General features: G+C 37.7%; 5 protein-coding genes across 7 annotated transcripts in view; 2 read left to right on the forward strand and 3 right to left on the reverse strand.

Annotated features, from left to right (window-relative positions):
• Positions 1-14,616, reverse strand: part of mtmr11 (myotubularin related protein 11) — a 32,160-nt gene extending 17,544 nt beyond the window's left edge. The window contains exons 1-4 of the mRNA XM_081388714.1: positions 14,287-14,616; positions 7,499-7,568; positions 381-517; positions 118-187 (exon numbers count right to left, since the gene is read on the reverse strand). Coding sequence (XP_081244840.1) covers positions 118-187; positions 381-517; positions 7,499-7,568; positions 14,287-14,343 — 334 coding nt within the window. The 5' untranslated portion in view covers positions 14,344-14,616. The remainder of the gene's footprint in view (positions 1-117; positions 188-380; positions 518-7,498; positions 7,569-14,286) is intronic.
• A 4,262-nt stretch (positions 14,617-18,878) lies between these two features.
• On the reverse strand, positions 18,879-48,104 carry otud7b (OTU deubiquitinase 7B). 3 transcript variants are annotated; one of them, XM_081387860.1, is made up of 13 exons: positions 47,884-48,104; positions 33,285-33,471; positions 30,534-30,714; positions 29,592-29,762; positions 29,102-29,329; positions 28,202-28,303; positions 27,767-27,894; positions 27,115-27,221; positions 26,887-27,014; positions 26,266-26,415; positions 25,836-25,950; positions 24,923-25,007; positions 18,879-24,214 (listed from the first exon to the last, which is right to left on the reverse strand). In XM_081387860.1, exons 3-13 carry the CDS (start codon positions 30,616-30,618, stop codon positions 22,766-22,768), a joined length of 2,748 nt encoding a protein of 915 aa, XP_081243986.1. In that variant the 5' UTR covers positions 30,619-30,714; positions 33,285-33,471; positions 47,884-48,104; the 3' UTR covers positions 18,879-22,765. The 3 variants fall into 3 exon arrangements, with proteins under 3 accessions (XP_081243986.1, XP_081243984.1, XP_081243985.1); XM_081387858.1 differs by lacking the exon at positions 33,285-33,471 and having other exon boundaries at positions 47,884-48,012; XM_081387859.1 differs by lacking the exon at positions 47,884-48,104 and having other exon boundaries at positions 24,929-25,007; positions 33,285-33,424.
• A 792-nt stretch (positions 48,105-48,896) lies between these two features.
• On the reverse strand, positions 48,897-52,759 carry rbm8a (RNA binding motif protein 8A). Its single transcript, XM_081388168.1, has 6 exons — positions 52,509-52,759; positions 51,977-52,036; positions 51,820-51,897; positions 51,404-51,540; positions 49,456-49,592; positions 48,897-49,296 (listed from the first exon to the last, which is right to left on the reverse strand). The coding sequence occupies exons 1-6, from the start codon at positions 52,573-52,575 to the stop codon at positions 49,251-49,253; spliced, it is 525 nt and encodes a 174-aa protein (XP_081244294.1). The 5' UTR covers positions 52,576-52,759; the 3' UTR covers positions 48,897-49,250.
• A 1,210-nt stretch (positions 52,760-53,969) lies between these two features.
• LOC308704361 (uncharacterized protein) lies at positions 53,970-54,746 on the forward strand (the record flags this gene model as incomplete). Its single annotated transcript, XM_081388585.1, has 3 exons — positions 53,970-54,015; positions 54,297-54,423; positions 54,527-54,746. The coding sequence occupies 3 exons, from the start codon at positions 53,970-53,972 to the stop codon at positions 54,744-54,746; spliced, it is 393 nt and encodes a 130-aa protein (XP_081244711.1).
• Positions 54,747-56,724: 1,978 nt separating this feature from the next.
• LOC308704144 (apolipoprotein A-II-like) lies at positions 56,725-57,717 on the forward strand (the record flags this gene model as incomplete). The annotated part of the gene is made up of 3 exons (XM_081388254.1): positions 56,725-56,770; positions 57,268-57,394; positions 57,498-57,717. 3 exons carry the CDS (start codon positions 56,725-56,727, stop codon positions 57,715-57,717), a joined length of 393 nt encoding a protein of 130 aa, XP_081244380.1.
• Positions 57,718-72,089: the final 14,372 nt, after the last annotated feature.

The raw sequence follows: 72,089 nt of genomic DNA on the forward strand, positions 1-72,089 counted from the left end.
TATCTATCTATCTATCTATCTATCTATCTATCTATCTATCTATCTATCTATCTATCTATCTATCTATCTATCTATCTATCTATCTATCTATCTATCTATCTATAAAGATTGCCTCACCTGCCACAACTTTGTCAATAGAGGCGAGAGCTACGTCATGATCTCCTAGCAGCACGGGATCTGCATTATCCTAGGAGAAAACAAGGAGAAAAAGAGGACATCAAGATAAATATGTCTGCAGAGGATGTAACACTAGACTGCCAGAGACTCTATAAACGGCAAAAAGCATTTCACAGCTCACGGTAAGGCTCAACTTTACACGAAAAACAGAGAATCGCCTGGATTCTCATTCCGGAAACATCTCAGCAATCTGTGGCACTCACGTCAGGTTTCTGGCTGTCCTGAGGCACGAAGGCTACTCTGAAATGAGTGCAGAACAGAGTCCCAGACAGCCAGCCTCCTCCTTCCTTAGCCGTCAGCTTCTTCCTCACCAGGACGGCCCGCTGCAACACACACTCTCCTGAAGACCAACACACAAATCACACACATGAAAACTGTTAGCATGGAGTCATCTATACTGCTTAAAGTTTACTATAGCAACAGGAAAATGTGGAAATAAAAAAAATCACACAAACATCTGTTTTTTAAGTCAAAGACAATCTTCAAAGGCTCTGTAGGCCACATATATAAAGGATATGTGGTATTTCAAAAATAGTTTGAGGGAAATTATGAGTCTGTTGACATAAAACACACACAATAATAAAAAAAATAAGACATAGGACAGAAGTTTAATGCTGGTAGACTGAGCCTCTTAAAGCCGCCAGAGTCAGGCATGAACACGCTCTCAACACATGAAATGAGTCGGGTTGCTCTTATTGCTCTTGTGGTCACTTTGCAAAGGCGAGTTGCTTGATTTTATGACTCTCAAGGGTGCATTGGACCTCAGTGCTCATTCCTGAGGCATCACGGGAGCAGATGTCAGAGAGAACAGGACTGAAGCAGAGAGATCGGACTGTCACGGTGATTACTGGACTATTAGAAAAACAGCGCTTAGGATTCACAGAACTGTTTCACTATAGTTATTTTTTTACTAAATCTAAAACTAATATTTAAATTATTTAAATATGTAATAATGAAATATACACAATATAATATAGCTATATAGAAAATAAAAATAAAAATGCACAAAAATCACAACAAAACTATGACGTCACGTGAACGAGGAACCATTAAGCATGGCCACATCTCGCATTCCCAGCCTTCAAAGACCAAACATCTATCTTATCATTTCAAAAGCTATTACTTAAAACATTGCCGCCAAGGGTTTAGTAGTAGGACTGGGTTACAGTGACTTTAAACTAGTAAGATCAAGACCTTTTTTATAGAAAAGCACACAGAAAATGTCCCTACCTCACATAATTAGCTCACAGTCCTGGGCTCTTAAACAGCAATAAAAAAAAAAAAAAAAAAAAAAAAAAAAAAGTAAAACAAATGAATAATAAAAAAATATAAAAACAATAAAAAAACAACAAATGAAAAATAAATAAAAAAGTAATACATTAAATGGGTAGAAAATACAAATAAATAATAAGTAAAGAAAATTAACAATAAATAAATACAAATTAAATAAACGTGTATATATAAAAAATAAATAATAAACGTGTATATATAAAAAATAAAAAAATAAAAAAATAATAAATAAATAAATAAAATAAAGTAAATACATACATACGTGGTTTGCTAATAGTTTAGCCAATAACAAAACTTCTCTGCCTGTCAGTCATTTTGAGCTGGTTTGCTGCTAGAACTCAGAACTTACTGGGGTTTTGTCCCAGTTACAGGAATAAACCACAAAGTCAAATAAAAAAAAATACACTAACGCAGCTAAATAATACCATCTGCTGCAGGCACTGCCAGAAAAACCTTTCTTTTCACCCACCCTACAACACAAATAAGAACATACTAACTCTACATAACAATTAAACAGTATCTCAAGGGGTGTGTTTAAAATTGCACATTACAACACTACCCATACTATTTTTTTTAAATATGCAGTAAGTGTTCAATGTGATTTTTCTGTATGCATCTGCCTAAACGAGCAGTACAACCAGAGCACTAAAAAAAATGTTGCGTCACACAATGCAGTGCAATTGCTAATAAAAAGTGCAAAATGACTCATTTTAATTCTGAGATGCTAACTGGATGCCATTCTCTAAATTAAACATGACAAGATCACTTTACAACAATGCAGTGTACTACATGTTTGAATAATTTATCATTGCATTACATACATATCTTTTTAAATAGCAGTCAATAGTATATACAGTATAATCTACTCTTTCAAAATCCTCTGACCTGTTCACCCCCAGGGACCGATTCAGTTTCCTCTGTCCTGGGTTGGAGGGTTATCAGAGATCATGTGGATGGAGGTCGAGACTTACACATGACTGTGTGTGTGTCCACAGGGATCTGCAATGTGAGCCCTTTGACTCCGAATGGTTAATCTGTGTTTGAGCGCTCCATATTCAAACCACTGTGGATGGATGACACGTGTGATATCTATAAGCTTAGACCTCTAAGATTCAAATGAATGAGGATCCCATAACAAAGGAGTAGTCATGACATGTGCTGCTTCAGACTGGTGTTCAACCGAGAATATTATCTATACTGTCAACACTGCCTATATTTTACTACTGTATCTACTGTATTTGTGTCTATATTGTACTAGTATATACACTACCATTTAAAAGTTTGAAGTCAGAAGATTTTTTTAAGTTTTTGAAAGAAGTCTCTTATTCTCACCAAGGCTGAATTTATTTTATCAAAATACAGTAAAAACAGTAATATTGTGCAATATTATTACAATGTAAGATAGCTGTTTTCTGTTAATATCAAAAAAAATTATTCCTGTGATGGCAAAAAAAATTTGTGTCACATGATCCTTCAGAAATCATTCTAATATGCTGATTTGCTGCTTTATTATCAATATTGAAAACAGTTGTGATGCTTATTATTTTTGTGGAAACAGTGACACATTTTACATGTTTTAATTTCAAATCTTAATCTTTTGTAAGTTTATAAATGTCTTTAAATGCCACTTTTGATCAATTTAATGCATTCTTGTTAAATACAAATATTAATAAAAAAATATATAGAACTGACCCCAAACATTTGAAATGTAACATTTGAACTGTTCAATATGAAAACATAAACGTAATTTGACACTATATGGTTGACAAATTAATGCTTTCAGCACTACCTGTATTTTTGTAGGTGTCAATAAACAAAACAGCTTTTAATACATCCACTAAAAACAACTGCCACAACTGCAACTGCAGTTGATTAAAAAAACACTTCTCACTAAAACTTTCAAACTTTTTTGCATTTGATCTTCACCTCGTTCTAATGTTGATGAATTTGGAGTATTCTATATTTGTGACCGAGGTAGTAATTTGAGTAATTTGGCGGAGCCGATAGCCTCGTGGGCAGTGCACTGAAATGTAGCTCCGCTGCGCTTCAGGCGACCCGAGTTCTAGTTCGCAGACCTTTCCCCATCCCGTTCCCCTCTCTCTTCCACTTTGCTTTCTGTCAGTCATAATAAAGACAAAAACACCCAAAAACCATGGCCTAATGTAAGAGAGTCAGACTTGAAACACAAAGGTTGTAGGTTCGATTCTCAATACCAGCAGGAAAATGTCAATACCCACAACTTGAGCTTGGGCATAGTCCGAACTTTATTTCAGGGGTGGCCAGATAAGACCCAGGGATTTTATTGGTGTGGCAATTATTTATTTTTAAATCCTTCTTTAAAATCTAGAGAAAATAACTTAACATGCATCTAACTCTGATCATTTACAGCCTGCGTGGAATACCTTGAAACGAATGTGGAATGGAACACACATAAAACGGCTCTCAACAAACACTGGTTATACATTGGATCATCGTTCCTATGTAATGATTGCATTTTTGCCTGGCATTAATTCTCTTTCATAGACAAGGAGTCTCAGACACAAACGCTATCAATCTATACCATAACCAGTAGAGCTCCTTGAGTAGCCTATAACCAATCAAACGGCTTGTTATTAAAAAAAGTTATTAAAATGCAACAGCGCGTTCATTTATATTTTCGTGACAAATGGCTGTGTATTTCTGTGGCTGTGTACGATACATTTCTTTTTTTGAGTAATGTAGGCTTACTGAGTGAGTGAGCGTGTGTAACCATGTATAATATCTGTTAATTTTGTTGGCTAAATCTCAAGTTTTTTTTATTCCACTGTGCTACTTTTACATTCTTTTTCTATGTAAACATGCGATTGAAGAACATTTTTGACCGTTGCGCTCGCGTCTCGCTCTGCTGTTTTTGTTTATGCTCGTAAAGCACGCATTTGCAGCGTTGCCATGTCCACTAATTATAGGCATCTTTGGGCTTGTTATTCTTTCCATATTAATAGGTGAAGTGACAACTTAGTTCAGCTGGAGTGTGTACATGGCCTTTGTGCCAGTGTCATAGTTCTTTGAACTGAGAAAAGTCTGCTGTTAAAGCAGTGAAAATGATTTTGCAACAGGGGTGTCCAGAGAGGTAGCCAAGCTTCAATAATGTATGTGCACTAACTTGAATGTGTTAAATGCAGAGGATAAATTCTGAGTATGTGTTACAGTACTTGGCCATCACATCACAAATTATAAGGGTCTTCCGCACACCCTTTTAGAAGCACATATATTTAAGATCTTTATCTTTGTTGAAAAGTTCATTTTAAAATGACACATTTTATTTTTATTTTATAAGGCCACCAAGAGTGTGTACGAGTAGTTTCAGTTGTTCCTACATTTTTTCATAAGTTTAGAATACATTTTAGAATGAAAGATATTGATGAATCATGATTTATTCGTAAAAAACATTCGTTCACAGATTTCTTAGTGAATGAGACTAGCTCAAAAAAGTCTAATTAGTTCTGAGAAAATAAAATATGAACATAATGCAACAGCTTTAGACGTCTAGACGTTTAAAAGTGTGGTTTAGGTGTCCAACGTTTTGGGGCAACTGTATGTAAATGCCCTTGAGAATTTTATTGAATTCACAAATGTAAACAGTAAAAACACAGACAGGTGTGTGTGTTTGGAGTCCAAACAGTAAGACTCTGAAAGCTGAATTACAACAAAGACTAAGCCGTGTGTGAGCAGAGCGTTGAGGTTAGTAGCGGCTCTATTAAATGTTGATGCGTTGGGAATCGCTCTATGCTCCCAAAGGGCCGCTGAGAGTAAGTGCTGATATGAAGCGTTACAGATTAGGTTGTCCGGGTCGGATTCACGGCCTGCCAACATTCCTGAATAAAGCTGCTGCTTTAACACACTGCTGACGCTGAGATTATGGTGAGGGGCTGCTGGAGTTCGACACACACTCAGCACACTAAGCGATTGTTTTCTGAGCCCATTCACACCCACATACACAGACTGTTATTCTCCCGCACAGACCACAACCATCCAGACCTGGTGCTTTCCTTTTGGGATCAACTACCTAAAAGCAGCAAAGCATTTGTCAGTAGGGTTTTCAAAACAGTGTAACTTTTCCAACAAAGAGCGGAGTCATATGCCAAAACACTACATCACTGTTTTCGTGTGTCACATGGTACTAAATAAACACACTCTCCTAGAATATTCCCCTCTCTTAATATTCAACAATATTATTGATCTGACTGTACTGACGCAGCTGTATGAGAACTGAGCTGGACGATGACAATTTTTTTTTTGCAGAACTGTTTTATAGATACACTAAATTAATAATTGATTATCTTTACAACAGAACTGAATTAACACTGAACCGACTTCAGTTGAACAACAGCTGAAATGCATGTTTTTCCTGTTATGACTGTAAAGCTGCTTTGAAACCATCTGTATTGTATAAAGCAGTCATTCCCAAAGGCAAGTGGGTCGCGGGAGATTTTGTATGGGTCGCCAAGTCGAGCACTATTTTTCAGTGTGCTATAAACGCGTTCTCATCCTAGGGCGTCACATACTGATGCTTTTGACATTTCGTCCACATGCAACGCACATGGCACCCTTTAGCGTCAATATGAGACACACAGGTTATGGGTAGGTTTAGGTCTGGGGTAGGGGTAGGGTTAGACCGCTAGGAGGCGCCTTCTAGCCCATATCTATCTGCGTCTCATATTGACGCTAAAGGGTGCCATGTGAGTTGCATGTGGACGAAATGGCAAAAGCGTCAGTATATGACGCCTTGGGACTTTGTCTCATTAAGTATAAATTGTGTACACTGTAATGATGAGAATATGAAAACAATGAGATGCCCTGTCAACTCTTCCTTTCTCATTTCACTTATTGTCAACAACAGGTAAATAAAAAAAAAATGTGCTTTGTCAAATATCTGTATCTCTTTTAAATAGTTAAGTGGAAGCTTAACTGAGCTTAAAAATGGTCATACATATTTTGTTAATGCATAAATTCTCTTCGTGATATATGAACTATATAATGTTTATTGGGTCATAAGGATTTATCGACTTTAAAATGTGGGTCCCCAGAAAAAAAGTTTGGGAAACACTGGTATAAAGCACGATATAAATAAAGGTTATTTATAGTTATACGTAGATATGTGTTATCTTATTGTTAAAGGTAGGGTAGGCAATTTTCATAGCAGCTAGCAATAGCAAGCTAGCTTCGAAAGCATGAGATCCCGCCCTCCCTTCAGAGCTTCTCCAAAGCCACGCCTCCTTCAAAACACATGAACGAACACAGCAGAGTTTGCATGGCGTCATGAGACGAGAGATGGCGTTAAGTCTGCTTTTTAAAACAATGAAAAGAAGCAATGTAGGAGAAGAATAGTATGCAAAAAACGGTGGCAAACTCTGTATATTCATGCAGTTCCGATTTTAAGCTTGTGACATAAACGCACACATCATCCCGATAATTTAGCATTATATTTAGCATTTTATTTAGCATTAGCATTAGGATTAGCATTTTATTTAACGTTCATGTAAACACTACGTTCAGATTCATCAATCGGAATAAACTCATTTAGATTTGAAACAAAAGGAGTCCTGAAAAAAGTTGATCATGTTTTTCCACTAAAATATGAAGCAGCACAACGGTTTTAAAAATGGATCAAATAAGAAATATTCTGATTTCTGAAGGATCATGTGACACTGAAGACTGGAGTAATGATGCTGAAAATTCAGCTTTGATCACAGGAATAAATTACATTTTAAAATTTATTAAAACAGAAAAAAAAAAAAATTGTAAAAAAATATATATATATTTTTTTTTTTATATTTTTTTACTGTCTTTTTGATCAAATAAATGCAACCATGTTGAGCTCTACTTTAAAAAAAAAGAAAGAAAAGAAAAAAAAACAATTAAATCTTACTGATATGAAACTTCTGAATGCTAATGTAAATGACTATCAAAAAATAACCCCATAGATAAAACATGGAAATCCTGTTGATAAATCTCAATGTTATAAAAATAAGCTTGCATTGTGAGACTTCACCTGGTAAACAGCAGAGGCCGAGCACATCTCTCCCTCGCGCATGAAGGCTACTGTGGCTCATCATCCTCTCCTGTAGCAAACACACACAAAATAAAGAAATTAAGATACAAAACTGGTAGATTAACTGATTCATTTTACACAATATATTCATCTCAAAATGCATTCAAATCATCTGGTTCAGGAAGCACAGAATAATTGCAACCTAATTAAACAGACTTGTTTATGCTAAAAATACCTACGCCTTTGCCTTCTGATGGTGTGAAACAGGAAATAGGGTCTAGAATTTATATGAACTGGTCAGAATGGTGGTTTGTTTTTTACCAAGATGCAGGAAAGCACTGTGGCTCTATATTTCAATGCTTTACCTTAATAGTCTTTCAGGTTTCATTTCCCACAGTGCAACTGAACCACAAAAGTAGCTTCATTTACAAGAGGCTAAAACTGCACACGCTGATGTTATCGTCCCATTTAAAACAAAGCGTCTTTCATTTGCCATCCACTACTGAGTAGAACAGAAGCATAACAGGGGTGACATACTTCCAGTGGTCTGAACCCACAGCACCTATCACACACCGCAATGGAGGGTTTGAACCAGAAGCATCTGACTACATCGTGCACATAATAACTGCAGTCATTCAAATGTTCAGAGTTAAATTAAAGTGCCTGTATTATGCTTTTATTATTATTATTATGAGTCGAAACAAGTCTTCAGCAATTCCATCTAATTTCTCTTTACATTACATAACAAATTTGCATAATGCCAGCCTATGGTCTTCATTGACTCCCTGTGAACAACATCTACTTTTAGGCCTGGAAGAGTTTGGTTTGTGTTGTCGACATGTTTAAATGCACTTCTAAAGGAGGAGGACTCTGGCTCGAATTGATATGGTAAAACCGACAGGATTGTTACGGTTCGAATCACTGTGTATCAAGTGCTGAGGAAGACTCCAGAGCTGAAATTCAGATATAGGGCATTTTGTTTACGAGCTGTAAGCGGTCGGCCAATCACAACAGACTGGGCCATCGACCAATCAGAGCACAGTAGCTCTCAGAAAGGAGGGGTTTAGAGAGACAGAATGCTTCTTGGATGCATGTAAATCTATTGTAGGAGTCTCCAAAAATAAAATTAGGAAACTTTCCTTTAGGAATGAAGAAAAAAAGAAAATAAATTAAAAGAAAATCTATCCGACATTACAGTGGGTTCAAGTAGCAAATAAAAAAATATTTTTCTTAATTTTTTTTTTTTAAAATTCAATCAATAAATAACAAATCCAGTTCAACAATCAAGAAAAGTTCTTCTAAGACAACTCGTATACGACGATAAAAAAATGTTTTGAGGAAATACTGTTTATGTATAGAATTTTTTTTACGGGCTCATAAGTTTCAGTTCAGTTTTTATAAATGTAGTTGCAACTGATTCTAATTGAGCCCGTCAGAATAAGATCCACAAGAACGAGGAAAGTGTTTTATTCTGTGTTTTATTAACATCTGGAGTGGAGTGGAGTTTTTGAACGTTTGTTCACACTTGGCATGTTTGGTTTGATTAAAACAAACCCTGGTGCGATTGCTCAGTTAGTGCGGTTCATTTGAATAAGTGTGAACGCTGCCATCTGAACCCTGGTGGCACCAAACAAGCAGAATGAGACGCTGAAAAGATTGGTCTCGTCCGCTTCCAAACAAACTCTGCTGCAGTTCGACTGAAATATGAACGCAACACGGACCAAAGACGTGTAAACAAACCAAAAACGGGACATGATGTCACAAGATGTGACCCTTAAAACGACAGAATGGTCAAGCATACCCATTATTTTTCTCATCATAGACACAATGTTTCCCATTACAGTTCGGTACAGCATCAGAACCGTGTCTCCTCTCAGTTCTTCACGAGTTTCAGCTGGTCAAAATACCATCATGTCGGCTATGCACATACAACGAGTGCTTTTAGCTCAGCACACAGCATTGTTTTGGATGTTCGTCAAGTTCTGTCGCGAAATATACGTAATAAAAGCCGACCAATCATGTTGTGTGAACATATCCATATGCTTTAGTTTCGGTGTCTTTAGGTTTGGTGTTAAAATGCCAACGTGAACGCCAAGCGAACCGAGTGTGAACACAGCCTTGGTGTTCCACCCAAGACCTGAAGATAAAGAACAACACAACAACAAAGCAAAATCTAAACAGAGGTTACATTTTAAATTTCAACTAAGATAAGAACAAAGGCATGCAGTAAGTGCTAGTATGTTTGTGTGTTTGCTTTCAGGCTTAAGCTTCTATCTCCCTGTGATCAGCAACAACGTGTTCAAAACACACACACACACACACTTGCATCTGTATTTATAGGGATTTTTTTCTTCTTCCAAACTTACTCCAATAATCTAAATTCCACTCTGCAGGATTCCTAAAGTAGTGTATTTCCAGACAGGAGTCATCATGCATTCAAATCCCAGTGAACTGGACAGCCTAACATCTCAGAAGTGAACAAACATGCAATCAGTGCAGGACAGATAAATGGAGAAGAAGAAGAAAAAAACCCTCAGTAGCACATTTCTGCTGAGGGTTCAGTTCTTTGAGTCACATGGTCGCCACCGCTATCATGTAATCTCTTTCATTGCCTCTTTCTTCTCCATTAAACACAACCCTCCCTCCTCCCAGCTTCAGCCAAGACTCATTGCAGTTTCCATTGCTCATGGCTTCCCCTGGTTTCTGTGGCCAGAGAATGCAGCCGAGGGAACATACAGGCCTCTTCTCCCCTGAATCAGACAGAAACAGGACGGCCAGTGAATGTGTGGATGCACTATGCCACCACATAAACCTTACACTGTTAAGTTTATTAGTCATCGCCCAGAGCCACAATAAGCCTTTGTGCAGGGCATCAATCTAGAGCTAAATGAGGCAATAGAAGCCCGGTGGGACGCTTAAACCCAACGCTTTAAAGAGCTGAGCTATTGTTCAGCGCTCATTATTTTCATGCACTCCATGCGTGCATCTCTCATTCTCTCAACAGCAAAGAAATGTCAACAAATGAGAACAATGCATCCATTTCCATAAAACGTTTGAAGTATTTTCTCCTTTGTTTCTTACAAAACTTATAAAGCCTACCTAAAATTAAAAATCATTCCCATCTAGTCATGATGCTGCCTTTCTGTTTCTCCCAACTAAAACCAGCCTAAATACGAATACCATAAAAAAAATTGTTTCTTGAAGAACTCTTACTGGCCCCAAACTTATGAATGGTTCTGTAAAGCAAAACATTGATAAAAATTCAACATTGATAATAATGAATGTTTCTTGAGCACCAAATATTAGAATGATTTCTAAAGGATCATGTGACACTGAAGACTGAAGTAATGATGCTGAAAATTCTGCTTTGCATCACAGGGGGGCAAGCAAAGGGGGGAGGGGGGATCCCACAAAAAGGATCAGAGCCATATCTAAAGACCTTAGGCCAGCAGAACACCCTAGCAACCAAACTTACTAAAACACACTCTAAACACATTTGCGACACTCACAATACCCTAGAACTGTGACAGTAATTTAGAATAGGCCAACGTCATTCACTAAAAAATATATATATTTAGCAAAAATAATCTAGTTTTATGTAGATTTATATGCACCACCTGCCACTATTTCAGCTATTTTTGTCTTACAAAGCTTACAGCGTCATCATGCTCTTTATGGAGCTTATTAAGATGGTAAAGGAAACCCATGTCTCATAAGGAAAGGCAGTGCAGGAAAAGCTCCAAGTTCAATTAGAGGGTGTGTCACAGTCTTGTTTATGTTATGCACCGTCTTTTTATAGAATTTTAAGTATTTTCTTTTTAAAAAACAAACCTTCAGCAAATCCCTTATTTAAACAACCACTCATCTCGCACCAAAACCAGATGACGGCATTCACTTCAATAACATAAGCTGAATCAATTACATACGCCACATGGCGAGTTCAACTCAAACCAAACCAAACAAAGCAACAATGAATGAGATATTTCTGATCCAGGAAGTCGCCCTACAGTAGAATATTTGGATTTTGACCCATGGGGGAACCAGCGAGCCATATTTATAGTTTTATTATTTAAACCATCGACATTACAGGCTGATCCCAAGACTCCCATTTAAAGAACTCGAAAACTCCACTCTGAAACAGTGTCGGCTCATGTATTTTAAAATAGAGACGGCACATTCATTGTAGCGGTCTGGGGATCCTCTCCAGAGGATTTTTTAAAATGGCTTTTTTTTTGCAAGAAATATAAATATAATTTCACTCACCTACACTATCAAAATAAATGTCTGTGTTATTCGGCATTCGTCTGTTCAGTGAAGCTGATTGCTGTAGCCTATATGTCCAACTGCAACTTCTGTGTGGAGTCTTCCTTCATTTTTAATAAGCAGCTGCTGCTTGAATGATATCTTGGTAAATTTGTTGGCGATCAAATATTCAATATCTGTACTCTCTCTTCATAATTAAGGTAGTTGGTATATTATCAGCAGGAGCAGTTGAAACTAATATCACATAATTTACATCTTTGTGATGATTGGTTGATATACCAAGGGAGGCTAGCTGCCTCTGCAATGTATTTTTTCTCAACACTAAACACTAAAAGTGAAATACTCAGTGGTTATTGGCTCTTTTTTTTTTTTTTTTTTACCAATGGAGTCTATAAGTACCACCGCTGCATCCTCAATCAAATACTTCCCTACTATACAGTACGCAAGAACAATAAGCGAAAAGTCCATGGATGACCTACTACTTCCAGAGAGATTCTGATGTCCGCATTCGATGGACACTTTAATATCCCATGAGTCCACGGGGAAGTATTTATGACTGGCAGTGAAGCGACGTAACTGATGCTGGTAGGTCACATGACAGTAACAACATGGCGGATGTAGTACGTCCGAATTTCATTCATACTATATAGAACATACTTGTTACCAACTTGTTTCAAATTCAAATGTAGAACAGACAAATTTTATCATATACTCAGACAGTATATGATTTTGGACACTGTCTCTAGCTATGGATTTGCCTTCTCCGTCCCCTCAGACTCGCCTTAGCACAGTTTTCCGAAGGGCAGATTCGGCATGTCTGAGGAAGAGCGGCGGTGGTTCTGACTTCAGTAATATTTTATGGTCAAATTACATCAAGAAATTCACATTCTGAGACATGAAATGAAACTAATAACTGGGAATTTTATTTAACATTCAATTGCCCTCCTCCCGTTGTCCACCTCAAAATTTAGGGTAGGCTTTGCCTCCCCTGACGAACCGCCACTGCTCTGAAGAATGACTGGGTTGAGCTGGTTTAATGACTTTTAAATGAAAAAGCCGATGTGGTGAAGTCTCGCCACAACTGCTACATTCACAATTCCTTTTCCATTTGTTCATTTACAGCACTGGAGCAAAATATAGGTCTGCCCATTCTCAAATGCACCGGCTTGGGTGGGCTCCATCCAGTAAATCTGACACCATCTACACACTCAGACACTCGGATTCATTTTCTGTGCAGGGAACAGCCACTTGGATTACATGTCTGACACTGCACACAATGCATATTCAAAATCCACACACCAAGTGAGTTCTGGGTAGGCTGTTTCCATGGCAACAGCCAGATGTTGAGCACATTAGGGCCTCTACGCTCTCGGGAATCCACGAGTGGAGGCATCTGCTAGCGTTTCCCCCCCCCCCCCCCAGAGCCATCTTAAAATAGCCAGAGGAGAAAGTTATGCAGCAGAGGTGAGCACCAGCAGATTACAGCTAAAGAAAGTAGATTACTAGTTCACCCAGAAACTAACATTCTGACATAATTTACTCACTCGTATGTCAATCAGACATGCATTATTTTCTTTCTTCCGTGAAACACAAAAGGAGATGTTAGGCAGAAAGTCTGATTTCCTCTGTTCCATACAACAAATGCGAAATTATTTAAACTGGCAATCTCCAAAAACAGTTAGTAAATGAAGGAATGCATGAGTGACAAAGAGGTGTGTGTGTGTATGACTCGAGCATGCTAAATGCATGAATGAAATCACAAAAAATAAACCCACCACACCCTGTGAGTAAAAAGGTACACCAAAAAATCCCAACTAAAAATCCTCTGTTCAGACATATTTAGACTGTATAATTTTCAGAAAGGTAACAAATACAAACAGCCAGACATAACCACTAAAGCAGATGTATTCTTTCCTGTTGCTTTTAAAGAGCATTTTTATATATTTTTTCTCAATGGAAAAACTGATTCTCAACCAGAGTTTCTGCTAAAATAAACTGAAACTATGTGAATGCCGTTTCTAAATACAATACAGTACGGATAGAATAGAACAGAAATGTATATTCCATCATTAACAATCACAGCATCTGAAAAAATACTAAACACTGGTGGAGTGCTGGAGTTCAAATTCATACACCAGACAAAATGAGTCATTCTTGGAAAAGTTAAAAACTTTTTTTTTTTTTTTTTATGGAAAAATGACTTCTACAGCAACTGCAGATTGTGGACACATCCATTAAAAGTGTTTACGGTAAAATTGGGAATTTAATGATTGCCGTTTTCCCGGGAAAGTGACTAATCACATGGACATGAAAGTTGCACAAACATTAGCCAACTTAAACATTTACACATCTGTTACAAACACACTGACAGGTGAAATGAATACAATTTACACAGATGTGTTCGAAACCCTTTCTCAAGATTTTGCTTGCGTAGTATAATACGAATAGACACAGCAGACACGAGAAAACAATGATAAACTCCTAAATAAATGATATTTATATTATTATTTAACCTTAATGCTTACCTTCATGTCCGGTACCATCTGTCTCACTTTAAAGGTGGTTTTGGACCCTGTCAGCATGATTTCAACCTAAAACGGACCCGGACTAACAGGATAAATGGTGTATTTGGAAGAGGTTTGGTGGTGAAGGTTTGATCTGGTCCATGTTACTGAAAACGGATGGTCCGCGCGCTGTCTGCATCACTTTCACACATTTCTGCGTCCGTACTGTTAACATATCCAACTAAACGCCAAATCATCTCTAAAGCAAATGTATTTTCACATAGAGAACGCGCTTTTACATCGCATTTGTTTACCGCCCCTTCGCCATAGTGAAATGACACGGGTGTTACTGAGTAACAAAAACCAGGAGCGAGAGCGAGTCTCTTAAAGGGCCAGTCCCGCGAAACACACTCAATGCGCTTCTGTGCGCAGCTTCCATCAGGGATCAAACCTAGAAAACTGCAGCATTTTTTGACATCAGTGGCTGTCCTCGAAGTAGAATACTACCGTAGTACTCTTACTATTTACACAGTCTATATAGTATGCACAGCCTACTGTAAATAGCTTGCACATTTTGTGTGTGAGATACCCACATGACCTCTAGGCAACAGAGCACGATGCAGTGTGTAATGTATCTCACACTGTAATGCATTCGTTTTGAACTTTCATTTACAGGGTGATGGATTAACATCCATCAAGGTAAGAGGTGCTTGTCTAGTAACAGGTCATTCCAAGGGGTTAAGTCAGGTTTGGCTGGTTAGCATAGCCCTGTTAGCCGCTACTGGTAGACAAACACATCATTTGGAAAAGCATCTTTTCCATTGACATCCATTCAAAATTAGCTATATATATATTTTTTCCCTATTATAGTATTATAATATGGGAAAATACTATAGTAGATGTTTTACCAGTGCCCAGGTCTTTTTTGGAGACTCTTAAAGCATGACATCATTGAGATTGCAAAAGATCAGCTTCTAGCCATACATGAAATAATTTAGTAATAATAACTACTAATTTTAATAATAACTAATAAATAATTTATAAATAATAATAATAATAATAAGTAATAAATAATTTAAATAATAACTTATTAATTTTGTTAATCAATAAAATGTATGATTTTTTTGTTAATTATAATTTTTTGCTAATTAAGACCTTATCAATTCCCATTAGTATTTCAAAACTCTTAGCATTTTTCCATGACAGTAGTAGGCAATGGCAATATGCTATTCCAAGCAGAGCCAGTATCTTCAATTTTTTATATTTGTTTTATTAAGTATATTGAATATTTTTGTGTGTATAACACTGAGTATATATCAGTTTGAGAATATCTATCTATCCATCCATCCATCCATCCGTCTACAATGGAAAATGCATACAACAATCAGTTATTCATATTCATTCATAATTTCTTTGTATGACAGCCTAGCCAAAAATGATGCACGCACAATTTGGCATGTTTCATTGCGTTATCACAAATAAAAAAAAATTACTCCAAGCACAACTATGCAATAGGCTTACAAAATCTTTAATCTTTTTTTTCATTATATTTTTTTATACAATATTTAAATAAAGATGTACATTTTCTTAGGCCAGACATCTATCCATCAGTCTGTCTATCTCCTTATTAAGCTATCAATACAATTATTTTAAAAACTGTATAATTCCACTAACATCCATTTAGCAAGCAGATGCATTTCTAAATCTATCATTATCTAAAATGATAGCGAGGGATAGGCAATGTGATTAATCTTAAGGAATCAATAACATTAGACTTGCTGCAATACAAACTTTCAAAGTTAGCAATAAGTTAAATAAAAAAAAGAGACAATTTGCAAAAAGAGCAAATACTAGAAAACTAAGTACTATATAAAATATCACACTTTTTGAAAAAATACTCAGCACTAGTGGAGTTTAGAGGTCTAAATGCTAAACCAGCAAACATTACACCAGTTCCAATTCATGGAAAGGGTTTGCATGCTTAGGAAAAAAAATCAAAACGTCCGGCAAGCCTATTAATGAACATTAGTGAAAGCTTTTGATTATAATAATTATTATTATTATTATTCTATGCTTTATCAATGCATCTAAATGCAAAGAAATGTCATTCAGTATTTCAGACTGCTGCACCATAATTCCCATCTGCACAAACATATTGCAATTCACAAATGAACAAACACACTTGACATTCCCATAGCTTTTGACACTTAGTTACCTTGTCACTTCAGTATCAATGAACCATTTCACAGCAGCCTCCACCAGTTGTCAGATTATGAAGAGCGAGCAGCATCAGCGTTCAGACGGTTGTGCACTGATGCAGTGTGCACTGTGTGGAAAAAGGCTTCTTGAAATTGATACCTGCAAAGCAAAAACAAATGAAAACTGATCCCAAAGATATCAGTGTTGCTATTACTAATTCATCAGACTCTCACTTTGAATTTATTAGAGCAAAAGAGCTCAAGCAATAGCCCACAAAAATACCTCATAAATAAGACAAATGTCCTGAGCGCTCATCTGGCAACTACTAAAATGTAAGGTATATATTCTCACATCATAAAAGCAAACTAGCTTCCAATAATCCAATATACAGCTGAATTAGGGAGAGTAAACTGTACTTACTCTTTACCCTGTTAACTGTGTTGTGACACAAGGCAAAGATCACATGCTGTGGTAATTAGCAGTCTTAAATGACAGGCAGAGCTTTCTGGGAATTACATTTAAATGACTTAACTTGCAGTGACTTTAGACATTTTTTAAACAATTGGAAGGAAAGATGTCAGCTGCATTTTGAGGAAGCAAGTTGCATGCTTGCTTACGGCTATGGTTTTTGTTCTTGTTAATTTGATTCAGGGTTAATTCAGGGTTTACACATTATTCCAGTGACTGGATATATCCGAGGCCAGTTGCCAAGGCAATATTTCTTGATATTTACTATATTTATAATTAACTTGATGTGACAACATCCATCAAGTATATACACTCACTTAAATGATTATTAGGAACACCTGTTCAATTTCTCATTAATGCAATTATCTAATCCACCAATCACATGGCAGTTGCTTCAATGCATTTAGGGGTGTGGTCCTGGTCAAGACAATCTCCTGAACTCCAAACTGAATGTCAGAATGGGAAAGAAAGGTGATTTAAGCCATTTTGAGCGTGGCATGGTTGTTGATGCCAGAGGTCAGAGGAGAATGGGCCGACTGATTCAAGCTGATAGAAGAACAACTTTAACTGAAATAACCACTCGTTACAACCAAGGTATGCAGCAAAGCATTTGTGAAGCCACAACACGCACAACCTTGAGGCGGATGGGCTACAACAGCAGAAGACCCCACCGGGTACCACTCATCTCCACTACAAATAGGAAAAAGAGGCTACAATTTGCACGAGCTCACCAAAATTGGACAGTTGAAGACTGGGAAAATGTTGCCTGGTCTGATGAGTCTCGATTTCTGTTGAGACATTCAGATGGTAGAGTCAGAATTTGGCGTAAACAGAATGAGAACATGGATCCATCATGCCTTGTTACCACTGTGCAGGCTGGTGGTGGTGGTGTAATGGTGTGGGGGATGTTTTCTTGGCACACTTTAGGCCCCTTAGTGCCAATTGGGCATCGTTTAAATGCCACGGCCTACCTGAGCATTGTTTCTGACCATGTCCATCCCTTTATGACCACCATGTACCCATCCTCTGATGGCTACTTCCAGCAGGATAATGCACCATGTCACAAAGCTCGAATCATTTCAAATTGGTTTCTTGAACATGACAATGAGTTCACTGTACTAAAATGGCCCCCACAGTCACCAGATCTCAACCCAATAGAGCATCTTTGGGATGTGGTGGAACGGGAGCTTCGTGCCCTGGATGTGCATCCCACAAATCTCCATCAACTGCAAGATGCTATCCTATCAATATGGGCCAACATTTCTAAAGAATGCTTTCAGCACCTTGTTGAATCAATGCCACATAGAATTAAGGCAGTTCTGAAGGCGAAAGGGGGTCAAACACAGTATTAGTATGGTGTTCCTAATAATCCTTTAGGTGAGTGTATAATACATCATGTATATATATATGTGTGTGTGTATATATATATATATATATATATATATATATATACACACACACACACACACACACACACACACATATATATATATATATATATATATACACACATACATACACATATATACATGTACACACACACACACCTATAAAACAAAAACGAATAAAAATAACAAAAACACAAAACAAAAATTACTGAAAATGAAACAGAAAAATATAAAAAGAACTGATTCATAATATTTATAAAAACTAATATCTCAATGATATTAAAATAACACTGCTGGATATTGGAATTACTGGATAAATTGAGGTTGCATTACATTATTGGATTATAAAAGCAGCAAAATATTCTGTATATTCAGAAATGTCCATTATTTATTTATTTATTAATTATTAAGCCCTTACTAATTCCCATTAAAATTTTCCATGTGGAAACCTTGTGTGAAAGCTTGTGTCACTGTAAAAATACAAGATGTTTTTATTACAAAGACTCTAGTCAAATGTAGAGAGCAAGAGTGAAAGATAAAAATCAATACAAACAACTGTTTAAATACCATGAGAATTTTATTAAAACGGTGCAAAAATAAAATAAAAATAAAATAAAACTAACATAAAAATCAGATGTTCTTTCCACCTAGATTGCACTGTCACACAGCCTGGGGTTCACCTCTCAAACACAGAGAAAGGTGAAACGGCTGAAAACAAACACAAATCGCCCAATTAGCCAGAAGTAATGCACAAATATGATTAGATAAATTGCATCTGCCAGTTCTGTACATGCAACAGTTTCAGTCTCATGCAAATTCGAGAATGCTGATGACTGTAGCTCTGTCACATCCATGAAAACATACCATATAAAAATAGTAAGTAAGCTACGTCATAACAAAACAAAGCCCACTGTATTAAATAAGAGAATTTAGTGTTTGAAAACTGATGGTGGACGCCACCAACACCATCATTAAAAAATGTACTCAAAATGTGATTAAGTAGCATAATTCGCTTTAAAATAGAAATTAGGAAACTTCAGGAGGCCCGTCTGTTTGACAACTATAGCCACGTAAGAAAGAACATCCTAGTTTCAGAAATAAACATCCCAGTCTTTTGAAAAATCTTACTACAAATATATATTTTCAAATCATACCTTGTCAGATCACACTGATGGAGAAATGAGTTTGTTCACAAGAAACTCTCTGATTTAAGAGGCTTCTCTCGTCAGACAGCGCCGTAATACTGACTCCGCTGACTTCGACTCAGGGTACGGTCCTACAGCATACATTCGCATCTTTAAAAAACACTGGAAAACTGCTTTCGATTTACAAAAATAACTTGAACGTATTTATACATTTTTTTATTTCTTAATACAAAAATCTTTGCACTCTTATTGAAGTCCAACGCTCGGGGTGGCTGAATGACCTTTCCATTTGTTAAATAAATGGATCCGTTAAACGCAAACAACGAGCGCATCGGAAGGAGAACATAAACTCCAACGGAGAGTAGCTGTCATTTCACTGACAGTTTCCTCTGGTTTGTGCCTTGAAGCTGCAATATGTTTGCAAAAGCACAATTTACCAGACGCGCGCGCGCACACACACACACACACACACACACGCACACACACACACACACACACACACGCACGCGATGAATTCCTTTTTGCGACTTAGCAGAGTGGAAATCTGGGTAAATGGTATATGCCTTACATAAGACCAAAAAAAGTTAATTGCTTGCATCTTATATTCAAATGTGCCTGACCAAATGAAACAAACAAACAAACAAACAAAAGCAGCAGCAGTGTACTCTTTGTCCCTTTTTTACACTGAGAAAAACTGAGCCAGTCTCAAAAGGTCACTAAGGAGGCATTGATGTAGAAATACGGGTGATAATGAAAAAGAAACCTAAACAAGTGTGCCATCTATTGGTTACGCGAGTGAATAACGTGTCAAAAATATCTCGCTTTCATTCGGGGAGAAAAGAAAATGAAACCATTAACCCTCCATCTTGCTGGACAGCTATAGGAAAATTAGTGCTTTAAAAAGTGAATGTTGAATAAAAATGAATCTAAGCTTTGAAAACAAGGGAAATACCATATAAAGAGGTGTGTTGAAATTGTTAGGATACTAGCCTGACATATTTTTAATTGTGCAAATCAGTAATGCAAATGTGGGAACGATGCAATGTGGCCTTGAGCTGACACAGTTATACAAATATTTGCATACGACTGATTACATGTGTATTGAGTGTTTCGGAAGCAGAGGCGGTTCGCTACGACGCAGCTCTTCATCTGCAGTACGCGAACACTTACCCACATCAAATGAACATGATCACAGCAGCAACATCATCTCATGGTGCTAAGAGCCCATTTCACATGAGCAATGAGAGGGTAAAGGGATAGTTCACCCCAAAATAAAGAATCTGTCATAACTTACTCCCTCTCATGTCGTTCTGAACCTGTATGACTTTCTTTCTGCGCTCAAACACAAAATGAGATGTTTAGCAGAATGTCCAGACTGCTCTTTTCCATATAATGAAATTGAATGGGGCATTTAACTAAACATTTAGTTAAAATGGAGCAAAAACTGATCTTCCCTACTATGATCTAACATACAAGATGGACAGGCTTTGGCTCATCTACACTCAGATTCAGAGAAAACAGAGTACGTGTTTGCAGTCCAACGTAGCTCTCAAAATCTCATGCGCACGTCCACGTCGGTGTGTTGTGCTTATTTGCAGGACACCAAGTACCATTTGTCCTCACTAATGTCAAATTTGTCAGTAAATGAGCAGAGGGCAAGACTTGTGTAAATAATAACTCATGGTCTATTACTCACATATAAGTTGTATGCTTCACATTAACTTTCATTGTATGGAAAACGGACAATTTCATTTTCTATTTCCCAGTCATACGGGTTTTGAACTGCATGCAAGAGAGAGTAAATGACAGCATTTTCCATTTCCGGCTGACCCGTACAACTGGCTTTATCAGAGGCTGCCCTTTCTGTTAACAGTGTAAAAAGGATTTTGAAAGCGTTTGTCACAAAATCTCGACTCAAGGTGCATCGTATAGTTTAGAGAGATCTGCTAGCATCCCTCTACGTCCACAAACAATGAAAATCAGCACTGCGAATCCAAAACCAAACAAAAGTAGAAATTCAGTTCAACAATCCTCATGGGAGGACTGAACTAAGACTGAAAAGGCAACTAGGAAACAAGTGAGTTTGCGCACAACACAGTGGCACCTACAGCCGAACCCTGACCTCCGCAGTCCACGCGAGTGGAACCGCAAGCTCTGCCTCCAGAATGGAGCAAACCGCCAGACTAGAAGCACAGCAACATAACAGTCTATTCATCTAAAACCCACATGCACAACCTCTGGACATGAGAAAAGTGCTTGATTTGGTGCAGCAACTACTCTGGGGGCGATACTGCGTCTATCAATAATCTTGTGTCCAGTGAATTTGAATGGAAGCTGATGCGTTAACCCCAATATCATAAAGGAACACCATATTATTTGGTGCAGAGTAACAACTGAAGAGGTTAGAAATTGTTTTCAACATCCGCCCCCTTTGACCTGCAAGTACCTAGAACTATTTTTATCAATAATACCAACATAATACTTGAATACTACAACATGATGTACCATTTCCAAAAAATATGTCCGATTTCTTTTCTTGAGAAAGGGATTTCTTTGCGCTAGTTTTAAAGGATTTGCACTTTTAAATGTTCTAGAAACACTTAATAAAACGGAAATGACTGCCAATTTTAAATCAGGGCATATAAAGACCTAAAACGAACCTTTTGTCTGTCGAGGTTCAGCTCCGTAAGTTAAACATCTTAGAAGCGAGAAAGCACCATATTAGCTAATTTAAGCCAACTAAGTATGGCTTCAAAAGGGGTGCAAGTTAAAGTATTGTAGCTTTACAGTAAAATAGGCCGATGTGGATAACACTCGAAGCTAACAGAGTGTTGTTGCCTTACGCTCGCAATATGGCAAGTCTTATTTTGATTGCAGCTGATATAAATGGATTAATTGTAACTAATATAAATACGCATATTCTGGTTGTGCTTAATGTGTATTTTGGGGTACGCGGCATGTTCATGTGACGCAACGTAGCATGTTGTGTTCAAATGTCTATTGCCCGTGTTCTACATTCTCGCCACAAGGAGGAGACAAGGAGACAGGTAAGAGGATGACCACGTCAAGCAAATGTGTGAGGAGCTTTAAGCTCCTGCCTATGAGCCACAGCAAATGTAACACAACAGCAGTCCCATTTCCGCAATGCCCATTCACTGTGGACACAGAGTCTCAGTAACCTGGTTCAGAAAGGCCGATCTTATGTCTTAAAGCAAGATCCACACAAACAGGATATGATGTGGCTCACATGGTGGGCTCCAATGAGTCCTATATGAGAGAAACGGGACAGAGATTGTCCATTCAAAACCTGTGGATGGCCGGCTCTGTTTCCCGTCTCTTCAACTCCTCTCTGTAACAGTACGAGCAGTAATTGCCCGTCTCGGGGTGGCCGTAGTAATTGCAGGTAGGCGTTCGACATCTGCTGGACTGCAGGTTTGCAAGGCCACCCGCACTGCCCAAGGAGTAATGCCTCACAGGCATCGGCCCATTACGAACGTCCAAAGTAGTGCGCAAGTCCCGCAAGCCATTAGTATAGCCTCCGGTAGGTTCGGTTGGGTAGTCAGTTGGGTCATGCTCCTGGGAAAAAGATGCCAGGCAGGGGGTGATGATACGGGATGGGCTACCCAAGCTGGTGGAAGGTGGGTGGTACTGGGAATGGGGAGGACCCTGTGCTAGGGGGCAGTGTCGGGGCAAGGTAGCATAGGATGGTAGGCCTGGGTAAGAAGACGACGAACCTCCTGCCAGTTGCCGTCGTGTATCCATGTAACCGTGCACATGTAGATGCTGAGTAATTGGGGAAGGAGAATGGTCAATGAAGGTGGGCCTTGGGATTGGGACCACACCCGAGTACATCATCGGGCTGAAAGAAGTCGACTTCAACGCGTTAAAAGTAGGAGGTGAATTATCAGTAATTTCCTCTTTGCTTTCAAAACTTCGGTAACTCAGCTCAGGCCCGTCCTTTTTCAGTTGAGATCCACTAGTTGTTGCAAGACCTCCTGCTGCTTTCCGTTCAGCTTCCCTCCTCTGTTCCTGTTCGGCACGGAAGCGCTCCTCGGCATCCATCAAGTATCGTTGGATCATCTCCTCCTGGAACGGCTGACGGTTGCTAGTAGTGAGTACAGCAGCGAAGATGTACTTCCTTTCTCCTTGCATTGCGGATCGGAGGATGCTAAGACTCACTTTCACATCCGAGCTGTACTTAAAAGGGTCACTTTCTGAAGAGTAGCTTCCGTTTTGCCGTTCACTAATTGAGGAGGGTGAACCTTTCCCAGAGTCCTCGGAGCCGGTTTGAATGGAAGGAGAGCTGTCCTTACTGCCCTTACGACCTCTCAGAGAGCCTTTCTTCTTCTCCAGACCCTCTTGTTTGCCTCCACTTGCGTTCTTCCCTGTCATCAGGCCTCCCACATTCTTCTTCAGCTTACTGCCCAGGCTCTTGCCAAAGCTACCCAGCTTGTTGGCAACGGAATCAGCACGTTTCTTGTCCTTATCCTTTTCTTTGTCCTTCTTCCCCTTCTCCTTTCCAATTGTGCCAGTCGTCCCAGCTGAACTGTTACTGGATGAGCTAGAGGAGCTGGAAGATCCACCACTTGTTTTGCCTGTTGTCCCACTGGTTCCAGTAGTACTGCTGTCCCCATTGCCGTTGGAACTGCTGCTGACGGACTCCTTATCTGACTCTCCAGAGTCTGGCGGGGTGCGGGCATCCTCTCCTGCAGACGCTGTAGGTGACTCTGGCTGGGCCAATGGGGCCTGCTGTGGATACAAACACAAAATATTGTCACTAGATGATTAAGCTGGAATACAAATAACGAGAACAGTACAAAATCTGAATGACAAGTTCAAAGATGACTTTTCAATCAATGGTTTTCAACAGTTTTGACCTGAAGGCCCCCTATTGACTAACACAATATTTGAAGACCCCCTATGTGTGTGTGTGTGTGTGTGTGTGTGTGTGTGTGTGTGTGTGTGTGTGTGTGTGTGTGTGTATGAATCTATTCATTTCAAGTTTAAAGTAAACATAAAAACAAATGATGAATTCATTCATTTTGAATTCACAAAAAATGAATTCAGTTCACATTTTGCTTCCATGTTTGTAATGACTTTTTAACTTGTATATAATAAATATAATTTATTAAAAATATATTAATATTTATCAAATATATTACATTTATAAAAAGTATACATTTAATACAAAACAATAGTCAAATAATACATGTATAAAAAAAAAGTGTTAAAATCAGGACATAATGTCAATACATAATGAAGTTTTTGATATTCGGATATGGAAAGTTATAAGGAAACACTATGCCAGTTTAATAAAAATAATAATAATTTAAAGATTTTTTTTAAATGAAAATGCTTTGGATGCACTTTGTTGTCAGAGTAAAGTGTTTACCAAAGGCTTCTGGTTAACAGTTAAAACTAAACCAGTTAAATTATTAGCACTATTAGCAAGCTCACCTGTACCTCACAGGGTAGGGGAAGCCAGGTGACAGTCATGTAGCTGTGCAGCAGATGGAGCTTGGCCTCCAGAGATAAGGTTACACTGAAACCAAACAATAGGCAGGTCAGAGAGCAGATATTCACTTATAAGTGGTATTCAAACTGCCTTTGAATGTGCATGTTTCATGAAAAATGCATAAATAACATTAGCAAAAGTAAAAAACATATTTGAAGTATTTAAAGAGATATTCAAATGAAACACAAAATAGCATATCAAATTTTGACAAATGTAAATACTGTGGAAATAAGAGGGAACTACAGATGCAACCCTGAGCTATTTAAGTGCCTCTCTGTGTTCCATTCATAGCAAGAATTTAGCGATAATCTGCATTAAAGAGCAAGAGTTGCTAATCTTGAGTGTTGGCCAACAGCGCTCAGTTCCAACAGGCTTCACAGTGCTAATGCCTTCATTACAGTCAGGCATTACTGAACTCTGCTGTAAATAAGTCAGAGCTAAGTCATTTGGTACTACATAGTCAAAATAACCTGAATACTTTAAAAACATTTTTCTAAGCAAATTTGGTAAATGCACAACACACAGCAATTACAAGAATGCTCCAGGTTTAAAACAAATCAAAATCTATGGATGGCATTTAGAAAATGCTGTTGATTACCAAAGGGAATAATTTCCCTCAGAGTGTATAAACACAAACATAGCATGGATAAATTACTAATATAAATTCTTTGACAAAAAAAGCGGATGTCTCGCTTCAAACTTGACATGCAGGTTTTTTTTACTGTAAGCATTTTATGCTTGTTGAGTCTGAATTATTGTCTGTGGTAACTGAGGGCATATCAGAAATGTTGTCCAGTGAGTGCAACTACATGCATGAGCAGCAGTTTTCTAATCAGCGTATAATGTAATGTCTACCTTGCTAGCATCACATTGTCATTGTCATCTTTGCCCCATTCCCAGTCTTCCCCAGGATCCACAGCAAAGTGCAAAGGCAGCATCTTATGATCCGAGTCCGTCAGAGGGATCACCACTGTGAAAGTTTTTAACAAACAAAAGGTAACAAACAGTCAGTGCCTTTCTGAATTACACTACTTCACTACTTATGTATACTTTGGCTTTTTCTACAAACACAATGTAGTATTCAATTGAATTCTTACGACTACAGGTCTAAAGACCTTTGAAAAAACAAGCTGGATAAAGCGGATAAAGACTTTCTGGCAAGCATAAATTATTGCAGTTTTTTTGTTCTGTCCTGGTTGGCAAAACTGGTTTATCAGGCAAGAACAGCACACAGCATGCAACATAAAAAAGCAAACAGATTTGCTACATATAAACCATTCCTCACCTTGCTCTTTGGAACAGTCCTTCTGCTCCATTGAGACCAGGGCAGAGAAATGGGCCTGGTCATATGCCAAAACGAGAGGAGAGCGGTGACACTTGTTGGCTGGTACTTCCAGAGGCAGGTAAATCCCTCCAAATGGGATTGGTGCAAAAGCTAAACAAGTGACACAAAAGAGAGAGATATCTGAGACAAACTCTGAGATATGCTTTGTTAATGGGACATGGCAGGACAACTGAAAATTCAAAGACATAGTCAACACTTAAGCCATTTTATTTTTCTCCCTTAATGTCATAATTTAGTTTTACACAACCATTTTGAAATTCTGCTACAGTCATACGCTAATTAAGGATGTGACTGTGAGGAAATTTTCATGGGTGGGCAAGTGATGCAACCGGTGTTGCGGCTGAACACCGGTAACACTGATTATCGCAACAAGCCTAATGCTGATGTGCTCATGTTTACATTATGACCATGAAGATTTGTGATGGAGCCATTTTCCAGCTTAGCTTCAATAGACAAGGGAGGGAGTTTTGCATTGTGAATGTTAGAGTATTACAAAGTGCGTCAAACTACCCTCATTAAAGGAATCGTTCACCCAAAATGTAATATTCTGTCTTTATTTACCTTCTCCCCCAGAGTCCCGCAGCATGGTGTCAGCCACCACCACTATCGGCCTGCGGAGCACGTGAGCAAGAACAAACACATGAAACTCCTCCAGGCTCTCATATACCGGCTCCTCTTGTGACTCGGCACTGCAGGACACAAAACACACTCACAGCATGAGCATTACACTGCAGAAAACCTGTTTACAACTTTCAATCTAGAAAATTAAATCAGATGAAATCAACACACCCGTTGCTGCCGTTGGTGCTGTAGTGTATCCTGGGTTCACTAGATGCCAGTTTCAACAACTCATTCCACTCTCTCTGCCACTCTTCTTCTGTGTAAACCAGTCCCGACTGCACACAAATTCACAAACATAAACATAATTAGGCTGAAATTTTCCTAATTACACTATCATTCAAAAGTTTGGTGTCTGTAAGACTTAATGTTTTTGATAGAAAACTCTTATGCTCACCAAACCTGCATTTAAATCATCAAATATAGTCAAAACTAAAACAGTAATACTGTGAAATATTATTACAATTTAAAGAGCTCCCATTACTCATTTTTGAATATTACCTTTAATGCAGTGTTTATTATAACTGTTTGTGAATGTAAAAGGTCTGCAAAGTTTTATAGACTGCAAAAAAAAAACGTGATACTTTTTTACAGGATTCTTTAAAGACTAGAAAGTTTAAACAAAATATTTATTTAAAATAGAAATCTTTTGTAACATTAAATGTCTAATGCTTCTTTGCTGAATAAAAGTATTAGTTTCTTTAAATTAAAAAAACCTTTTGAATGGTAGTGTATATTTTAATTAAGAAGCCTGATACCAAATTGATTAGTGTTATCTGATGCAATCTCTTTGTACAAAATAATGGACCAAAAGTGCTCTAACCTCTTTGTTCTGCATGGTTTGTTGCCATCTCCACCTTCGCTTTAAAGCTTCCCTCTCCTGCCCGTGATCCATCAGTGCATAGAGAGACTTCCGCAGCATCAAGTCTCGATCATGGAAGCCCCACATACCTGCATTATAATGTTCAATGTTTTAAGCATAATTACCAAGATTTCATCTGGCAGTGGTTTCTAGGTGAGAATGCAGTCCTTTTACTGTTGTTTTGGACACAATAGTTAGTGTTTACTCTAAAAGTGCCTGTATGGAACTAATATATCGATATACTGTATCAACCAGCATCTATTTTCAATGATTTTAATCTCAGGAAAAATAAACCATCTTTTAACCTGCAAACATTGAGCTAAATGTAATACCAACAGGAAGCTTGAATTAATCCAATAAAACTGTATAAAAACTGAAGTCAGTTTGGACACTTACCCAGTGAGGCTGCATGTAACAGGCAGTTCCCATCACCACTAGTAGCCAGAGGTAATAAACTCTGACATCCAGTGCCTAAACGAGTCCACCAGTTCAATCGTCCTGTTGAAAAACAAATCTCTGAAATATTTTTGGCTATAGACACTGATACTTCTTAAAAATCTTTCTATGGCTGTATCCGAAATCGCATACTTCCCTACTATATATATATATATACTATGTAAACAAAGTTGCATGTCCGAATTCACATTATTCATAAAACAGTAGGCAAAAAGAACCTGGATGACCTACTATTTCCGGCGAGTGCACATCCAATGGACACTTCACTATCCCATGAGGGGATTGGCAGTGAAATGACGCAACCGACACTGGTAGGTAGTTCACATGACAATGACAACATGACGAATGTAGTATGTCCAGATTACATTCATACTACACACATCCATACTAAAAATAGAACATACTTTTTTAACAGTCACTACTTATAATAAGTAATTACTTATTCAAAAGAAGTTCCAACACCAAGAGTATGCGATTTCGGCTGCAGCCTAGGTCTCTGTTCCAAAACCCAGTTATCTGCCTATGTAGTCTTGTGTGTGCTGTGTATCTTTGTGCTTATTATAGTATCATGCTAATGGTTAACTCCTGTGTGCGTCACATAAGGACCAGTATATGTATGACATGGCGTTTCTGCCTATGTAGGACATTTCAAATCAGTAACTTATGAGGTTACAGTTTAGTCAGGATGCTTATATAGACAGAAAAAAATAATGCAGCTAACAGAAATGTCATGTTAGAAATATCTGACTATAAAACTACTATAATAATAATAATAGTTATAATATAAAAAATATTTGGTTTGTTTGTCAGAGGAGAGATTCTTGAACTAAAATGACTAACCAGCATGCTCCAAAGCCACCATCATAGACTGCTCAATGAGGTCTCTTTCGATGAAGCCACGGAAGTCGTCTCTGTAGACGGTGAGGTCAGGCAACTGGAAGGTGCAGAGCGGAGTGTCCAGAAGCGGCTCGTTGCTGCCGCCCGTACTCGACACGTGCGAGCGAGCCAGAGAGACGATGGTGGAGCTGGCGTGAGAGATCCCCCTCGACAGTCGCTTTTCCGTGGCCGCTGCCATGATACATGTTCAGATTACTGCGTATACTGGAGAATATGAAACTAGACACTGGTAACCTATTATCTGGCTGACCTATTCTTATCACTCCTTTCAATTCGAAAAACAATGTTAGTCAGGTGAGAGTGGGCAAGGCTTTGAAATTACATCATATGCAACTGGTGTCATGATCAGAGTAAATCATTTACATAAATTATGAAACACCATTTGAGAATTGAGGTCAGGCCATGTAGAGAGGCGTTCAAGTGCTTTTCGTACCTTGCACAACCTCATCTTGGCGATGCAAAAGGGACCGCCCCGTTCGTGCCATTTCTTTCTCAATGGAGGGGTACTCTCTCTCCTCAGCAAGGGTGCATGAGAGGTTCCCAGCATGCACTTGTCTCAGCTGCTCAAAGTCGCTCAGCGCAGCTGAGAGGTCCCAATTCTTTCCTGTGAGGAGAGTCACAATCATGAAGTGTGCAAGTAAATAAGAGGTCATAGTTCCACTGCACTTCTGCTTAGGAGTTTAAATATTAACCCAACATTGTTAGGTGCAGCAGAGTTCAATAACACATTCCACTGCAGTAGCTAGTGTAAATATTGGTCTGTAGTGACTGTAAAGCTTGCATACTGCAGAACTATGTATATTTTAACTCATTCTCTAATCTGCTGTGTTGCTAGGCAACATGCGCCGGGTTAGATAAGGTTTTGTTGCACATGTTCATATAGACACTTCAGCCACTGTTTTTCTTCTCCCTCCTGTAGTCAGTTAATCATAAAGACCTTAGTCAGGATAGATGCCATATTGAATTCTACATGGCTCACTCAAATAGAATTCATCAGTCGTAGCTATCTGTTTTATAATATAGTTTTGAGTCTTGTTTTTAATTCAAGTGGTACATACTGTGAATATTTTGGATTGCATCAATCAAGTTTCAAATAAAAGGAACACAATTAGAGACCACTTGTCATTTAAATGTATTGGATTATCAAAAAAAAAAAAAAAACCATTACTACATGGTAATATGTCATATTTTAAACATTTTGGGTTGGTTTGTTTTTGTTTTATAGTTAAAGTGATGTAACAGTACTCATTCAACAATATAAGATTTTGGTCATTCCACCCATCATCTCTACCAAAAGACTGACTTCTTATTGGAGCAAAATGAATGAATCAAAGCTGAAGAGGGGGTAATGGGAAACAGGATGGTTTTGGCTCACCCTCCAGCAGGTCTCTGGCCAGTCCTGGTTCAGCTCCAGTAGAACGGACAAAGTCGGACAGGACCGCGTCCATATCCAAAGTCATGTGATCATGAATTTACAGTGTAGAAGGGGGCATCAGGAGAGAGAAAAGACATGAGAGCAATTCTCCCTCACAGCAAAAGCACCATTACGGCCACACCTATAGAGCAAGAGAGCAACACAGATAGAAGAGAACCTTAGTGAAGCCAAGCTCAAGCTTTAGCTCGGTGCATCATATTGGTGCACATTACCAGAGATCTGTTGACTCCAGCAGTCACATGCCATTCCTGTGACCTCTGCTGTGTAGCTCAGCTGAGCGCTTCAGTTTGCATTACAGAGAATTTGCAATTCATTAGAAAGGTGTCTCGTATGATACAGCTGTTTAAGGCGCATTTCAAAGTCCCGAACAGTAACTGAAAGATTAAGTAATTCAGCAGTACAACTGTTTTCAACATGGATAATAATAAGAAATGCTTCTTGACCACCAAATCACATAGTAGGATTTCTGAAGATCATGTGACACTGAAGACTGGAGTAATGATGCTGAAAATTCAGCTTCGACATCACAGGAATAAATCACATTTTGAAATAATATTTCAATATAATATTTCAGAATATTACTGTTCTTACTGTATTTTTGATTGAGACAAAAAAAATTCATATTCACATCCATTCATATTGTTGAGCCCTTACCAATCAGCTTTATACATTGTTTTTAGTTCTTGATCCTCCATGTCATGGGAGAAGTTCCTACTTGTGAGTTTGCAAGTCATAATTACAAACATGTGCGTTCAAGTGATTTTGGTCAGAATAAGATGTAAGCAAGCTCTCTTTTGTACTTTTTCAAAGACCGGAAGCTTTTTTTGGTTCAAAATGTTACTCAAAAAGAACTAATTTTGTCTGTAATTGATGCTTTCTCTGTGTCAGCACAAGAATGATACATAGATAATGATGGGAAATTTACTTTGTTACGCAAGTCTGCTGCCTCATAAACTGGCTAAATGAGTAGTATTTTCTAGCAAGGTTTATAGCTATTCCTCATCAACAGTACACAAAACGCACAGACTAAATTGCACAGTCAATATTCACAATTACAACTTACTATGACAAATAGCAATTTGGGTCAGGGCTTAAAGGTAAACCAATGTTTCTCGCTAAGAAGTACGACTCTTGAAGTATCACTGATCATTGAAGTATAATTCATGTGCACTTGTCTCATAAAATACATTCATTCCAACATGACTCGAAGGCTGCATAAAAAACCTTTACGTGTCAAACTGCACTGCTTAAAGCATTGTGACTGAGATGGTCAGCTGAGAAGGCAGCGCAGGAAAGCACTGGAGGAGCTGAACAATGCCACTTCACTACCCGTTAGGGCAGCACGATCTACTGAAATTATTGAAATATCAGCAATACATATCACAATATGCATATCGGAAAGGGCTTGCAATAACGTTGTAACATTAATGCTGATTCAGATATCAGAGAATAAACTGGGTTACTGAGCTCCACTCACATTGTTTTCCATTAAACTACATTATATTTGTCACATAATTCAGTAACTTAGAAATAAAAAGAATTCTATATAATTATAATATAATGAATATCCATAATTAAAAATCCATTTTTTTTAGTTTATCTGAACACCAATTAACCAGAGAGTAAACTTTTGTCATTACATTAATTCAGTTCACAGACAATGAGCAGAGAGCTTAGATATAACAAGTTATGACAGCTACGTATAAACGCTAAAAAAAAAAAAAAAACATTCTCAGGAAATCAAGTTGACATTAAATCACTAATTGGCTTTGGCTATAAAAATCCTGTTTGGAACATCTGTAGCATTTTGTTTATGTAATTTGTAGCTTTTAAATACGTTTAAATATTCGATATGCGAAACAAAATCAATAAAAACACATTATTTAAAACGTTTTTTTTTATTTTAAATCTTGAATATTGGGCAGCCCTACTCTCCATGCCTCGTTCAGGCAGAGTTGGTCAGAGTCATTTATGAAGAATTTTAAATGACTGTTGAAACATGATTAGACGATAATAAAACTTAATGGATGACAGATAAAATTAAAGTGGCATTTACACAATCCTCAACAGGACAATGAAAATTTAAAAACTCAAAGGGTGTTAAATAGTGATTCGTTGCTGCTGATCACACTTTACGGGTTTGCGAACACAGGCGTCACATATAGATGATAACTTTATGCAGTCAAAAAGTCCCAATGTTTAAATCACCCCTCCCTGATGTAATGGTACATCCTGTCAGCGCTGCGGTCACCTCCCTTAAAGCTCTGACTCAAACTTTTCAATATAAATGCCCATGACTCATGATTCCTTACTGGGTCCTTCCCACCTCTATGACCAACAAAAAGGCAGGCAGCTCGCTGTGCCACTGACGGACATAAAGGGCCTTTTCAACGAGGAAGCTGCTTTCTCTCTCGCTTTGACTTTGTATGGCAACTATAGCAAAGTGACTAGAGAAAGACTAACAGCAAAAACAAGGGAATCGGTTGAATCTGGAACATGATTATGCATCCCTATCTGATCATTTCTAGGCATGTAAAAGAACTCCTGCCAGAGCAGCTAATCAGAATAATCCACTGGGTGGGGATAAGATTAGTGACTCAAAAGCAGCTCCTGTCAAGAGTTTAAAGGAAATATGAAGTGCTAAATAAAACCCTGAATGACTCAATAGCATAAAGCTTGCTTCACACTCACCTGACATCTTTCATAACATTAGTTAGAGTGAGTCAGCCTCTTCTAACACAAACAAACACAACAGGACAGCAGTTTCAGAGGTCTGGGCCCCCAGGACAAGGTCAACAGCCCATCTCTCAGCAGCAGCCAGGCTCTGAGAACCATCCAGCAAGCAAAATGGTCAGAGATGGATGCTGTGCACGAAAACCTGAAAAACAGAAAGTCAAAGTTAACTCATCTCAGATTGCTGAGGGAGAAACGACTAACAAAAGGCAACTGGCATGTTTACAGAGTCAGCTTATACGCAATTCGGATGAGATCTCAACATCACAGGCATTGCATCATTATGGCATTCAGGGTTTGCCAGAGACACCTAGGTGATGGATTGTAAACAGAAAGCACCCAAAAGATTTTTCTGCATTTGCTAGCCGGGCTTTTGTCTGTTACATAACAAGCGTTGCTGCCAACACGTGGGTGCTTTAAGATAGCAGGATCACTGAAACAGAGACGCACACAAGCAGAGGTCAACAGAGTTGTGTTTGCTCTGTGCACTGTGCCGACTATAACCCTCTAACCTATATGGCTGATGACTGTGTACAGGTTAAACTAATTACAAAGATTTGCATCAGTTTATGGAAAGAACTCAACTTTTTGTATCCCTCGCTCCCCTATAAAGATGCATCAGGGCTCAACAATAAGGATGACCCCAGGTCAGCGAGAGAGAGTTCTGGGCTAGTTTATGGAACTGTCAATCAAGCCAGTGCTGCGTTGTTTATGTTCAACAGTTCAATGATCACATGCATGCATTTTTATGCATTTGGATTTCCGTGGCTTATTGAGCACTGTAGTCGTGAATTGTGCTGGTTTAAGTGCGGCACCAAGATCCCATCATCTAGCTGGTTAATATGAAGGTATTTTGAAATTGCAAAAATCACTTTAAATAAACAAACAAATAAATGAACAAATAAAGTAAGCCTATGTTATACAGTAAAGTGCATGATTTTATAGCTGTCATGGAACTGACACATTTTGAAACATCTGATGCACGGAACAAGACTTGACATGCCTCTCCTTAATTTTCTTGTCAGATTTCCTCTTTATATCTCATGACATGCATGCAATATAATAATGAGACTAGAGTAGAGCTTCACATCTTAAACTGAGTCTGAGGGTGCTTTCACTCCTGAGCATTTGTTTTGGACCTGGTGCGTTTTCTCCCTTGGTTCGGTTTGTTTAGGCATATGTGAACACGGCAACTGCGCTCGAATCCGCACCAAAACAATCGCTCGGAGACCGCCTGAACAAGGTAGTCTCGGCCTGATCGCAAACAAACTCTGGGGCGGTTCGCTTGAGGTGTGAAAGCTATCAGACCCAACAGACCAATTAATCAAATGATATTATGATTCATAATGGGAAATGTGCTACATAAATAGCAGTAGTGTCTGATTCAGTGAGTGAACAACCAAAAGAGCAAAAAAGTTAATCTTAAAACGTTGTGTAATTGTGCTTCTCTGTGCAAGAATTGATTCTTGCTCTAGCTGCATTATGACATTCGCATAGTGTTGCGTCTTGACACTGTTAACCTCTAGACAACAAATGATCTAAAGGTGTGAAAACGCCCTGAGTTGACAAAGTTCTTGTTCTATGGCAAGAATTTGTTTCTCTATGGTAGCTGACATTTGATTTGAAAACAGTTCATGACACATTTGGCTTTTTTTCTCCCCAAAAGTAGGCTACAAAACACACATAAGCAAGTTAGAAACTAGAATAATGGCTGTAGGTGCAATGACAAACATAATGCAAAACATACTAAAATATAAAATTGAGAACATAACATTGGTTAAGCGAACACTCATTTTTCATAATATTTACTCAAAATTAGGGACGCTCATAATTAACTGGTTAACAGTTAAACGACAATAAGAATTTTGACCGATTAATACTATTGGTTAAATTATTTAAAAAAGTATTTTAAAGGGTTAGTTCACCCATAGATGAAAATTATCCCATAATTTGCTCACCCTTAAGCCATCCTAAGTGTATATGACTTTCTTCTTTCAGTCAAACACAATCAGAGTTATATTAAAAAAATATCCTGGCTCTTCCGAGCTTTATAATGGGACTATGGGAGTGAACACATGGTTTTCACAAAGTACAGGGAGGAGGAAGGGATTTAGCAATCGGGTGTTTTTTGTAAATAATTTATGTATTTGTTTTCTTAATTTATTTATTTTCTATTTTTTGTAGATAGGTATTATGCAAATATGTTTATTAGGGAAAACTGATTGTTTATTGAATAGTGGAGAAGGGGTAGGTTTTAATAAGCTTATGCTTCATCCTACTCCTTTTCGGACATGTTGGTTTCATATTATTATTATTAATTGTTTGGTTTGTTTGTCTTTTTTTTCAGTTTACTTTCTTTTGTTACTTGTTTTATGTTTATGTTCGAAATAAAGTATTCATTCATTCATTCATTCAATAGAAATTGAAACAGAAACCAGCGGGCTCACGTAGCCTACCTCCCTCATTCGGCACAATACGAGACCTGTTCCCTAATCCAAGATGGAGCAAAACACGGACCAGTTTAAGCTACATTGGGCTTTGGGTGTGCACTTAAATGGACAAATACACAGAAAATGATGTCAAAATGTCCGTCTTGGTGAGTTTTCACTTAAATGCAGTCAGTTATGTCTTAAGTGAACATCAACATTTGGGAAAGTAAACGAGAGAATCATTCACTGCTCTTCACTGAATAACTATAGTAACCTTAATAAGAACCAATGTATATTTAATTCATACGGGGAAACCTATGCAGTGTTTTATTTTTTACATATGATTACTTTATTAGATTTCTGTATAGTAGGCTTATTATTAGTAGTTGGTTTTTATGAACGCAAAGTTTTGAAATGGGCCCCCAGAAGTCTAGGACCGGTCCGGCACTGATGCCCATCAGAGTAGTGTAAGACCTCATTTGAAACTGTAAAGAGTTTACTTTTACTTGTGTGCACTCACAATAAAAACAAAACTGCACGTTTTTCTCCATTCTCAGAAGCACTACAGGTGAGATGTGACGATGAATCCTCATGTTCTTCTGTTGTTTATGCTGATATTACACGTTAAAACTATTTTAAATGGATCACAGACACTTAGGCTATCCATTCTGATTTAATTTTATTCTAATTTAACATAACTTGTCAGTTAACAGTCAGTGATCGGTTAACGAGCTTCAATTGTCAGTTAGGGAAAAAACCCGAAATGAACATCCCTCCTCAAAATTAAGTTATTCAATGAACAATCTGTTGATAAATTTTGGAGCTGTAAAAGGGGAAACTAATACTACTGTTCATGTGTTACAGTACATTTGCTCTGAATACAAAAATGTGAGTTAATGACAGCAGAGTTAATGATAGCAGAATCAGCAGCTTAAGAAGTCTGTTGGAATTGGAATATATGGTATAAATGCTCCAAGCAAAAATAGGGATGTTTCTCTTCAGGTGTTGTCCGCCCATGCAGAGCTAATGAGCTCACTAGAGCACAACACCAGCATAAATGAGCAAGATTAAACACTAACCAGCCATCTGCTACTCATAATCCAAATTAGTAATGTCAGACTAAACTGAAGAAGCACGATCCAAATACAAATGCAATACTGTAAGAAAAAAAAAAAAAAAACCTGAGCAGACCTCCTCACCAGAAGTCACTGCTGAAGGATAATTGAATGAATGTTCCCCATGGTTTTAGAGCTGCATAATGAGCCCAACTGGTATCAAGCAACTACCACTGCTGAGCTTGAGTGAAAAAGAGACCGCTTGTCAATCACAACTTGACAACATTGTCACTCTCTCACACCATGTCCTGACCAGGTGCGACACGACCATCTGAGTCTCACTGTCAAGTCATGTTTCTGTTCTAACTAAATGCTGAGAGAACATATTTTATGTTTAATGATTCTGCCCTACAAGCAAAACAAAAATTGCACACAAAAAAGAAAAAAACAAGCTTTCAAACACTTTGTCATGCAGTCATTTTTCAGATAATCATGCTCCAAACAAAACTTACAAAATTAGTTTTCTTGCAAATAAAATTGCACATTCTGGAGAGGAAAACTTGATTAATATAAATTACAACAGTGCATTAAGCATCATTTCATGAACAAAATTAATAATTAACAAATGCATGATTCAAACAATGTCCACTGAAGTCTAACGATCTGATGAGCCTAGCAAACTTAACTGCTTGGCGCTGGCGTAATCGGTTTAGGCATGGGAAGCGTAGTATCATTATGTAACATCACTGCTAGGGCTCTGAGATGCAGCAAAGAAGAGAAAGTGCTCTCAAATCCCAGTTTGCACCTTCTCGCTATACTGCACCAAGACAGGCCACGCAATGAGACACTGAGGCCTGAAAGCAAAGGGCTGCCTCAGGGGTTTGTGTAGGGATGTGTAAGCTCTCTGGAAATTCAAGGACTGCACCACAGATACATACTCTTCAGCATCCTGTCCAGCCCCCATTAAAAACTCATTAGTGCAAAGCAAACCAATTGTTAAGCAGGAGCATAGAGTCACTGTTAATTTGTCCATTTGCAGTTAAGCAAGTGCTAAACAGTCCAAATGCAGTCCCCTGTGTGACTTCTAATCAATGTTCAATCGCGTTTGCCATTTCCTGGTAATAAAAAACAAAATAAATCATTTTTAAAGAGATAGAATATATGCTATGTTTCTGTCACCTCCCTTCTCTGGTCTTAACTATTCGTTTTATTTTTTACTTATCAAGACATTCTACAATGCTGATAGGTCAAGCCAAGCCTTATGTGGGGCTGGGTATCGGTATTTTTTAGACACCAACCGAATTGCCTCGATACCAGAGCATCAAAAAATATCTTGTTGTTCGGTATCAAATTTCGATACCTATGGCGTTAATCTCGTCAACGTCAGTGAGCCAATAATCATGCAGCCTGATTGGCTGTGGCGAGGCATCAGGGAAAAACACTAGTTTACGCCGGTTACTCCCAGAGACGTGACTCACACACGATGCTGAAGTCTGTAAGCGTCCCAACCCCCAAAGAAAAGATGTGGAAAAGGTCAAAAGAGTAGCTACATTTCACCAGGCTCAGTGCCAACAGCGTGCGATGCAATATTTGCAACAAGAGCATTACTGCCAAGACTGGCAGAACAACAAATCAGAAAAAAATTTAAGAGCAGAAAGTTGCTCCGTCTTTGGCTGCAAGAACAACTGGAGTGCGTCACAAATGATCCGAAATTCGGCGTATAGGATACTTGCCTCACAGCTCACAGACATGAGAAATAGGCATATAGAAAGCTTGAAATGTCTACTTTTAAACTAACCAATTCAAATTGAAAACATATATTCTGTTATATATGTAATCCAAATCAAAGGTGCATTTCTATTTACTAGTTTATTAATAAACAATTTAAATGTCTCCTTGCTATTTTTCCCTGGCACATTCATAATCATTAGGCTACTTTTGCCAGTGTTTTGTGGTAAACTTTATGCATGCGCCTGAGCGTGATGTTTTTTTTTAGGTAATATGTAATGTAATCTTGTTAAAATGGATTTCATAAAATTGGTACCGAAAAAAGTAAAGTTCAGGAACCGGTATCGAAGTCAAAGTATTGGTATCGGATATTTTTAGACGATACCCAGTCCTAGCCTTATGTCAAGTCAAGTCAAGTCAAGTCAAGTTTATTTATATAGCGCTTTTCACAACACAGGTTGTATCAAAGCAGCTTCACAGTAATAAATTAGAACAATACATCAATGTTTGTTTCTAGTGGAACGTCTACGTTCGGTAATGCTGATCAATAGTATCGTTGATTGATTAATTCAATTAAATATCCCCAAATATCCCCAACTGAGCAAGCCAAAGGCAACAGTGGCAAGGAACCGAAAAACTCCATCAGGTGACCTAATGGAGAAAAAAAAAAAAAAAAAAAAACCTTGGGAGAACCCGGGCTCAGTCGGGGGCCAGTTCTCCTCTGGCGTTTATGAACTAGAGGTCGGATTTAACTGTAGGATTAAAAGTATTATATGATTATGATTATATTATATTATGTCTTGTCCTTCCTCAGTCTAAGATCATATTATTCCCTGAAGCAAAAAAAATAATTAATTAGTAAATTAAATTAAGTACATACAAAACAATAATAATAAATGACAAAACTATTTTTATGTCAGTTCTAATATTGGCAAATAGGTCAAAAGTCTGATGTAGGCTAAATGTAATGTGAATATCTTGGAACGCTCTGTGGGACTAGAGCTTCCAACGCACGTTCAAGCTCTTATCAGCAAAGCGCCAAGTTTAGAAAATCCTGTTCTTGACTACTAAAAATAGCCACATATAATCATAGTTAAAAAAAGCAACACAAAGTACAAAGTAAAGTCTGCAAAACAGACAGCAGAGGGGAAACAGGAGGGCAAGAATTCTGGCAAACCCCCATGCTATGAATACCACAGAACACAATGCACTTTACTGATACTGAGAAATATTTCACAATGACAGCCCATCACGTAATACACTATTTCAGCAACAGTTTATACAGTAAATGATTTGAAGCTAAGAGGAATTGAGATTCATCTTTTTTTAGTTTTTTGGTCTCTGGAGTGAGAAATGTGTCACTGAGTTCAGAACAGACACTGGAAACATAGTGTGTATATACAGTGGAAAAAAATATTATATATATATTGTTCAATATATTGTTCAAATAACTTAACTAAAATGAGCTAAAGCAACAGAATTGTTACTTTGTCCTAACTCAATTTCATTGTGTTCAATTTACTTAAAATTGAAGTTTACTTAAAACATTTGTGTTGGAATAACTTGAATGATTTTTGTTGCATCAACTGAAACTGGGAAGTGGATTGTTAGTTCCCAGCATGCTTTGCATATGGAATTAAGTTTAAATTAATTGTCAATTTACGTGTTTTTTTCTGAATGGGGGAGGTAGGCTACGTGAGCCCACTGGTTTCTGTTTAGGCCTACATGTTCCTTTTTGAGTGAAGGGAGAGATCTGTTCATTTTTAATGTTCAGTCATGTTTGACATTTAAATATGTTTCTGTTATGTTGAAATTTTTATGGTTACCATTGTGCTGAAGAGAGAGAGCTTGGTTAGGTTGTGGATGGCTGCATGTATGCATGATGTTATGGCCAATGAGCAATAGCTTTACTTACGCACTAACACGTATCTTCCTACTTGTGCTGTGCTAGTTACAGAAAGTCTGTATTTTGAAGTATCACATCAGAAACGAGTGATGGAGACGGCAAATTTCAAAAAAAAAAAAAAAAAAACGTTTTTACGCTCACTTGAGGTGGTTTTTGACTTGTGGGAAAAAAGAGTTCATGCGAATAATGGGAGATGGAAACGCATTTGCCATATAAATTCTGACATAGCGAACATTTAACCCACCTGATTAATTGGCTGTTTCCACTGGTGGTGTCAATAATGTTGCATATAATTTTAAATGTGGCCTCTCTGACATTCTGAAATGTCATAGCCACAGGTTGTTAGAAAAATGTATGGTCATCACCACGACCTCCCAAAAATTTTAGTGACTTTGTTTTCCCCATATGTATGGGGCTTAAGGTGGTCGTAATGCACTTGCTGCTCGTACCTTCATCAAAAAAATCTGCATTTCTTCTTTTGTGCACAGCATTCAATTTGGCGATTGCATATTGCACTGATAGTAAATTTATATCTTGCCCAATAGTAACTAATTGCAGTCCTGTCTCCATTTTCTATGTGTGCCTTGTTTTATTTATTTAATGTTGGTTACTAGTTTACCAATACCACAATCATCCACTCAAACAACTTGATGGAAATGCACCTAATTCGCATTTTTTCCCCTTTTTTTTTGAGAACTTGAGAAATAATTTGCTTCAAGTTTGGTTGGAAACCAGCTATCGACTAAGTTCAACTAAAATATATCTGTTTAAAATGAAGATAAATTAATTGTGTAACCTCTTGCTTAAAAACACTTGCTAGTAACCAGAGACTGAGCTAGAACATCTACAGAGGCCAGTGCCTTTTAACAAGCTTAAAGAGTTTGTATGGGAATATTCAGAGTTTGCTCAAGTCTACTTATATCCTACAATACAAATACTAAGAGATAAGCCTATCAGCAAGCCCACACAACATCTGCTTCAACAGATTCTTTCACCTATAAGAGTGTAGTAGCCCATTTAACACAATTAAATCCATTTAGTTGAACTCTACAGATTTTTACCTTAAATCAGTGAAGGAAATGCAAAAATAAAATAAAAATAAATGTCCATCTGGGCCAGCCATCTTGGTAGCACAATGGCAATTCTGCTTCATGGCTAAGACTACTGCTGTCTGCAGAAAAAGATAATAATATAATAATAAAAGATAGCGACAGTTATGTTTTCATTGACCCTGGCAAACAATCCGCCACAGTTTTAACAGCGCAGGCGAGTTTGCCAACCTAAACTAAACAATGTTTGGACAAGGAGTCATATTGTTCTGTGAACATGATTTGGGTTTTTCCCCTATTCAATCCACATCTGACTGTCACAATTATGTTTTTAAATTTCACAAACACACCTTATAAAACTAGCCATCTGAGCAGGCGGTTTAAAGTGCACAATAACGTCAGACAGCTTCTGTCATTTGAAAAATGTGCCATGGGAATCTAGCAGCGGCTCCTACAAAGGATGCTATTGTTGCTTAAATGATGAATTCAAGCGACTTTTGTTGTATTTAATCTGACACAGTTATATAATCTACATTAAGGTGGCAGGGTGTGGTTTGCATTTTGATTTACACATTGCTTTTAAAAGGCGTATTTAATGAGATTTGATCTAGTGCTGCTGCTTCCTTTCATCAAGCAAAAGAAGTATACCATGACCATGAGTAAACTCAAAGAAACGTATCTGCACAAAACGTTTAAGCAAGTCAAGCTTAACTGCTTTGCTGTTCAAATAAAACACTTCAAACAAACCAATTCAAGGGACGGCTTTTCACTAGGGTAAACAGCAAGAGTAATATTTCTTCTATAGCAAACAAATATATATTCAAGAAGGGCATTTGGACCATACAACACACTACAGGCACCTAAAGTGTACACATAAGCAGCTCAACGCGAATTATCCACAGCCTAAGGCAGCTATTGCTCATGTGAATACCCACGTGCTGCAAGCTCGACAGCCAGGCATCTTTGCTTCAATCCCTGTGATGTCATCCCATGCGAAAGACTCCTCTTCAGCTTCTCTGGGATAGGATTACGGCTGCTCTGGATCAAGACTGATGTTCAGCGCATGAGCCATGTGATCAACACACTTTCACACCAGACACTGGGCCCAGTGACAGCCCACTGACAGTAAACTGACGGTTACATTGTTTATTTGACTCTCTGGCCACTGTTTGGACTAGCGGTTGTGCTTTTGTTTCACAGCATAATCTGTGGCGCTGTGAAGAATAGTGGTTTCTTAAAGAATGTGACTAGTCTTCATATGAGTTGACGCATAGGTCTGGGGCAGCGAGGTATGCTGCAAGCGGGACTCTCCAGAGGAATGAATCAAACTGTGGGCACTGGCTGTCATCAGAAACCAAGAGAACAGCTAGTTCCTAGAAACTCAGTGCTGTAGAAAAAATGACCTGCATTTTAAAGCTACAGCTTAACCTCAAGAAACAAGTTAGAGACAAGGCTCTCTGACTAGACAATGTTAGCAGTCAGTCACTCACTCAGCAAACACTTTCAATACCTCTGGATCAACCTGCAAGACCCAAGTGCTTTGCTCAAAGACACAATGATGATGGCTCATAGCTCAATATCAAGCAAAAACAATTCAAAAAACAAACAAAAAAATAAATTTAATATGGCGTAACGCAGAGATGGGAAGTAACAAAGTACAAATACTACTGTACTCAAGTAGATTTTTCCGATATTTTTACTTTACTATTTATTTTTGATACTTTTTACTTTTACTCCTTACATTTTTAGTACGAATATCGGTACTTTCGACTCCTTACATTTTTCAAAATTGGCTCGTTACTTTAGTTTCAAATCATTTCAGTTACCGTTATTATTTTTCGTGTCATCAACCCTTCGCAGGGAGTTTGATTGACAGGCGATCTGACCAATCATAATCCACCAGTAGATTAACATCGGAGGATTTAAACTTTAAAAAACGAAGTCTTGTACCGACGTATTTTCGACGTATATTCCTTCTTATGTTCATTCATGTTTATTTGATGCTATAAAATAATTAGAAGGAAGAGATGATCGGTTCACGAGCAGCTTTAACTGAGGCTCTACAGCAATCTGTCACACATTAAAGAGCCACAAAATGGTATTTATTGTTTAAATTTCTTTAAAAATGACTAAATTTGAAAGGTGAGACTTTGTTTCATATCAAAAATAACATGGTGTGTCCTGTCTGTCAGCGCCTTGTCAGTGTCTTCTCTGCTCTGCAATGTATTTTTCACTGCGTGTGAACATTGTGTGTGGCGTGAGTTATAACTTAGCCTAGTTTTGACGTAAATGAACACTAAGTAACGACTTGCGCACTTCTAAATATTTTTGCGTTGCACCATTAAACTTAGTTGAAGCGTAACTCTACGTATAAACTAAATATTTACGGCAGCCTCCGATCAGGAGTAACGGATGGAATAAAATATCAGACAGACTGAACTGCATCAATAAGCTCTTCTTTTACCTGACAGACTTCAATTCTTTAAACATATATGATTATTTATGCTGACATTTACACTCACTTACATTTTAAGAGAGAGAACATTATGTGAAAAGATTACTTTGTTAGCGGCTATCTTTAACACAAACCCATCCTAAACAGCACATCGCTGTGTGCATCGGTCCATGTTGTGCATGTCATAAATCAATAAACGTAATTTCTTATGTTTTTTGTATCAATATTTATTTATTGATCCTTATTCATTTCATTTCAAATACAGTTTCTGAATGTTATTTACATATAAAAACACTTATGCTATTCATGATCAAGTATTTAATGGAAACGTATTTTTACCGTTAGTAACGTGAGGCAAAAGAATGAAGGATAAACTGAAATTCACAGCATTTCAACACAACATCTGCTCACGTATTTGAAGGATGCTATTGGATCATCGAGGCTAAACGTCATATTATGCGACTACGCATTACTTTATGGAGAGCTTACGACCTACTAGCTACGTTCTGCCTTACGAACAAATGGTGCAACGGAATAAAGTTCAGAGTTAGTTACAAACTAGCTAGTAGTTACTAAGCCTCTAGTGTGGACTTTACGTTCCAATTTAAGAAAGAACTTACGAACGGCTGGTGCAACCCTACCCCAGTCTCTGTGACAATAATCATATAGGCTATGTAATGTTTTAGGCCTATTGGCAGACATCCATTTAAAATGTAGGCAATGGTAGATAAATAACCTTTTTTCCAAATCCACTTAAGTTTCTCAGCTTGCACTCTAGTAACATTTGTGTGGTCCAGGTAGCTTTGCATAAAAAATGGTTGTCATTCGCAAGGCTACTTTTACTTTTATACTTTAAGTAAATTTCCAAGCCTGTACTTTGTTACTTTTACTTGAGTAAAGAAGTTAAATCAGTACTTCTACTTTTACCAGAGTATTTTTTAACACAAGTATCTGTACTTCTACTTGAGTACTGGAAGTGAGTACTTTTGCCATCTCTGGCGTGAGGTCTGTTTGTTGGGGCAGATGATTGTTGTGGGAGCATTTTGGCTCAGTGGATAACACTGTAAGTGATATGTAAGTTCTCTGGCCCACCTGCTCTCATTCACCTGCTGTTCTCAACCCCACTGGTGAGGGGACACCACTTAAATTTTCATAATTAACTAGTAGCACCTGCAGGTTCTTACCTGACACCTAGCTCACAATTAGCTCTCAAAAATAGATAAGTGAAAAAAGGAACTGCAGTGTGATGTAAAGAAATGTACAGATGTACAGAATATAAGCATTGGTTATCAGGTGTCCGAAGTTGCATGCGTCCATAATCAGGCATGGCATCCCTATTACTTTTAAACAGTGGCAATAAATCATTCTTATAACAAACATGCACACTGTCTGCTGCAAACTGGCCCAACCCAAATAATGATTCCTGACTCTATTTCTGAAATATGCTGACCACTTAAACATGCTTATCCGCATAACTTTTAGGCATGTTTTCAGCATTAACACACTCTCTAAACTGTTAAAACAATTAAAGTTCCCAAAAAACAATAATAACATCAGAGGCACAACCATGTAGAAGACTTAGAAATAATGGAGCGCAGAACTCCAAAGCACACTCTTGTTCTTCAGTTTCAGGTGTGCTGTAAATAGATTATGACTCAGAGGAAAAAGCTCTAAGATCATGTAACTTTCAACCTGTTTACTGCAAACTACACATAAAACAACACACTTTTCCTGGTATTTAAAGAGGCCTTTGAGGTACTGTGTAAGCCTGGTAAAACAATGATAGAACGATGGATGTAAACTCAGGAGGAGCAACACACAATCATGATATTAGTCTGAACACGGTCACTCTTAATTAAAATAAGAGCCTAAACTTATCTAACAGATAACTACAGGTTAGCAGAACGACAGGACAGGGCAGTTAAAGTGTAAAAACATCCCGCTTTAGACATAAAACAAAAAGTCCAGGACAATTAAAGACAGCCATTCAGTTTAACCTGTCTTGGGGTGTGACCACTGATCTATGTAATGATGACTATATAATGTCATTCTATATAGATCAGTGGGTGTGACATGCTAAATCAAAACATTACACCAAACAGCATTTTTTAAATTGTGTTATAATTATTGTTGTGCATGCAGCTTTCATGACATATTAATCTAGACACTGTATAGAATATTTCTACTTTTAAAAATGTATTTGTAATATCACATGGACTACTGAAATGTACTAGTCAAAAGAAAAACATGAAATAAATGCTTAAAAAAATGTTAATGTTAATGTCAATCTTGCAAGTACAAAAAATATCAAATCATAATGAGGCTGAAGAGTGGGTCTGTTTAAGCTACGATTATTTTCAAGGTCCACACAAAAGAATAAAAACAACCCTGAACAGTCTTAAAACCCAAGACTTTGTTTGCAAGTCCTACTTTCATGTCTAGGGGTGGCTGCCTTCACTAAACAACAAGCTGACAAAAGAGCTTGTAAATACAGAGCTGAATAATTCAGAGCTGAGTGTAACCGTACACACACATTGTAGGGATTCGAACCATGGCAGCAAGTGCCCACAGCTTTCATTTTAAGCGGGGTTCGGTAATGACTGCGCCACACTCGGAGGATGTCTGTCAAATTCCACCAGAAGGAAAGATGGAATAAGTAGGACAGTTGTGGAAAAAGTAGATTATTAACCTAAATCCCATACAATTTCACATACACATTTGGGCCACTGAAAAACATTACACCCATCTCTGTAAAACTGCAATCAGATGAAACAGTTCAGCCAACTATCGTTTCTCAAAACAGTAGCAGTTTTTGTACTTTAAATTGACACCTATTGACCTTGATACATGAAGTTTTGGATGTCCTTTGATTGTGATTGTGGCAACTGATGTGCTGCCATTTATTCTCAATCGGACCAACATCACTGTTGGTTTAAACACTCCAGCAAAGACTGCTTATAATTTGAATATTTTATTAGTCAATTGCATGACGTGATGTTTTTTTTTATCAGTCAATTGCATGACATGGCAGTGCCCATGTGCGGGCAATAAGTTTCATGTCGAATAAACATGATGTTCTAGATGACTGGAGTTTGATTAAATATAAATATTTTCACGTTTGTGATCTTCATCTTAATATAATCTTGACGATAACAAGTGAGGATACAGATCAGGTCAGCATTTAACACCCTGTATATAATATACACTACGAACCAGAATTGGACACACATTGTACTATCAAATAAGCTACAGTCTATAAAACAAATGCCAATCAAATATTATGCACAGGTCAGTCATAGCCTACATGACACCAGTGAAGCATGAAGGGTCACTGGGATGAAAGGAGTGGCCACAGGCATTGGCTGCCAGATAATAGTCTTCTTCACTAATCTATAACACATTTTCAGTTCTTACTAATATAAACCTTTAAAACTACACAATTTGTCCTCCTTTCAGACTGTCATTGCTTGACCAGTTAACGTTAGTTAGCTGCTCGGCTAGCGGACAGTTGAGTGTCTCTCAAAGTTGCTGAGGCACAAAATTGCGTTAGCCCAGAAACTGAGGAACAAGTCTTGTTATACACAATTAAAAGCACTTAAGACTTGTGCTGAACTTTTAGAGTGTGTGACTGTTAGTTAATCTAGTTTCAGCAGTTAAAGAAGGGTCTCCCGTTCGCTCACCGTCCCCTCAAGAGTGTCCAGCCTAAAACATGACCCAACGGCCAACTTTCCCTTATTAACACTCTACTTTCACACAGTTTTTCCACAGAAAACATCTATTTTGATGTTAAACTACGGATATGGCGGAAATAATGGACACTTTCCTTTCAACAACAACACTCAAACGCTGAGGAAAAATGACCCGGTTCCGTTGCAAAACGCTCGTGAGGGTTTTTCAGGCTCGCGGAGCTAAAGCTAATGCAGTTGCGCGCTTACCATGAGCGGCCTCGCGGAATTTCTCTCTCATTTCCTCCCAGTCTGGGCTTTTCGATCGCAGAAAATCCGTTCCTCAGGAGATAATGTGTTGTTCAGCTTTGTGTAAATGTTAAAAATACCTCTTGCTTGTTGTCTTAAAAAGACTTGACGACTAAGTACATTCTTACTCCCACAACAACAACAATGTCAACCAAGGCGCTACAAATCCGCCCATCTAAGGAAACTCAACTGACCGCTTGGGCCAATCAGAGAGAGAGTTGAATTTGACGGGCATAGATGTGAGCCAATGGCGATTGGAATTTCCTATTAAGCTCCGCCTGTGGGCAGAAAAGGGCAAATGTGAAAAGAGAGTGGGAGCTCAGTATTCCACGCTGGTTGGTCAACCACATATTACATGATGGGCATCGGTTCGAGGAGCCTATTAGAGTAAATCGGACCTGTGACAAAGTGGGACCAACGTCATGACGTAATTTGCTGATGCTGGAAAAATGTCATCAGCATGTTGTCTGGTCAATCATAAGTTAATGCCTATCATTTCTGTGGAAAACTGCAAGTGGTTAAAACATTTCCTAACAGAGATATGACATCGCTCTGCTGGTTAAATGCGAATTCTGATGACATTATTGCCTTTATTTAAAATAAATTGATTATTCAAAACTAGGTAAAAATGTATATAATGTTTTTATAATTAGTGTGACTAGCAATACAAATAAAAAATAATATTTTGGTCTGTTTAAATAAAAAAAGGTCAAAGTACAGTGAGAGGAAACAAATGAAAACAATATTTTGAATGAATTGTAATTTGAACTGAGTAATCTGACCCACATTAAAGACATTACCAAAATTTGAACATATCAGTAGGGTTAAAAAAAAAACCCTCAAAAGAAACTCGAGGACATAAATTTACACACAAAATTTGGCATAGTGTAATGCCAGTTAGTTTGAATTTATACTATTTTAGTAACGCATTTATTTGTGTGCATTTAAATGGTCTCAAACAAAGCAGGAAACAAAGATTTTAATCCAAATTAATTTATTGGAAGTATACAAATCACAACACGTTTCAATGAGGAAATGACATGTCAATCTACATACATTTTAAAGTGTACAGCCACTTTTTACAAAAAAACAAAAAAAGCTATGGAAATACCAACAGCTTTAACATGTATGCTTCAGTAACGTCTGTCATTCTTCAACAAAAGACCTACAGACAGTTGCTGAATAACTAACAATTAAGACAAAAACCACCCCCTTCAAAAACAACACTAAAATCCTTATTTAAAGAAATACAAACACTCCAATCTGTCTTGAAAAGTATAATGCCTCAATGGCTGGAAAACAAACAATTGAGTTTAATATGGGAAAAATCAACGTCTCCGTCTGTCAGGGCTCCTGCTGCGCCGCCTTCCACCCCTAGAGGAAAACACATTGGTCCATTAGTCATGTTATATGTCAACCTGTATCATTAAATGCTATATAGAAGACAAACTCCACTATAAAATAAGATTGTATGAGCGAGTGAAACAGTCAGAGTAAATAAATCCAGTTTAACAGCATAAGATACTGACTCACCTCCTCTTGCTCTTAGGGGGTCCCCTTACAAAGCCCCAGTCAACGCTGATTGGTTGCCCCATAAGATCTTGTCCATTCAGCCCTTCCATCGCAGCCTGGGCTTCTTTGTAAGTCTCGTACTCCACTAATGCATAGCCCTATAAAGAAAACAAGCCTCATTATTGGCCAAGATAATTTTTTTTAAACAACATGAAGCCCTCAAAGGGATGATTCTTCATTGGTTGCCTGGTTCTACAACTGTCTTTCACATTATTTGTCTTAAAACAGGCCAAACTAAACATTTTGTGCATTATGTTAATGCACAAAATGTTTAGTTTGGCCTGTTTTAAGACAAATAATGTGGAAGACAGTTTCAGTGTCAGCTTGACCTGAGAAAAATCTTCAAGCAAAAAAATAATAATTGCCAAATGTGAGGATCCACCAATATGAGTTTCTTAATTGCAATATACATTTAATAAAATTAGGGCAGTCAAAAGATTAATCGCATCCAAAATAAAAGTTTGTGTTTACATAATATATGAGTGTGTACTGTGTATAATTATTTTGTATATATAAATAAACACACATGCATGTATATATTTAAGAAATATTTGCATACATATACTGTATATATTTATATATAATTTATATTATATATATAAATATATTTTATTTATATATAAATTACACATTTTTCTTAAATATATACAAGCATGTGTGTGTATTTATATATACAAATTTAATTATACAGTACACACACATATATTATTTAAACACAAACTTTTATTTTGGATGCGATTAATCTTTTGACAGCCCTAAATAATTTATGAAAACAAATGAAATGCAACAGGGTCAAAATGTTCAAAATCACTAAAAATAAAACTGCATATTGAGCATGTTTTGATCAAAAACAGCTACACAAAGCACAACTGAAAGGACCAGGACACCGCAGACGAAATTTGTTTTAAAAGTGTAATTTTTTTTAACATAATACACCATATTAGATGACTGACAGCTGATGCACTGACCAAAGAACTCTGTTTCACATGTGCACACAAAAAAAAAGGTTAAAACTGTGCAAATGGAATTCACTTTTGTTTATCAAGTCCTTGAGCAGACACACTATTGAAGATGCACATCGCTAATCACATGTAAAGTAGTAGCCAGACCGTCAGACTGATGGCAGAAGGTCTAGACCACATCGCAGCTTTCATTGGCCAAGGACCGCCCAAGAGGACGTCTTAACGACATGTAAGGCAACCGATTTTCTCTTCAGAAATTTTGGAATAAACCGCTCAATTCATATGGATTAGTTTGACGATCTCTTTATGAACTTTATGAAGTGGCAGTTGCGTAGCTGCCAATGGAGGGAGAGAAAGCTCTCAGATTTCTTTAAAAAGATCTTCATTTGTGTTCCGAAGATGAACAAAAGACTCACGGGTTTGGAAAGAACGAGGTTGAGTAATAATGACAGAATTTTCATTTTCGGGTGAACTATCCGTTTAAGCACAAGAAAGCAGCAAGATCATCAAAATATGGTCATCAATTTGAGACAAAAATAATCAGATTCTGTGTTCTGTTTAAAACACTGCCATCTGGTGGACAAAATCAAACACTTAGGTGAATCCCTCTTGTTCAACAATTCCTCTAATTGAGGTAAAAAAAAAAAAAAAAAAAAAACGATTTCAGAGCAAATACAGAGAGAAAAGCCTTCCTGAGCCAATAGAACCAATCCAAAACTGACCACCACAAAAGCCTGTACCTGTCAACTTTATATTATATATATTTTGAATATATCTATTTAGATATCTCACTCAGTCTCATTCATATATATACACACTTACAAACACACTTAAGCAGACATTCATAAAGTTACAAATAAAGTGAAAAACAAAAATATTTCAGTAAACTTAACACATATTTGCATATATTTTTCTGAACCACAAATTAAAAGAAATGCCAAACTAACCTTAAGGTAACCAGTTCTTCTGTCCAAATTTAGATGCAAGTTCTTGATTTCTCCAAACTCTGCAAACTTGTCGTGGACATCCTCTTCCGTCGCCTCCTCATGTACACCAGTCACAAACAGAATCCATCCTTCAACAGCTAAAGTGACATCAAAACACGTTCAAAATCTACAAGCGATAAAAGTTATTTCTTCCAGATGCAACCAAGATAAGGACCAAACATCATGCCTTTCCTTGACATATGCAAGCTCTCATGATAGAAATTCTAATGCATTTTTATACAGTCCAATATGTTGAAAGACGAATTTACAGGCATAGAGATGTCAGATATGCAACATTAATATCAAATATACTCTGATATTCTGTGATTTGCAAAATACACTTGCATGTAATTTACAGTTCTGTGAGTTCCACTTACATCTCTGTGGGCCAGGCTCATCTCCATCCTGCTCTACTGTGTCATAGTCCTCTCTGACTCGGGATCTCGCTCCTTCCTCTGTGAAACAAAGCACCAAACATCATTAGCACGATTAATTAAGACGCAAACACACAGGGTTAGAGATGAGGTGACTTACCTGATCCAAACCCACGACCCTTCCTCTTCTTGGCTTTCTCTTTTAACTTGTGAATGCTCTCTGTAAGGTGAACAAAAGGAAAAAGAATGACTCTTACAATGTACTCAAAAATAACAACAACGGCGTGGACATTTCTGAAGATAACTATATAAACATTATGAACGAAATTATATAAACTAATAGAAGATTGTCATGCATACTGTCTTTTAACATCACAAACGCTGTGATGATTCTTAACATCTGAGCTTGTATTCTTAACGACCATACAATATATTTCAACGATAAACATGAAAACAAGTAAAACGTATAAAAATTAAAAACCAAAGCAAGGTAACAAAGTTAAGTAGAATCAGTACAGCGCGCGATTCGTTTGAATTAGCCAACTATTAGCACGCGTGCTAATCTGACTAGGCCCGTCGGGCGTAAACACAGGGATTACACTCATTCAGCACTAATAAACATGTAATTTTTTTTTTATCATTTAAAAAAAAAAAATGTGTAGGGACTTTCTGAACATAAATAACCACTGTACCGTCACCATCCTCGTCCATAGGAAAGTCTTCACCCCCCGCTTCATGAAGATCCAGCACGTCCGCCATGATGCCCGCTTGTGAATGAGCGAGAGTGCGACTGCGAGCATGCGCAGAATACTCACTGCGACACACAAGTCTTGCTCGTCTTCTTTGCGTCACATTCTGTTCGACTACTTCGCCATCTGTTGTTTTGGAGGACGTCGTACCTCTGAATTTTATGTGACTAGTCCCAGACTAAAATGCTTGAGGTGTTTAAATACACCTGAAAGTGCACTGACATATCTTAAAATACGCACAACAGTAATGTTTTTTTCTAAGGCACATTTTTAATGTCCTAGCTAAGGCACTACTTAAATGTCCCAATTTAACAAAGGCCTAATCCTGGCTTAATCTAAACTCTGTCTGTAAAGACAGGCCTATACAACCCAATATAAATAACAATAAGAATAAAATAAATAGGTCAGGAACTAAACGTTTTATTAAAACATCAAAATAAAGTGCATAAATGATTAACCTACTTTGTACAGCACAAAAAAAACATGACGTTTTGGTGTCTTCTTTATTTAGTGAGTCTCTATTAATGTCACTTTTTATTTAGCCAAAATAATAAAAACATTAATTCAATTGCATTGTTTATGATCCTAGCCTACTTTAACACATTTTAAACAATCCTGATGACAACGAACTGGTATTAAATACTATAAATTAAATTAAATTAAATTACTATAGTTCAAACAATGCCCACATCAAAATGATCTGTTCTTCAAGTGTAAAGTTCAGCGCTTGTTTCTAACGTTGGACTCCAATAGTCACTTTATATGACAAAGGGGGACAAGATAACCAAGAATACCTGACCGTAGACATATTCCCCACTCCACAGTCTTAGATAAACCCAATCAGTTTGTGATAGAATAACAGCTGAGCTGGTCTGTGTTGACGTGTAAGTCAAAGCATGAGGAAAATACAAGCTCAGAAGGTTTTAGGATAAAATCTCAAGTCACCAGGTAACATTCACTCACATGGGTTTGGGGCATTAGACTGAAAAAGAAAGACAATCCAGTGATGTAAATAGACATACTCTCATGTTAAAGTGATTATGTGATTTGAAACACCACAAAAATGCATCATTTGAGCACAAAGATTAAAGAGATTACTGCTGAACTTTGATTCGATCACATCAGTGTCAGGTAAAGCCTAAAGGTTCAGTGTATGTAGATGATTTCATCAGCACTGGTCACCCTTTTGAACTTGTCCTGGGACTATAAAAACCCACGGCTCACTGGAGAACACACCATCTGGTCTAAGAACCCCTGGACGTAAGGTAAGATTGCATCTGCATTATACTGGTCATGTCGAGCTCTGCTGTTGATACTTAATGGAAATTTAAGAGGAGAAGTCTGACTAACTGAAATTAATCATTATCTCTGTCTGCTCAGGCTACTCTCACCCAACCTGCAACCATGAAATTCTCCCTCATCGCCATCCTTGTTGTTGCTCTGGCCATTGGTGAGACTTTAAGTCATGTTAACTTGTGATGCTCTCAAGATATGTTGTATTTTGTCTATGCAATATGGCAACTCAGTTAGTCAAGAGGTTAAATAGACAAACTATATCAGTGTGTGTGATGGATATTTTATCTTTACTCTCTAAAGTACTTAACAAAGTGTCCTGTAGAAACATACAGTAAAAGCCATAGTGTCTTTCACCTGATTTAGTTTGAGCACTTGAGAGTAATGCCATTCAATATGTAAGAGTGTATTGATCAACCATCTCTGTTGATGTTCCAGGCTCTGAGTCATTATCTCTGGTCAAGAGAGATGTTTCTGCTGAGCTGGACACGATCGCCAAGTATTTCCAGGACCTCGTGGACAATCTGAAGAACGTTGAGGGCCCTGAGCTGGCCAGCAAGGCTAAGTAAGTCCATCATCATAATCTCAACTGTGGATTTAAATGATCAACAGAATTATGATCCAATTGAACTTTGTTATTAATGAATTCTCTTTGGTTTGTGTTGCAGTGCTTACCTTGAGCAGAGCAGAGCCCAGTTCCAGCCCATGGTTGAGAAGCTCCAGGAGCAGCTGAAGCCCCTCTCCAGCAACATTGAAGACCACATCAAGCCTCTGGCCGCCTCCGTCCAGGCTCAGGTCGCCCCGCTGGCCGGCATGGTCCAGACCCACGTTGAAGACGTCCTCAAGTTTGTGGCTGAGAAGACCAAAGCCATCTTGCCGCCCCAGTAAACCCACAGAATCACCATTGTAGTTTTCTTCCATTTTGGTCTCTTTACATGTACATTTACATCTCACGTGTATTAAATGAAGTAGCCATTTTGTTTTTAGGCTTCCCTAAAATGCAGGGAATGCTCTCTTCATGTATGCTGGCATGTTTGAAATAATAAAAACAATTAAAAAGTGACATCTCTGTGCTGGTGGGTTATTCAAATGTCTCACATTAAATTGAACACTTTTTGACCTGTTGGATGATAAAGCTGTAAAAAAAAAAAAAAAAAAAAAACATATTGCCTTTACAATGGTGGACCATAAGGACTTTTGGTGGGTTCTTTTCATTTGTCCAGTATAAACAATCATCCAGGGGTGCATAAACTAGTCTTAAGTTAGTCATCATATTATTTTTTTCTTTAAGACTGTTCATAACTTTTTAAAGTCAGTTATATTAAAAGTATATTGGTCTAATTTAATACCAAAAAGTAAGAAGGCTCACCCCAGCTAACTGCTATTGGTCATACAAGTTCTTAAAGAGATAGTTCACCCAAAAATGAAGATTCTGTCATTAAAATTCTGTCTTCAGAAAATTGGGACTAAACCTCTCAATTCACATAAATTTTTTTCCCACAATCTCTTTATGAACTTTCAATGGAGGGACAGAAATCTCTCTGATTTCATCAAAAAGATCTTAATTTGTGTTCTGAAGATGAACTAAAGTCCTGGTTTGGCACGACATAAGGGTGAGTAATTAATGACAGAATTTTCATTTTTGGGTGAACTCACACCTTAACATAATAACAGTCTTAACATAATGACCTTGTTTATGCAGCTGGATTCAGAACACCATAGCAACTGCATAGCAACACTCTAAAATCCCTCAAAACACCATTGTAAGAATGGGTGTGTTCCTGACTCTAAATTATGATTAAGAACAGGGTTTTGCAGTTTATATTTTAGAGCATAATCAAATAATTTTGTAAAATCAAAAGTCATTTATTTTTTAGCTTATAGGCTAATATATATATATATATATATATATATATATATATATATATATATATATATATATATATATATATAAAAGGCAATTACATACTTTCCAATTCTAATACAATAAGCCTTTTGCAAAGAATTTTATAGAAAACAAATGTTATTTAGATTTTTGCCATTTTAAGTTAGCTTCTCTAATCTTTTGTTCTTATATTCCAATGTAAAATGACAAAGATTGAAAGAAACAACATTTCATGGAAATAATTAAAGGTTTGCCAGTGTCACTAAGGTCTGCTTTCATCCTTTTACTGCATTAAAATATTTTAAACATGCAAGATCAGACTCAAAACAGTAACGAGACAGTTTCACAATAAAAGAAATTTAAAAGTACAAGTACATTTAAGTCAAAGCTGATGAACATATATAGTTCATGAAAAAAAAAAAAAACATATAACAGTCATTCACATCATCCCACTGTCACTGAAATCACCACACAAGCGAGTTTGGGTATACATTTATTAAAATCAAATTCCAAAACAGTATTTTTATTGCTTGCACAGACAAAAAAAAATTGATTACTTTATTTCAGTCTAAATAAGCCCTGAACTATTTCTGCACGTAGAAGCGCTGCACTGATCACGTTATCAGACGACTGAAACTCCACAAAAATGCACTAATTAAGCACAAACATAGATTACTGTTGAACTTTGATTGGATCACATCACTGTCAGGTAAAGCCTAAAGGTTCAGTGTATGTAGATGATTTCATCAGCACTGGTCACCCTTTGAACTTGTCCTGGGACTATAAAAACCCACGGCTCACTGGAGAACACACCATCTGGTCTAAGAACCCCTGGACGTAAGGTAAGATTGCATCTGCATTATACTGGTCGTGTCGAGCTCTGCTGTTGATACTTAATGGAAATTTAAGAGGAGAAGTCTGACTAACTGAAATGAATCATTATCTCTGTCTGCTCAGGCTACTCTCACCCAACCTGCAACCATGAAATTCTCCCTCATCGCCATCCTTGTTGTTGCTCTGGCCATTGGTGAGACTTTAAGTCATTTTAACTTGTGATGCTCTCAACATATGTTGAATTTTGTGTATGCAATATGGCAACTCAGCTATTACACTCTTAAAAATAAAGGATTTTCAAGTTCCCGTAAAGAACATTTAAAATCCACGGAACCTTTCCATTGAACAAAAGGTTCTAAATAGTGGAAAAGGCTTTAGATTATTAAAATGTTCTTCACACTAAGAGAAAATGGTTATTTTGAGAACTATTCACAGAAAGGTTTTTTGAGGAACCCAAAATGGTCCTTCACTGCGAGTAAAAAACCCTTTTCGAACCTTAATTTTTAGGGGTTAAACAGACAATGTGTGTGGTGGATATTTTATCTTTACTCTGTAAAGTATTTAAAGTGTCCTGTTGAAATGTACAGTAAAAGCCATAGTGTCTTTCACCTGATTTAGTTTGAGCACTTGAGAGTAATGCCATTCAATATGTAAGAGTGTATTGATCAGCCATCTCTGTTGATGTTCCAGGCTCTGAGTCAGTATCTCTGGTCAAGAGAGATGTTTCTGCTGAGCTGGACACGATCGCCAAGTATTTCCAGGACCTCGTGGACAATCTGAAGAACGTTGAGGGCCCTGAGCTGGCCAGCAAGGCTAAGTAAGTCCATCATCATAATCTCAACTGTGGATTTAAATGATCAACAGAATTATGATCCAATTGAACTTTGTTATTAATGAATTCTCTTTGGTTTGTGTTGCAGTGCTTACCTTGAGCAGAGCAGAGCCCAGTTCCAGCCCATGGTTGAGAAGCTCCAGGAGCAGCTGAAGCCCCTCTCCAGCAACATTGAAGACCACATCAAGCCTCTGGCCGCCTCCGTCCAGGCTCAGGTCGCCCCGCTGGCCGGCATGGTCCAGACCCACGTTGAAGACGTCCTCAAGTTTGTGGCTGAGAAGACCAAAGCCATCTTGCCGCCCCAGTAAACCCACAGAATCACCATTGTAGTTTTCTTCCATTTTGGTCTCTTTATGTATATTTAAAATAATAAAAGGGATTTAAAAGTCACTATGCTTTGTATCTCCTCTTTCCATTTTCTCACAAACTGTGTGTTTTTTTCCGTGCATATCTCACATGTATTAAATGAAGAAGCCATTTTGTTTTTAGGGCTTCCCTAAAATGAGGAAAATCATGTAAAAATCCAAACATTTTCCCGACATGTTCAAGTTGACAAATCAAGGTTGTTAGAAAAATATTTCAAATTGTTTTCAAATAAAAATGTGGTGTTGTGTTGCAGCAGATTAAAGACAAAAACCATAAGGATGAAGATCGTGTTTAATTTTCCTGATATTTTTAATGTGTTTATAAATATCTTAAAAAAAAAGCAAGGACACAGCCTTATAACTATAATAGGAACATTTTTCTTTTCTTATAGTAACAATGTGCATATGTCTTTTTTTATTAATTTATGTTTTTTCATCTATATTTAATATTGATTTATGCATTGAGGACAAGTGTTTTTGGATGAGTGACCACATCATACATTTTATTTAAAAAAAAAAAGAAAAAAGAAAAAGAAATGGTAATTTTTTTTAATTTTGTAACAACTAGTTTTAAAGTAGAAATGTTGCTATTTAGCCTAATTGCAGGTACACTTTTATATATATTTACAGAATCTCACATTCACATTCAATGCCAAGACATGACAAAAAATGAGAACAATACAATAAGGTTATAAAAACATTTCAGAGAAGCCCAGGTTTGCCATTTTCTCTAACTAGTTTTTTTTCTTGATTTTACCACAGAACAATATTTGATGGCAAGAGACAGATGCCTCGAAGTGAGACAATAATTCAGCTATCCTGCATTAAACCTAATGCACATTCACAGACATCTGAATAACCACACACTGAAATCTAGGTACATTTATTTCCAAATGAATATCCTCATTTCATGTCAGTCATTTGGTTTGGCAGCAGAGGGCAGTGCAAATAAATAAACTCTGGTTATTTTCTGTGTGCATTGAAGACATTCATCGTAGAGCCGTGAGGTAGACTATGACTTGTTGTCTTCTTAGATAAAAACAACAAAATCACTAGTCTTCCACACTGCAATAGACTTCATCAAAACATCTCAGACAACGAACCACATTAAAAGCTGGTTTAATCGCCAAAAAAAGCATTATATCAACAAAAAGAGGCATGCATTAGAGATATCAGAGCTTACAAAACATGATTCTTGTTCAAACTCTCCAGTCGTGATTTTATTTGCACCTTTTTTCTGTCATTGTAAGACTTGGCCTGCAGTCACTATCCCATCTTAAGACAAATCAATGTTTTTTATACATCTGTCAGGATTTTAAAGGGATAGTTTACCCAAAAAATTTAAATTGTGTCATTACTTACCCTCAAGTTGTTTCAAACCTGTATTAGCTTCTTTCTTCTGTTGAAAACAAAAGAAGATATTTTAAAGAATGTTGGTAACCAGATAGTTGACGGTAGCCATTGACTTCCATAGTAGGAAAAAAATACTATGGAAGTCAATGAGTGCTGTCAACTGTCAACTATCACCATTCTTTAAAAAATCTTCTTTTGTTCAAAAATTTACATTTTTGGGTGAACTATCCCTTTAACTCATTATGAAGCAATAATTTGGCCACTGTCAGCTCACATCACCAGTACCATGCAATATTTCGTCAGAAGGTCACACAGGCGTGAGGGACACACTGTTAGTCCGCACTGACCTTCTCCTTGTACAGCGAGATAAATAAACTACAGCGAGCTTTTCACGCCCGCATGTCAGCCTTCATAAAGCACATTTTGTATCAGCATCTCTCTTTGAAATTCAATGTCAAATGCCAATCGCCAGAGTCATATGACAATGCTGAATAAAGCAAATTAGTTTTTTTTTTTAAAGTAAAATGTGATGTTCAGTGTCTCAAATTGTAGTTCCATCCTTAGAAAAAAAGGTTCAATGGGTTCTATATAGAACCCTAGGGTTCTTGACTCAATTTGAAAGAACACCTTGTGCCAAAAAGGTTCTAAATGGCTTTAATAATAGCAAAATACTTTACTGTTTAACAGGTTATTTCATTTTTTTCAAGTGATAAAGTATGTTTACAAGCTGCTTAATTCATAAAATGTAATCACAATTTTAAATGATTTAAAACAAAATTAATTAATCAAAATCCATAAAATTACCCCATGAACAGAAGCCTTTAAGGTTCTTTACTATAGAACCTTTTCTTCTAACAGTGTAGTAAAAAAAAAATTCTCCAAATTGATAAAAACTTACCAGAATGATGTACAAGGACATTCATGTCAATTCCTGACGGATGATATTAGCTTGATATTAAAATAAGTGATGGACTGTGGAAAACTCCACCTTAAGTTGGTCCGTATGTTCTGAAATACACATGTCCTTAATAGCTGGTGACCTAAAAGGATGCATGAAAAAACGGATGAATTAAAATGTCAAAATTGATCTCAAACAAAGCGTACATTCTGCAAGTCACCATTCTCACATCACAACAACATGACAGAAAATAAAACACTTGGTACTCACCATGAACAGCCATTGTGTGTCTCTCAAAAGAATCAGTTTATAGACGAAAGGGCTTGCCTTTGATTAAAAAAAAGAAAGAAAAATAGGAAAAGAAAAAAGAAGAAGCCTCCCGCTGATAATTGGAGTCTCGGCGGCACTTGAAAATAAAACAGAGGCCAGATGAATGGAGTACTGATACAAACTCCAAGGTGCTTTAGCTGAAAATTGGGGAACAAAACTACAGGTTTGTTTTGGAAAGACTGTAGGACCAATGGTCCAGAATCTGAGGTTCCTGAGGAGTCTCATCTCTTCAAACGCGAAGGGCCCCGGGCGCAAGGAAAGCTCTGCGTCTCTGGTCAGCGGTGGATATACTAATGGCTAGGTTTTGCAGACATGGGTTATGTTTTTTTACTCAAAGCTGACAGACGGACAACCCCCCCCCACCCCCCTCCCTGCACACAGGTGCTATTCAAGGATATTGTGTAAAAATGACGTCAATGAAATTTTACTTGACAATCTTTTCAGCGTAAAAGTCCCGCCCTCTGTTACCAGTGTATATAAGTTCATCTGTCCTAAAGGCTAGCGTGTTCTTTAAAGAGCTTTTCTCAATGCACATCATGATTTTTTAATCATTATTTATGCATGCATATGTTTTTGACATACCTGAACATCAAGTGCATTTTAGTGAAATAGCGAGTAATGAAAGCGTACAGATGAATCTGTAGACAGACAATGCAGTGCATGCAGCGCTTTGCCTCAGCAACAATGAAGCGCTGGCCTTGGTGATAGTTGCTAGGCGATGGAGGAGATACAAAAGCCTCCTTAGAAACCAAAGGCCGTTTTTTTGGCTAAAAGGAGCAGTGCCACACAAATTAAACTTGGTGTACTATACTGAACTCAATAGTGGTGTAGATCATCTTCAGTGTGTTTTAGTAAAACTCTTTAGTTTGGTGGTTTTAGTGCCATTTTACGTGATCTTGCATTCGCATAATAATAATAGCCTAATTAACCTGCAATTGTTTTGAATTTTTACACATAGTCATGTAAATAAATTTAACGTTCACCTATTTCACATGCCTAAACCAGGTTTTATTTACACTGTGAGATTTCAAATTTTTCTTTTTCCAGATTACAAGATTATGATTATAGGATAGCATTTTGGTGTCACTGACAATATTTTGTTATAAAACCAATGTACTGGAACTACTTAAATCTGTCGAAATCTACTTAAATATACTGATATCCATCATAATAATACAAGTGGTAAACATGATTACTTTAATGTTAGAGCAAAGTTGAATAAATTACATTATGACTCATATCTACTTAAATACATATTTTCCCCATAGTTATAAAGTAATTGATTTAATAATGTAGTAGTTTAGCATACAGTTTAACCGGATTTTATATAATTTCTATACAATTTTATATAGTCTACAGTGCTTTTGAATACATGTAGAGCAAAATCGGATACAGGTTAGAATCAGATCACCGAGGCCATTTCCTATTGAATTTTTTTTTTTGAACCAAAGTTATTCAACTTAACTTATGCTGTAAAGCCATGCAATTTTCTAAGACAAACGCTTAGCAATTAGATGACCATTCTTTCATTAAGTTGAGGTCAGCCCATTAACGGTGGCGAAAAAAAAGAAAAGCATAACGCAAGTTTGACGCACCCCAGTGAGTTTTAGACAGGTCTTCACAATGGGACCTGCAGCATAATGTAAATTACACTAAATTGCTCTAATACACATCCAGTGGTCCTGAGAAGCACAGTGGGTCTTTTATGCACATGACTGATGGGTTCAGCTACAAAGTGGAGGAGAATTAGAGAACAGACTTGAAAACAGTAGAGAGTGAGCGGCTGAGCAAGAGCAGGGCAGTGAAGGATTGTTCTTTTGTACTGACAGCGGAGGCAGGTGCACTTTGAGAGACGCCGAGAAAGACAACGGCTGGCTAGGACCCGGTATTTCCAAGATTAAAAAGGACAGTTAAATTAATTGTATTTTTCTGGAGGGGCTTTTCTTGGAGGGGCTTTCCTTCTTAATTAGGAAATTCCAATTAGACTGAATTATTAAAGCTGGTCACACCCTTTTCATTAACATGCTTTTTACACAGATTTCTAAAATTAACCATCATTTAGAAAAGAGCACAATGGGATTGTAATCATAGATATGTATACATATATGCCTCATTAGTGGATGTTTCTATGGGCTGCTATACGTGAACCGTCTGCCATATTGGACCTGGACCGGTCAAAGCTGGTCCGTGAACATTTGAGAGCAAGTTGTGTATATCTACAATAGACTTCAGCTGATGATTTTTGCTAAACTAACACAATTCAACAAGATGAAGGCATTAGCTAACACAACATTAAAAAGTTACCAAGTTAAAAGCCTACATATAAAACCATATTTCACTTGTGAGAGGTTCTCCCATTTCTTTGAGAATTTAAATCTCAGCAGTTTTTACAACCAGAGGATGTGCAATGTTGTGGCATCTTGGAAAACGAATTTTTACTGAGTGACGACAGCATCTGAAATGTTGACTGTTCCAAGATGGTGGACGCGTTTGGAGTGTTCGAACGTGGCATCTACAGGTGTGTTCATGCCAAAGTGTTAATACCGTAATTATGAGATTTCTACTTTCAACAAAACGTTCATGTCCTTGCAGAGCTCGTAATTACAACTTGTACTTTGTTGAGCTCCTACTTGTACCCGCTGCAGATTCATTTAGATGTGTTGCCATATAATGCATAATTCACCTCAGAACAGCTCAGAGTGCATCACTTGTTGTCTTCTCAGAACTGCGGTAATTGCGACATGGGGTGAACGCAAAATACGTATACATCTCTATGATTGTAATGCTTTTTTGGACATGCAAGTGCGTCATGTGTCTCCTAAATATCAGAACTGAATTGAATGTGAATTGAATTGGCTAAAACACACAGGAAGTTGAAATGGCATGATGAGAGGAGTGCGTCTCAATCAGCTCTCTAGTTCAGAAGTCAGGGCACTGATCAGGGAGTCGACCAATTTAAGGGCTGTCTCAATCGCAAAATCCTTCCAGTGCACTGGAACATTCGCTCCCTGAAAAATCCCACAATGCACCACAAAAACCAGGGAGCATTACGTCACATTTCTGAAACACGAAACATAAAATGCACGGGCCAACTCAAATATCATGGCATGCAATATAAGATTTGCAAAGATCAGCATAAACACATGTCGCAAGACAGTGTGAGCACATAGGGCCCTATTTTAACGTTCTAAGCGCATGGTCTCAAGCGCAAGGCGCAAGTTCATCAGACCGTGTCCGAAGGTTTGTCACTTCTCTTAATGAGTAATGTGTGTGTTTTGGGCATAATGTGAAATAAACCAATCAGAGTCTCATCTCCTATTCCCATTAAAAGCCAGTTGCGCTCGCGCCATGGCGGATTGACATTTACATGACGGAATTTTGCTGCTGTGCATCCCTGCGTGTGTTTAACACACTCTTTAAATTACAAAAAAAAAATTGTGCCATTGACTTTAGACCAGGTTTTTGTCGGTCAATGGCGCAGTCTAGTTGCCCCAAAATAGCAACGCACCAACAATGCGCCAGAACACACCAAGTTTTCAGACCAGCACGCCCATGGGCGCACAAATGGACGCAAATGCATTTGCTATTTAAACAATGTGGTGCAGGACGTGAAAATGATAACTGCGTCGGACTGAAACTAGCAAAAAACAATTGCGTCGCACTTGGCGCTGCATTGTGCCGGGTGTAAGATAGGGTCCATATAGTTATAGACTATAAACCTTGAAGGCTTTCTATCAAGTAGTTATAGTTATATAAGTAGATAGTTATAAAACTATCAAGCAAAGCCAACATGCAATGTTTTTCTTGATGTTGTCAGGGGTCACGTGTGTAAGCGGCACGAAGACGAAGAAGCAAAATGACTTTAATGACAAAACTCAGGAGATCAGAGGGGTAAATCCAACATACACAACGTAACATAAATGGTAGAAGGGACAAAGACTGCAGGAACACAAGGAATATAAATACTTGAAGCAAACACAAGGAATGAATGAGTATATTAAAGGTGAACTAAATGCTTAATCAAACACACAGGAAAACTAGGTCAGGGGAAACAAACAGAACAAACCTACAGACGTACTTTGCTCTTCTATTTAAAGATTACAATTATATAAATGTCTTGTGTAAAAAAAAAAATATTGTGGCCAGTTTGCCATGAATTAAGAATTTATTCCTACAACTTGTTTTATTAATTCATTCCCTTGTTTTAGTTCAACTGTGGCCACATCATTTTATTCATCAATTTATTCCCTTATTTTAATTTAGTTAAATCATGGTTGTGGACTAAAATGAGGAAACAAATGAATAAGGTGTGGGAATGTACTGTTAATTCGTGGCCACAAAATCTTGTCTCGTTTTTTTCCCACCAATTTTTTGCAATTCTGTTTGTTTCCTCAATTTAAATTCATTACAATTCAGGAAGTGAAATGCAATTTAAATGGCCATATCCTGCACAAATCTGCACAACCCTGGTAATCACACTGACAAAGTAACATGATATTACCATATATCTTTTTCATAAGGTATATTTTAATACAGGAAAAACACTTAAAGGCCTCTACACAATGATATTACATGTATAATTCAATAACAGACAAGAAAACATTGAAAGCTTACAGTTATGTGATTTCACTGTGGGCAGAGCTACACAACACGACAAAATGTCTAGTTTTTTGACAAACCAGTTTTATTATTTTCTCTGATTAGAACATACTGTACATAATCAATAAGTGCAACATATAATGGCCACATGTACAGTCTTCCTATTGTGTAAATCTGCAATATAGGTACTGAACTCACACACGGTTGTTTGGAAAGATATATTTGAAAGCTGTGCAATGCTTCTCCATTAATGTACCTGCTGTTCCAATGCAGCAATTTCATTTTCATTTTCCCCAGCAGCCATTTGAGGAAATGGTGAAGCTCCGCTCCACTCAACACCCCCCACACCCGCCCCCGTCAGCGCCACAAACGGCCCAAACCAGAAGTGTTTCACTCCGTTAGGGCTCTTAATGTAAATTCCATTTCAGTGGCTATTATCCCTTCTTATTTTCCAGAGCTTTCCTGTTAGTACTACATGCATCTGGCCCTGTGGCACTCGTGAGGCGGCCCTCATCCAGCAGCACCCACCCCGGGGAGTCCTGCAAACTGCTTATTCAACAACTGCTTGCCATAAAGATGCCTAATGACATTTTAGAGGCAAAAAGGCCAGTGTGGTTTTTAATTCATATTTAATGGTCGTCAGGCTAAATAGGTCCACTGCCCTAAATGAGGACTCTCTCTCGCTCTTTCTCTCTCTCTCTTAGGATTGATGCTGTGAAAACTTCATGCTTTTTTTTTTTCTAAACGAATTGCTGAACCCAACTGCTCTTGTTTTTATTTCAGGGTAATAGAAAATACAACAACAACAAAAAAAAACATGTATAATAATAAATAACATGAGGACATTACAAAAATAATTTTAAAAGAAAGCACAGGCTCACAATCTTAACCACTTTGGAATTGAAGGTATAAGTCCATGATGTGCTGTTCTTTTTAACTTTCTATTTATTTGAGAGCCCTGAAAAAAAAAATATTAAGGTGTACACAAAAAAATAATAACTAAGCAGATTTTTTTAAAGAAATTGATTGTATTTAGCAAGGATGCATTTAATTGATCAAAAGTGACAGTAAAACATTTTTAATGTTACAAAAGATTAAATAAATGCTGTTCTTTTGGACTAAAATATTACTAAAACTAAAGTGTTTCTTGAGCAGCAAATCAGCATATTAGAATGATTTCTGAAGGATCATGTGACACTAAAATAATGATGCTGAAAATTCAGCTTTACATCACAGGAATAAATGACATTTAATAACAGTCCTTTTAAATTGTAATTATATTTATTACAATTTATTACACCATTATATGTTTGGTCTAAAACGCAACTGCTTTCATGTTTTGCCGCAGGACAGCAATTGAAGATGTGTCAACTGTGATATAAAGAGTGTACAAAGTAACATTTCTTTAGCAACCGTGTGAAAGTGAATAGCACATAACAGGCACAAATGCTGCATCCCAATTCAGAGGCCACATCCTTCGAAGGCCGACTGAGTCACCGCGGCGTGATCGAAGGGTGTTCGAAGGCTCCTGCAAATACAGCCTTCCAAATGCGTCCTTCATTTCCCGTTAAATAAAGGATACAACAGATGGATCCTTCACGGCCTTGCCTACCCCAGAATTCATTGTGCACCAGTGGCAACAGGATTTTTTGAGAGAAAATACTTTTAAACGTAAGTATTGGGTTACGATATTAGCCCACAATAAGATATTAATAAGATATTAAACTTACTCAAATATCTAAAATAAAAACTTTAAAACCTTACTGAGATGAGATTATATATCATTTATAGAGGTGTAACGATACCCTCATGTCACGATTCGATACATATCACGATACGATATTATTGCGATACTCCAAGACATATGATAAAAGGTTAACAAAATGCTAAATTTGGTATTACATTGTGGGTGTAAATCAATAGAACTGGACTTGGTGCTGGTAACCCAATTCACAGGATAAAGAGACACCAGAATAAAAATATTCATGATTCTGAAGCTGAAAATACAGAATTATTATGACCGCCGCTAGCGTAGCTAGCGAAAGCGGTCATATAGGGATTGTCAAAGTTTTTTTTTTTTTTTTTTCGTCACCTACTGAATATTCCGTCAACGATACCAGGGACACCGAAGCACCGGGGAACATGAAATTTGGTGGGCATGTAGCCCCACTAGACTTTTACGGAAAAATTTCGTTTGGTCCCCGGGGGCCACTCCCCCCCCGAGCTGGGCCCCCCCAAACCCCAAAAATGCAGTTTTTCCTACATAACTACCTGAACCGTGGCACTGAGGATGACGAAATTTTTATGGTATGTTGGTCTTAAGGGCCCACATCAACCTAGCCCATAATCACTCATTTGTGATTTACGCCCCTCCCATAAAAAATGAAAATGCAATATTATTCTACTTTAATCGCCCCTATCTTCAGTGGAGATGTTCAGAACTGCACCATATTTCATGTGTATGATTAACTTGACATCCTCTGGGGGTATGCTAAGTTTCGTAGAATTTCATCCATGTGGGGGTATAAAATAAATTCATTTATGTGCACATTTAGTGACTGTACACTCATCGGCCTGTAGATGGTGGTGTTGAGCGAAGGGTTGCTGGTTTAGGATGATACTGTCACACACACTGACATCCACACGCACAGACACACACCCATACACACACATACAAATCCACATGCACAGACACACAAACACACACGCGCACACACATGTACGCACGCACACATACACGCACAGACACACACACAGACACACACATACACAAACACACACACAGACATGCACATACTACTACTTTTTTTAGGTATATACATAAACACGCAATACAGCCAAATTGCTCCACGTCATTTATTTTTGTGGAAAGCCAGTGCAGTCCTGAGTGGCGGTCATATTTTGTACCGCCCTGCGGTACATCTAGTTTTAGACTAATATGCTCACTGACTAATGTAGGCCACTTTTTACTGGTAACATGAGACATTTGGCATTATCAGGAACTACAGATCTTCCCATTGCATTATTATACATTATATTCAACATTATATAATAATTTAATGTAGTACTGACACAAAAACTTGAATTTTTTCTCACACAGTAATTTTCAATTTTCATTTACATATTGTCACTATCCACAATACATATTGTTGCATTTTTGTATTTGATATATTGTGACACGATATATATTGTTACAACCCTAATCTTTATTATACATAAATGGACATAAATGAAAGAATAGTACAAATGTTCCTGTCACTCATCATTGGCAGCTGTCACAGTTACTAGGCAAAAAGAACAGTCCTCCATAGGCTAGAGCGTCCCATTTAACAACACCATCACGGCCTTCGAAGGATGCAGCCTTTGAATTGGTACGCAGCCGACAGCGGTATTAACAAACATATCTATCGGTTCAATATGCGTGCTTCATCTCTTTCCAAATACCTCTGTTTTCACAGCCCACGCTGCAATGTGAAAACAGCGTTTTCAAATGGATCCACTTGGGAAAGCGTTCAAACTAATACGTATTTGTGCGGACAAGGCCTGAGTTGAATGGGAATGCCAAGCTTTCTCAAGGTCCTATAGACCTAGATGCACAATGGAGCGGGCAAAAAAAGACGACAAATGTGTATTAAGAAGATCAATTTTATGTTGACATTAAAATAAATATTTGAAGATTACATGTAAATTGTATAAAATCAGTTCAGGTCTAGAAATAATTAGTACAGTGGTGCAAGAAACACAAAGAGCTTCAATCAAAACATGATCATAATAACAGCGATGCCTCCTTTCTCTCTCTCTCTCTCTAGACAGGGCTGAGGCGCTGCAAGTAAATAAATCTATCAGGGCAAGGAGCTCGAATATCAAGTTACCACTCCTTACAATCAAGAGCCTTTTCATGCCACCCATGAGGGCCATTCTTGTAATGCTAGCACACGAGAGGCCCACAAATCATCTCTCTCTCTCTCTCTCTCTCACACACACACACACCTTATTATTTTTCCTCATAAATTCCCTTTCAATACCTCCCTGTTGCATCTAATCCTTCTTTCTTTGCATACGCAGACATCTTGTTTGTTTGAGTGTGAATAACAGAAGCCGGGGGAGCGGAGTACTGGAAGAGAGACTGGACAAGACTGTGATTGATATCTGCTAGAATCTGGTTTGGGCTCATGTAGCCACTACACAAACATGTTGCGAGTACATCTGAACGATGAGACTATCTCTAGCCGTGATCAATGTCAGGCTTGGCCGCTATCGATCTGTCCCTGTTGGCACAGCCGCGCTCTGACCGGGAGCGGAAAATCTGCTTACAAGGGTCAGTGGTGTGTTTAGACAGACAATTGAAGAGGTCAGTAGTACTAGTAAACACAGTAACATAGATGAGCTGGAAATGTGTGGCATGTGCTGTGCAGCAATGCTCATTTAAAAGGATGATATCATAAATATAAGTCATATTATATATGCGCTATGGAGTACTGATGGACATGTTAGTTTTTACTATTATACTTTGCACAGATTGAACATTGTTTAACTGCTCTGTACATATTACTAATTATATTTTAACTGTACTTACGTTGTTGCTGCTCATACTGTACATAATGGGTACATTCTGCCCATTTTCTTCTAGTTTTATTATATTCATATACATATTGTAAGCTATAGCTCCACTTACGCTGTGGACATGTTTCTGCACATATCTGGATATTGAACACTATATTTCTGCACTTCTGGTTAGATGCTAACTGCATTTCATTAGCTCTGTACTTGTACCTTGCATAATGACAGTAAAGTTGAATCTAATCTAATCTTTTCTATTGATGAAAAGAGGTCTGCATGATTTTTTTAATGTTTTCGAAAGAAATCTCTGCAAACCAAGGCTGAATTTATTTGATCAAAATACAGTAAAAACACTACAATTTTAATACAAGCTTGAATATATTTTTAAATGTAATTTATTCCTGTGATCAAAGCTGAATTTTCAGCATCATTACTCCAGTCTTCAGTGTCACACGATCCTTCAGAAATCATTCTACTATGCGGATTTGCTGCTCAAGAAACTTAAATTCATTATTATTATCAATGTTGAAAATAGTTGTGCTGCTTCATATTTTAGTGGAAATACTAATGATGAAACTTTCTGTCAAGATTCTTTGATGAATAGAAAGTTCAAAAGAACAGCATTTATTTTAAATAGAAATCTTTTACAACATGTCTTTACTGTCACTTAAAAAACTCAAACTATTTAATGTACCTTTGATAAAAGTATTAATTCCTTTTAAAAAAATCTGACTGACTCCAAACTTTTTAAATTATACTGTATAGTTTTCAGTACTGGATGAATAAATGGCTTTTGGTGAATTTGTGGCTCAGTCACCAAAAATATCACAGACAAATATTTTGCAAAAATAAAAAAGTATATATGGACTCAATATGAACTCAAATGTTTCTCATTCTTTCAAGACCTGGAGTAAGAGGTGGTTATGGTGAATGACGTAAAAAGCAAATAACTGCTAATTCAGTCTGTTGTTTACTAGCATGTCTTTTAGTGGAATTACAGCAGCTCAAGTGCATTTAGATCACATCCAACTTAAGTTCTTTCCTGAAACTGCCAATGATTCATTATGACTCAGTGAGTCATCTTATGAAAAACCACATTTATAGATTTGTTTTTAAAATCTTTTTTTGTGGAAAAACGTCTCGGGTTAAAATTGTAACCCTGGTTCTCTGAAGAGGGAACGAGATGCTGCGTCGAGACGCTGTGGGAACGCCTCGGCGTGATTGCGTCATGAAGCACTTATGAAATCAGTCCAATGGCATGACGTCATGTGACGTCATCGACCAGGAAACTATAAAGCATGCCTGGAACAAACAGTCACTAGCTTCAGATAGGCTGAAGCAAGTCGCTCACAGGCATGGAGGGAGTATGGCAGCGCGACGCAGCGTCTCATTCCCTCTTCAGTGAACCAGGGTTACAGTAGTAACCTGAGATGTTCCCTGTTAAGGGAACTCGAGCTGCGTCGAGACGCTGTGGGAACACTATACCCACAACGCTAGTAACAGGTGCCTGTCCGTGTGAAATCTCTGTGCACACCAAGACTAAAGCACCTGCGCTCCTGGAGAGGAGCCGAGGTCAAGGTCAAAAACCTCACTAAATGATGTTTCATTAACAAAGTTCGGGAGGAGCACGTTCAAATAATCAATCAATCAACTCGTCATCAAACAATTACCATGTCTACCCTATCAGCATGAGAGGAAGCATATATATTCACTCTGTCAACTCACCTAACATTCCTTGACCGTTTTTCAGCATCCCTCCACCACCCCGACTCCTCACTCTTGGCTTGTTCTTTCACAGCCAGGAATACGGGGGGAGTACTCTGGGTTCGGGCCGAATACTAAGCCCGGAGCCCTCTCCTCGGACGGCACGCCAAATACGCATTTATTCTATCTGACTTATTTGTAAGTGTGAACTCGTGAATGTGTGCGGCGAGGCAAAATCCTGCCACATCACAAACATATTGGATGGAACTCCTGGCGATAATGTTTCAGAAGCAGCCATACTCCTAGTCTCTTGGTCACAATGCCACGAAGGAAACATTACTAGAGGGTGTATCCACAAGGATACACCACTTAAAGGGACGTGGTAAGCAGCTAAGCCATGCACACCTTTAGTGTGGAGGGGGATAGACCTGCGGAGAAACGCTCCTGCAGGAACTCCAGCACTGGGCAGATAACTGGGTCCGGCTGGTGCTGGAAAAATATCCACTTCAAGGTGTAGAGTTTCCTCGTGGAGGGAGCTCTGGAGTGGAGGATGGTCTCAACAACCTCAGTTGAGAGACCTGAACTTATGAGTTTGGTACCCTCAGAGGCCAAGCCCAAAGTTTCCACAATTCTGGGCGGGGGTGAAGGATCAACCCGCTCGCCTGAGAGAAAAGGTCCCCCCTGAGCGGAATCTCCAGAGGAGAGCCATCGAGGAGAGACTCTAGGTCTGAGAACCGTACTTGGGCCTGCCAAAACGGGGCTACTAACAGATGTGAGACAGAACGACATCTCGATGCCGAATCGCCACCTGCTCAGATTGAGCTATGATAAACCTAGGCCGAAGGGAAGAAACCGATATTGGTACACTTCG

This window comes from Scardinius erythrophthalmus, assembly GCF_964197995.2.
Source record: "Scardinius erythrophthalmus genome assembly, chromosome: 16".
Lineage (NCBI taxonomy): Eukaryota > Metazoa > Chordata > Actinopteri > Cypriniformes > Leuciscidae > Scardinius > Scardinius erythrophthalmus.

What these genes read in the sequence shown, in the direction of transcription:
- otud7b (XM_081387860.1), bottom strand. Translation starts at nt 30,618, where the DNA reads ATGACTTTGGATATGGACGCGGTCCTGTCCGACTTTGTCCGTTCTACT. An exon ending in AAACCATGCAGAACAAAGAG is followed by an intron (nt 27,222 to 27,766) that starts GTTAGAGCACTT and finishes ATTTGTGTGCAG; the next exon opens with TCGGGACTGGTTTACACAGA. An exon ending in GGACTGTTCCAAAGAGCAAG is followed by an intron (nt 25,951 to 26,265) that starts GTGAGGAATGGT and finishes AAACTTTCACAG; the next exon opens with TGGTGATCCCTCTGACGGAC.
- rbm8a (XM_081388168.1), bottom strand. Translation starts at nt 52,575, where the DNA reads ATGGCGGACGTGCTGGATCTTCATGAAGCGGGGGGTGAAGACTTTCCT. An exon ending in TATGGACGAGGATGGTGACG is followed by an intron (nt 52,037 to 52,508) that starts GTACAGTGGTTA and finishes TTCACCTTACAG; the next exon opens with AGAGCATTCACAAGTTAAAA. An exon ending in GGGTCGTGGGTTTGGATCAG is followed by an intron (nt 51,898 to 51,976) that starts GTAAGTCACCTC and finishes TTTGTTTCACAG; the next exon opens with AGGAAGGAGCGAGATCCCGA.